The sequence below is a fragment of the Eschscholzia californica genome, unplaced genomic scaffold, assembly GCF_041429995.1.
Source record: "Eschscholzia californica isolate CP2 unplaced genomic scaffold, dmEscCali1.0.p SCAF_1, whole genome shotgun sequence".
In the NCBI taxonomy this organism is placed as follows: Eukaryota; Viridiplantae; Streptophyta; class Magnoliopsida; order Ranunculales; family Papaveraceae; genus Eschscholzia; species Eschscholzia californica.
This window is the reverse complement of record NW_028238198.1, coordinates 52,578,793-52,650,881: the sequence shown is the minus strand read 5'-3', so window position 1 is coordinate 52,650,881 and position 72,089 is coordinate 52,578,793. Positions and strand designations below refer to the sequence as shown.

The 72,089-nt window shown below is 36.9% G+C and overlaps 4 protein-coding genes and 2 pseudogenes across 5 annotated transcripts in view; 2 read left to right on the top strand and 4 right to left on the bottom strand.

Moving 5' to 3' along the window:
- Positions 1-10,457: 10,457 nt before the first annotated feature.
- Positions 10,458-11,884, bottom strand: LOC147567567 (protein FAR1-RELATED SEQUENCE 5-like). Its single transcript, XM_086657443.1, has 2 exons — positions 10,850-11,884; positions 10,458-10,721 (listed from the first exon to the last, which is right to left on the bottom strand). Exons 1-2 carry the CDS (start codon positions 11,882-11,884, stop codon positions 10,458-10,460), a joined length of 1,299 nt encoding a protein of 432 aa, XP_086513569.1.
- Positions 11,885-16,903: 5,019 nt separating this feature from the next.
- LOC147567566 (uncharacterized) lies at positions 16,904-38,791 on the top strand (annotated as a pseudogene).
- A 583-nt stretch (positions 38,792-39,374) lies between these two features.
- LOC147567565 (uncharacterized) lies at positions 39,375-39,908 on the bottom strand. The gene has a single exon (XM_086657442.1). The coding sequence runs from the start codon at positions 39,906-39,908 to the stop codon at positions 39,375-39,377; it is 534 nt and encodes a 177-aa protein (XP_086513568.1).
- A 2,773-nt stretch (positions 39,909-42,681) lies between these two features.
- Positions 42,682-50,763, bottom strand: LOC147567564 (uncharacterized). The gene is made up of 3 exons (XM_086654181.1): positions 50,660-50,763; positions 47,287-48,450; positions 42,682-47,026 (listed from the first exon to the last, which is right to left on the bottom strand). The coding sequence occupies exon 3, from the start codon at positions 46,717-46,719 to the stop codon at positions 45,262-45,264; it is 1,458 nt and encodes a 485-aa protein (XP_086510307.1). The 5' UTR covers positions 46,720-47,026; positions 47,287-48,450; positions 50,660-50,763; the 3' UTR covers positions 42,682-45,261.
- Positions 50,764-52,222: 1,459 nt separating this feature from the next.
- LOC147567563 (uncharacterized) lies at positions 52,223-54,476 on the bottom strand (annotated as a pseudogene).
- A 14,018-nt stretch (positions 54,477-68,494) lies between these two features.
- Positions 68,495-72,089, top strand: part of LOC147567562 (protein NBR1 homolog) — a 4,244-nt gene continuing 649 nt past the window's right edge. Inside the window, exons 1-7 of one of the 2 annotated variants that reach the window (XM_086654179.1) lie at positions 68,520-68,721; positions 69,440-70,037; positions 70,284-70,467; positions 70,573-70,669; positions 70,753-71,034; positions 71,512-71,661; positions 71,754-72,089. The exon at positions 71,754-72,089 is cut by the window's right edge and continues 192 nt beyond it. In XM_086654179.1, the coding sequence (XP_086510305.1) occupies positions 68,698-68,721; positions 69,440-70,037; positions 70,284-70,467; positions 70,573-70,669; positions 70,753-71,034; positions 71,512-71,661; positions 71,754-72,089 (1,671 nt within the window). In that variant the 5' untranslated portion in view covers positions 68,520-68,697. Of the gene's footprint in view, positions 68,722-69,439; positions 70,468-70,572; positions 70,670-70,752; positions 71,035-71,511; positions 71,662-71,753 lie in introns of both variants that reach the window. The other variant, XM_086654178.1, reaches the window with a different exon arrangement.

Genomic DNA, 72,089 nt, shown 5'->3' with positions numbered 1-72,089 from the left:
GGTTCTTCATTTGCATTTCTGTTTTTCTTTAGGTTACAAAAGTTATAATTTATAGGTAGATATACAAATATCAAGCTTGTTCGAGATTGGTTGTATTGGAGAACATCAGTTGTAAATTAAACCATAGAGAACAATAAAGAATTTTAGAATTTTATAGCTTAAGATTTCACGATTTTTTCTCAAACTGTCGTGGTTTATTTACTTTAAAATTTAGATAAGTGTTATTGGTATATAGAGAAAGGTAGATATGAGAGAGAAAACAAATAGGTATGAAAAACAAACATTCGTCGTTCGCAGAACATCGACGATGGTAGCAAATAACGAAAAGGGAGAGATCGGGAAAGACATAAAATAAATAATAAAATAAGACTATTTTAGTAATTTTTTTAGTGCAAGAAAATGGTATCTTTAATTTTCAAGTTAGAGAGGGAGTATCTCTAATTGGACATCAGTGGTGGGCGGTGATGCTAAATTCCTTTTTTCCCCAGGGATAGTTATAGTTAATATGTAACGTCCCAAGTATAGATTTTCACATCAGTCGCCATGAAAACCTAAACTTAAAGCATTTCTCCGTAGAACAGTAAACATAGTCCATATATTCATCACAAGAGAGAAATAACATCAAATACGAAGTTCATAAGAAACTGTAAATCATCTAAAAGAAACTTTATTAAGTTCGCAATATTAGAATGAAGTATCAAAACCATCAATAAGTAGGTCGGAAATAAACAAACAAAAGAAATAACTACTTAGGAGATGCAACTCCAAATAACTACCCAAGAAAAGAAATTATACCACTATGAAAACTCTTCCAAGGGCTAACTACGACTCAAGCAGGTGACACTTCCTGATTTTGTTAACCTGAAAAATAATAGGTTAGGTCAAAACCTAGCAAATAGATTTTCAAATCCTTAAAACCTTAATAGACAGTCTCAAGATCTATCAAGTCAACTAGATTTCTCCATGTATATAAGTAATGGTGACAACTAGAGGCATAGGCAAATAACAAATTAACAAACAAACACAAGTGTTATGGTAAGTTATTGTATATCCAGGGAGATCGGATCCATCACCCGACCCCTCCCATAACCCATGATGCATGAGAGTAGGGTCCACAAAGCTATCCTTGTGTTAGCATCGACCCCATACTTAGGTCATACCTCAGTACGCCTAACCATGCGGACCCGTCGGTCATCGCACCAAATATTCGGTAGAGATGGTCGAACCAACTACCAAATTCATCAACTTCCCACCAACTCACAACATCACCACATCACACACACATAAATCAATCGTTATAGCATATACTATACTTTCATATTCAACAATAGCATATAATGAATTCATTAATTTATCAAGAATTGAAAACTAAATCATGTTTCCTGTAAATAAAATATCATCGAATGATCTTTATTTTATTGCTGAATTTTGATCATCAAATTATGTGTATTTATACACTACTGATGTTAACAAGAGAAAGATGTCTAGTTATGAAAGTCATACCCATTAAGCATTATAAGAAAATGATTTATATCACTATCATCAATTATATATAGTTGTTGAAACATAGTTACTATATACTATGTAAATATAAGCCTAGGTGTATATAATGTATAACAACTATCATCAAAGTTAGGGTGGTTCAATATATTAAACATCAAGGCTATTTTCTACCATAAATAAACCTCTAATTATGATCCCAAGTGATCATACCTACTGATTTTAGAAGGTAATTAGTCGAATGCTACATATTGAATGTCTATGTTATAAACCCTAACTCTAGTTTGGATTATGCGGAGGTTTGGGTTTCATGAACACTATCTAATCCCTTGAGTTTACTATGAAAAAAAACTATTAAAGTCATGGAGAAGAAAAAACTTACTTGTTCTTGTAGTTCCAAATAGTAAACCAAAAGTGCACTTCTTCTTCCCTTTGCTTTCTCTCTCTACCTTTGCCTCTTTGTTGCTGGGAAAATAATACGGGGAAGAAGAAAGTAGAGGATTTTAGGTTATAAGGTTTCAAAAGGATTCTTTTTGTAATTTTTGTAATATGACAAAATTCTAAAGGCACCCCCCACATACATGGGGTGTTACATAATAAGACTATGTTTGGCGTAGAAGAAAGACTTTGTCTCACGCTTTGAGTTTAATGTGATTCCTTAGTATTTGGTAGGCGTGAGCAGCAGTCGGTTGGCAACTAGTTGGGTGGACTTCAAGCCAAACTTATCAATGACAATTTGTCTTAATCGTCCATCGATGTCTAGCCAATCAAAAGGCTAATTAAGTAGGTTCGAGCCAATTCTTTTTTATTCGATATTTTGCTTTTCTTTTTTGTATTGTCAGTGTGCCTTGAATCCATGACTTAGAAGACGAAAGACTAAACCTTCTACAACTCAAACTAAGGGTGTTGGCTGTTCGATATTTTGTTCGTTTGATCAGTTCATCCAAACTCAGTTTAGGGAAGCGAAACATGAGACAACTGAATAAAACGAATTCAATTTCATTTTTTTTCACTTTTAGTGGTTTTAGTTTATTTACTTGACCTAAGGACAAGTTGTAAAATTATAACGAAGAATATAGAGTCAAAACTCTAAACATCAATCATTTTAAATGATTAAATCTAAAAAATATTTTTCTTAGTTTGTAATCCCATACTCTTCATCTGGAATAGAATTATGGCTTTGACTAAAAAAGAAAATTGAACAATACTGGAATAGTTCAATTTGGATAAAAGAAAATCTAATGGACTTGGTTTTAGATGAGTTTTGCTTGATCAATTCCATTTGGTTCGGCTTGTTGTAACAATAAAATATGTTTAAGTGAAAAGATGCTGAACATGCAACAACTATCTCATTGGAATTCATTTCTTTCATTTCCAAAGCTTTTTCCAAAAGTTAAATTGATTATTGGTTGAGCCTGCTTCAATCACGGGTTAGGTTCAAACTTCAACCTCTACCCACACAACCCGACTGTCAGCATTGAAACTTGAAGCTACCCCAAACCCAGGAACCATTTAATTTGGTGCAGTCAGATCATCATAAAACAAAGAAGGGTACTCACAAAAACGCAACTCAACTACTGAAATAGGTCAGAAACTGAAATAACTACCTAAAAATCCCCAATAATGATATAGCAACCTAATCCCTAGAAAGACCCTACCAGGTTGACTTTCTAATTGTTGGGGCTACTTTTCACAATATTTTAGAGAAATAAGTTTTGGAACAGTAGTGGTTCACACAAGGTCGTGCCATGCCCACACGGCTCATGAAAGAGGTTGAGTCCCGGTGTGGCAACATAAAGAATAACCCATATATCTAAGCCTGGTCCGTGGGTGAGGGGGGCGGGCGGGCTGGGCCTCCGTACTGGCCCCCCACCACAGGAGGCCTACTTTTTTTAACACATCTATGGAGCTTGTAACCTATAAAAACAAAAAAGACAGTAGGAATTCGAAGTTATGTTGCAGCTCCATTGGTGAAAATTTTTGCCCTCCAAGGGAGTGGTCTTATGTTCAACTGCACATTATGTAAATTTCTTCTATTGTAGGCTCCAAATTCATCTTGCAAGATACCTCAATAGTTTGGGTCTCTCACACCTCTTATTTTGGCTTTCTTTTTCAAGCGTAATAACTCAATTCTGTTATATTTGCAAACTAAAGAAGATGCCAATGTTTCGTATGTATCTCGGCACTTCTGTTTCTTTCTCGTAAATTTGCTCTCTCATTTTAGATTGTGTGAGTGGTAATAAATATGTCACTCCAAATAATACTCTTTCTAGAAATAGTGTGTGAGAAGAGAGTCAAACCACCTATTTTAGATAGTTGGACCTTGACAAGATCAGAGTTTAATATCTTGGAATCATAAACAGTCGTTTTCTTGTCTAATGAAAGAATAAATATTCCCATCAAACTCTACCCGTCCGAACCGTAGAACAGGGACGGAGCTATGTGTAGACTAACCCAGGCTATAGCCTGGGTCAAGTCTTGTTAGCTCCGCACCAAGATAATAACATCAATAGCAGGTAGCCCGGCTGGTTGAAGTCCTGCCTAGCACACAAGGGTTCGAAACCACCCTCCAGCATTATTTTTCTTACCTTTTTCATTTGTTATAAAGAATAATTCTAGTTTGGTCCCCAACTTATAACGAAGTACTGATTTCATCCTCAACACTTAATCAACTGATTTTTGACACTCAGTTATGTCTAGACTTTCTTTTCGGCCCCACTATTTCTAGTCTTTCTTCTCTTCTTTTTACCTTTATCTTTTTTATTTCCTCTTTTTGCATTTTTTTTCTATTATCACTTCAACCTCCACCATAAGCCTCTCCCCTACTAAACGAAATTATCGTGGTATGTCTACCATATTTCATTTCAACTACTTGATAAGACAAAATAGTTGACGTTCTTGATTTTGGTGTTGTTGTCACAAATTTAACTTCAAATTTTTTTTCGCTTCTCAAACTTTGAGTATGTCGAACGATAGAAAGTAAAAAGATTTATTGTAAAATAATAAAATAAGTACTTGTGTTGCACAAAAAATGTCATCATTTTTCACAAGGAGTAATGCCTTAAAATTTCGTACACAACTTTATTTAGGCCAGCCCTGTCTAAGACGAAATCCTGGCTCCGCCCCTGCCGTAGAATACATATTTCATTTTTAAACTCTAAAAAGCTTTTGTGACATAAATTCAAGTTTGGTATTTAGAAGAAGGCAGGTAAATATCATGACACATTAATTATGATTTCATGTTTTTCTGATAGTCAACTTTATTTTAGTTTGATGTTTATCTTTGTATATACGAAAGTTTTCGTTGTATTCATTAAATAAATAGTTTACATTAACAATAAATAGATACTCAAGAATTGATCATATTCATCCATTCTTTCATTAATAAATCATCACATTCATTCATTATAAGAGTTCAACACTCAATATTAACAAAGAGTATGTGTCTGCGAAATCTTGAAGTAACACAGAGAACACCACCTGAAACTAAAAAGCATATAGATTGTGAAGTATCGGAAACTCGAAAAAAATGTTGATAAAGTTTTGGTCTTCTATCTTCTCATGCATTTTCACATGAGTTTTGCCGACTTGTCTGCGTTTCCATGATATCGTATTCTGATTAAAGGGTTGTTGATACTCAGGTACTTGAAGTACTTGACAAAGAAGAAGTACTTGAAGAAGCACAACATTCGTGATTGGCTCAGAGTGATTACAGCAAATTGATGCTTCAAATCAGTACAATAATAACAACAAAGCTCATGAAATCGATTCGATCTTCCTCATTCAACTCGAACTTCCTAATGACAATAATGGTAGCTCCTAATGAAAAAAAACCCATCCCGAAGAGCGAAAGACCATAAACCGAACGAAAAGCTCAACAACTAATATCTAATTTACTACGTCGGTTTGAAAAAGAAAAACAGAAAGCTGCAGCTAATGTGAAGATAAGTTAGTAACTTGTCTGACCCTTGGTGAATGAATAACCTTTTGAACTGACATAAGTCCGAAACGGTGATTTATGGTTCCTCAGATACTCCTTGCCCCCCAGAATAGCAAAAAAATTTAACAACACAATCGAATGCCAAAACCAAGTGATGTTTCGTCAGGAAGTAAACCTACCTTAGTTATTACCAATACATCAACGTTGCTAAATTCCCCAAATCATGTGAAGCTAAATTCCAAAACAGAACAAAAAAGCAGAACAGAAACAGAACAAGTTCTCACATTTAATCACAAGTAGAAGAAAAACAAGAAACAAGAAGAATAAAAATCAAGAATTATTATTATTATAATGGTTAATTTCTTCTGGTTTAGTAATCTATTTGTGTTTCATCATCTCTTCGAATTCGGGAACCAAGATGGGTTTCGGCGAAGTCGATTACTCCACCATTACCAATCCTTCCTCTACCTTCTGCAAGTCAACTAAAATGGAAACAAAGAGAAATCATAATGATCTTCTATTTGGAGTTAATACTTTCAGTAATTCAGAATGGGGAACTGGTAATGAAGATCCATCTATCTTCAACCCAACTGGTCTAAATGCAAATCAATGGATTAATGTTGCATCCTATGTAGGAATTTCTCTAGTTATTCTAACCACTAAACACCATGATGGATTCTGTTTATGGCCTTCTCAATATAGAGATCATTCCCAAAACCGTTTCATCTCTTCTCTCTCTCTCTCTCTCTCTTAAACTTTTTTCAGATCTGGATTTTCTCCGGAGGAGGGATCCCTCCTCCGGATTTTCCTCTTTTAGTTTTATGTTCTATTAAATCTATAATAAGATCTTGTAGGTTTTTAGAGCGAGAAATACGGAATCTAAAACCATCATATACAATGTTTCTCTTTCTCTCTTAACTCGGGTAATATAATTTTCAAGATCGTCAATTCTCTCATCTTCTTGTTCTTCTCTCTCTCCAACATGTATCTATCGCCTTCCAACAATTAAATTTGGATGAAGGATATAATCAACTTTTTGGTGATTTTATATGGTTATAGAATGGAAGAACGGGCATAAAGGTCATGAGAAAAGAAGAGTTAATGTTGCCTATTTCTACGATGATCATCTCAAGTAGATTGAAGATGAATTACAAAACAAGAGAAAGACCGATCAAGATTTCTCTTTTTATTAATTTTATTATTATTGATGTAATTTTATTTGTTTGGGTATTTTCATTTTGTTGATCTTTAGGGTCTTTAATCCGTGATCTTTAGGATCCTTTCATCTTTCTTCTTTCTTTTTTCGTCAGAGTCTAGTCAATTTCTTTCTCTTCATGAGGCACTTTACATTTAAACGTATGTATCTCTCATGAAGTTTTCACAGGAGAGAAATAAGAATTATCCATGTAACATAGTGATCTAATCATTTACGAATGAAATGGTTCACTTGGTTTCAAAAAAAAATATACAGATCATTCTGTTATTAGTAGTCCATGGAAAAATGGTAAAGGAGATGTCGTCAAAGAATTCGCCGATGCTGCAAAAACTCAAGGAATTGATATTGGACTTTATCTATCACCATGGGATCGGCACGAGAAAACTTATGGGCATGAACTAGAATACAATCAATATATATGTACGGGAATGCTAGGTTCACGGATTGTTTTTGACGAAGGGAAATGCCGGAATGATGTGGCATTCACTTTTTGAAAAGTTGACTACATCTGGGCCGTTAAATATGAACGGCCCAGATTCAAAACTAATTACTATCCAAGTCATCATCTTCCCCACTTTTAGAGAGAGAGAGAGAGAGAGTGCTGACACAGAAAGTAGGAAACCCTATTTTTCAAACATGGGCAGAATGCCATAAGGATTGGGTCTGAAGAAGATGATTCATCTCATGCTTCATCTTTTTCATTTGCCCAACTTCTTTTGAACCTATGCAAGATCCGGCTACCCTTTGCTCAGGCCAAACCTATGAAAGATCCAACATTTTCAAAGGGCTCTCTTTAGATCACTTGCCCAACAACTATGGAAGAGAGGAGCTTAGGGATGATTCACACTCAAAACCCTATAACATTTAATCTATCGTTAGTTTTCTCAGAAATTTTTGCTCAAGATTAAGAAATCAGAGGATATAGAAGGAATTAGGAAGGGTTTCTTAACTTATACAAATCCTTAAGAAGGCTAAAGGTCAAGCTAGAGTTCGAGTCCTTGAAGAACTTCATCATCCTAGAAAACATTGGTTACTGGTATTCTCTCATTCTAAGTGGGGAAGATGATGACGTGGCATGAGAAATATATCTGAATCTGGGTCGTTCATGTTTAACGACTCAGATTTGGTCAACTTTTCAAAAAGTGAATGCCACATCATTCCGGCATTCTCTTTCGTCAAAAACCTCCGTGAACCTAGCATTCCCGATATATATATATACAATGAGTATACAATATTTGGTTTTTAACTTCATTTTTCTTCTCGAACAGATATGGTAGTGTTCAAGAGATTTGGTTCGATGGGGCGAAAGGATCAAATGCACCAAATATGTCGTACCATTTCAAAGGTTGGTTTTCAATAGTGAAGCTGTGAAGGAACTGCAAAGTTCAACCAATATATTTTATTAAATTATCAGAACCTGCATACCCATCCTGAAGAACTACAATAACCTTTTTCAGCTTCAAAGATTAGAATTGTAGATCATTTTTCTTTCAACCCCATACCAATAGTCTGTGTAAGAATTACATGAGTTTCATTGAAGTGATAATACTTAAATAATGGTTATACCTATGAACAGAGAACCATTGCTCATGAAAGTGATAACTTTTCCCAGAAGTTTTCAGTTACACTTCCTACTTCACTTTAAAAATCAGATTTCAACCAAATCTAGATAGATGAAGAAATGAAGTTTAATTTAGCACTACCCGACTTCTAATAGTAATGCAGTTCCAGGCCACTTACCAGGAAGCAACTTGAACATTTCTCGGCCGCCAATTCTTAGCAGCAACAGATCGAACTTCCAAATAAGCTCAGAAATCAAAATGAAAAAGAATGATTAGAAAAGAACCTGTAAAATACCTAGTTGATCTGTGATCAGTCATTGCTAGCATTATTGAAGATCAATATCCCTGAAACAAATAATCTAGGGTTTGTTTCACTTTTGTTCTGATTGACTAAAATATAAGGGAGGCTTTATCTCTCTTATTTGTTTGGAGATATAACTAGTAAGAAGGATAAAGATCGTTCAAATTGGAACAGGAAGAAAAGCGACAGGAGGTTGTTGAATCATGAAGATGATTAACCATCTTCAAACGAAGAAGACGAAAGAAAAACCCTAAAGTTTTCTGGTTTTTGAGAGAGATAGGCCCCTAAAGTTTACATGTTTTTTTCGTTATTATTAATAATATTTTGACCTAAACAACCATTCGCAATTGGAAAATGCTTCCCTTACCATCTTTTTGACCATCACATTCACCGTATTGGTGAGTTGGCAGGCAATTTTAGTAAGGGAAGCATTTTGAAGGAACAAAGGTGAGGTGGCACCACTAATTTAACTTTTCTTTTCAATGTAACCCCTTAATCTAAAAGAATTAAATCATATTCTGCTCATGGTTAGTGCCACATTTATCTAACATTTTCTTTTCAACAAAGAAATTAATTAAACGTTTTCATGGAAGCATCTTGAGGGCTCACTTCAGAAGTCTCCATCCCACTTCATCTCTCTCATTGAAATTATGGTTCCAAAGTTGAAGAGTACTCAAATAATTTAAAATTAACATTCATATATAATTAAAAACCAACATTCATACATAACAGAAAACTAACATCCATAAATAAATATAAGTAAATATAACAACTCGTCAATTTTGATCTAGACTGTCATATCTTTGATCAACTTGTTTTAGGAGGTCTGCATAGTGAAAATATGACGGAACTGATGTACTCGACACGTTCTCATAATGTTCTTCGCTTGTGTTAACCTAAAATGGTATAAATGTCATTAAGTTATATTATATTGTTGGTAACATTATGCTATAGAAGTAGGATAGAAACACATACACTTCCATGTGCCATGAACTGAGCATAATGACCGTGTGCTTGATAAAAAAAGTCATTTTCTTGAATTGATGGTGTATAATGAACATCGCCTTCTTGGGTGCACGGTATCTCAGATGGTCCCGCCCCACCCTGCGTCTGATAGATACAAAACTCTATTTACTTTCATGTGAAAACAAAAATAAATTAAAGAAACAAGGTTCTAAAATCATTACCGTATTTTTCTTTTTTGGCGATTGGCTGAAGCGCGTAGATTTTAAGCGTGTAGACTTAGGTCTCCCCTTGCGCCTAACACAATGTGGATCACGCAATAGAACTCCATTATTGTCAACACTTGAAGGAGTTTTTGCATTGACACTTGATGTTCTAGTTGGAATAACACTTGACCGATAAATGGGTATACATATCTTTTCATTTTCACACCAGTTAATGTACTTCTGACATCTTTCATCATCGTCACATGACAAGTCAGCAACTTCTTCAAATGCCCTACATAGTTGATCATAACGAATAAGATCGTCACTTAATCCCCACTCCCCACCACCAACTTTCATCTTCGTGTGTGCTCTTTTTTACATCTTTTCTCCATCGACGTAAAATATAATTTTCTGGAAGGAAGTTACAACCATTTTTTATCATCACAAACATAGCATGCCTACATAATATACCTTTAAATTCGAACATACAACATGTACACGATACTGTCTGATGTGGTTGACTAAAGGAAACTGTGAATATCATCGTCTTACGATTTTTTGCTCCAATCAAAACCTGATCTCGTATGTCATAATCTACATACATGTGCATCTGACGAGTACAAGCAGGATAAAGATATAACAATGAAGTTATTTCGTCTTGAAATTATTTGAATATTTTGTTAGTATAGACGGCCTGAGCTTGTTTCTCCATCTGAAATCTTGTCACACATGGTATCATTTGTGAATACGATCTAAAATCAGCTTGCGCTTATTTTTCTACTTTATCTCTTGCCGCATGACCATATTGTTCAACAAATTGGGGTAAAGATGTTTTAGCATGAACGTAACCATCAAAAAATGCATTGACACCCTCACTACGTTGAGTACTTGACATACCAGCCCAAAAAGTAGTCTTAAGGTAAACTGGTACCCAACTATGTCGTACATCATAAATTTCAGTAAGCCACTTATGTTGATGCAAATCATATTTGTTAAGCATCTCAAACCAACCATGTTCAAACTCAGCTATGTACTGTGAATCATATGCCAAATTATGCATTGTATGGTTAATATGTTCATAATTTCTGCTACTGCCTAATTTTTCAGGTAACTTCTTAAGAATATGCCACGGCACAATCTATGCCTAGTTTGAGGGAAAACTTTTGCAATATCGGCTTTCATTGCCGCATCTTGGTCTGTGATTATTCCTATGGGAGGAGAGTCATGCATACAAGTAAGCCAAGTCTCAAATAACCAAACAAATGAGTCTATATTCTCATGTGAGATTAGACCACAACCAAGTAAGATTGTTTGACCATGATGATTTACTCCAACAAATGGGGCAAAAGGCATTTCATACCTGTTCGTAAGATAGGTCGTATCAAACGCAATGACATCTCCAAATTCCTTGTAACATTTTCTACTTCTTCCATCTGCCCAAAATAAATTTTGCAAATGACCATTTTCATTATGGTCCATACGATAGAAAAAATCATTATTTTCTGCCTTCATCTTCAAGAAATAGTGTTGTATTGTTACAACATCACCTTCCTTAAGACGACCTCGTCTAAGCTCATCTACATAATTCCTCGCATCTCTTTCATTTAAAGGCAAGTTTTCATAACCATGTGCTTCTTCAACAATTGTACCAAAACTCTTATAAGGTCGAATCCCCGCTCTTTCATGTAATTCTAATTTTCTTCTCACAGAAGCCTTGATGACTCTATTGCACTTGTAAAATCGGGATTGTGTAGGACTAAGAACATGATTGTGATCAAGGAATGAAGAAGTTATTCTCCATTTATTGTCTAACCCAAGAGTTACTCTGATTTTGACTTTGCAATCAGTCTGACATTGTGGTCTTGGTTTCAATATATTAGCAGAAGTGCTAGTCCTTTTTCCTTCTCGGCCACAAGTAAAAGTAACATATCTGACAACTCCATTAGAATCCTTCCTACTAGTTCTTTTTCGTATAGGGAATCCGATTACTACTCCGTATTTTCTAAAACATTCGTATGCCTCATCAAGATCATTGAATTGTGTTCCAATGGCAAGCGATTCTACAATATTTGTGTTATTAATGTCTGAAGCGTCAACTTCTTTTTCACATTCATCAAAGGTATTATCCTCTTCTACCTCTAAATCATCATTATCTTCTTCTTCTAAAAGTATTTGTTTTCCACGTATATCTCCCATACCTATTTTATAAAACAAACATAATATTAGGATTTGTATACATCGTATATCTTATGAAGTTATCTTCTTTTGCAAGAATATATAAAAAAAATTGTTTACATCTCAAGAAATAAACTACCTTTTTTTTTGTTGAACTAAGAAATAAACTACCTATTTCAACAAAAAAAAACTACCTCTGTCAACAAAAAAAAAAAATTTATGAACAAGAAATAAACTACCTAGTGGTAAAAAATAAACTCTTAACAATGATAGACTTTAGTAAAAATAAAACTAACAAATTAAGATAACATTTGTTTCATAAAAAATAAACATAGATAGTGTTTTTATGGACTAGAAAACATTTTTTCAGAAAAATTAACAAATAAAGAGTTAAAGTCTTAAAAAATACCTTTGCTTGATGAAGAAGATGAATTACTTGTTGGAGAAGATGAATTGCAGAGTAAAAGTTGAAGAGAAAAAATTGTGTGAAGATGGTAAAGAAAAAAATTACTGTAAAAAATTTGTTACAATAGTCGTCTTAAATTGATGTTAATTGGTTGTGGGAAATTAATATTTCTAATAAATGCAGTAGGTGGATAAGTAAATTTAAAATTTAATCTCACACGTTAGGGTATTTAAACGGCTAAGATTTAGATACTAAAGATAGTTAAGTGTGAAAAGATAAAATCTGCCTACATTGGAGAACGTGAGGATTTGAGTGTTAATGGTGAAATTCGTTTGAACAGAAAAGCCCACATTCAAAATTGATTTTGTCTTTTTGTGACACCTCACCATACGGTCAACGAGATGGTAATTCCACATGGTAACCCTATCGGCTTCGTTCGCAATTTATGTTGACGGTTAAAGCCTCAAATGCTGTTAATAAAGGGGGTAATATTTATATAGGTCAAAATAATATAGAAAATATGTGAAAGAGCATAAAATATTTGAAAATTATTATTCAGGTAAAATAGTATACAAATACTAAAATACTCTTTTTGTCATTTTGTGTAACTAAATTCTTTTATTTTTCTTTAAACTCTAAATGGATATAACTTCTGTTTGGGATGTCGGATTTCTATAAAAATTATATATTTAGAAATGATTTTTCATTAGCTTTCTAACGGGATCCACTTTCAATACTTTTAAAAAAAAACTCAGATAAAAAATGACATTTTTTCACTTACATCAAACATGTGTTTGCAACAATGTGTTTTGCAAACAAGTGTTTGCAGAACATGTGTTTGCAACAATGTGTTTTGCAAACAAGTATTTGCGAACAAGTTCTGCAAACATGTGTTTGCAACAATCTGTTCTGCAAACATGTGTTTGCATAATGTAAACTGCAAACTGTGTTTGTAAAATATAGATTGCAAACATGATTTACAAGCTTTGCAGAATATAATCTTGAGTTACATATCATGCAAACACGATTTGCAAATCGAGAATATAAAACTCATGAAGAAATTGTATGGTCAACTTTATTATTGTTTTCTACTTTAAAATCAAACCTGCAATACTTCAAGATGAAATAATGTAGAGAGAGACGGAGAGAAACTTGATCAATGAATCATATACATAATACAACAAGAAGCACAAAACATTTGATCATTCAACCATAATAACTTTTTCCACCAATTTCAAATAAACCCTATAACCCTCATCCTAATCAACTTCTTAACTTCTTCAATCTTTGCTTCTTTATACAAACTTCTTACCATGACACGAGTACTATAATCATCTACAAAGTTCTAATCACCATTATCATCTCTCTTAAACAATTCACCATACACATCGTGTGCAACATTAGTTCTACAAAACTTAATTAGGTTATCCAACAATGAACAATCCATTACAAGTAAAAACTATTAGGTTCATTGGCATCAGATTTAGGAACTTTTCGATGCCCAAGCTTTACAGTTTTGTTAAGCATATCTCTCACTTTCTATATGAACCCTAACTCAAAATCAGAACCCTAAAAAAAAAAAATCAAAACGCTCTCTATTTCTCTATCATTCCACCAACTAATCAATACAAAAGACTAGAAACTGAACAAGTATCTCTACAAATATGTAAATTTGCAACACTAATTGTACCATAAAACAAAAAGCTTCATCTTCTTCTTTCCATTCAATTTCCTGTACTAAATATTATTACATTAATCATCTCATATGGAGCATAAAAGGTTGCTTTCTCCATTCCATTGCTCTCTACCCTAATGCAATTGTCATATCCTAATTAGGCCTAACCCGAAATAAAATGATTGAAACCCATGCCAATGTTCCAGAAGGTTGCTTTCTCTCTCTCCACGAGGCAAACTTACCAGCATCATTGGAGCAATGATGAGTCTAGATGGAGAAACAAAAAAAAATCTAGCCTTTGGAAAAACTTCCTACATAGCCACCATTGTTATCCGCATAAGAAGAATAAAGAAATTAACAAATTTATGAGAAAGTTTTCCAGATTTGTTTGGTTGCTTCTCTGAATTGATTCGAACTACAGATTTTATGAGAAATTAAAAAATGACCTGATTGCTAATTATCCATATTATTTTCAACTTTATGTGTCATTACCCATAATAAAGTTGACAACTTTGGTTTTTTCAAAATGTTGTTGGCTTTTTTAGGTATTGTGTATTTTATATTGACCTAAATGGCCATTTTTCCTTAATAAAGATGAAAGTGTGACTCAAATCAAAGATTCATGTCCAAGATACAAATCATGGAAAATCTTCTTATATATATCTTTAAGATACAGATATACTAAAATCAGAGTTAATTCTATATTTATGTTATTTGTTTCCATCTAGGGAGCTTCTATTGGCGTCTCCCAAGAGAGTTTGACTAAGGTCAAACTCTGACGATTGTAGGCGCCCCACATTTCGGACTGACAAAGCTTAAGGCCCAAAGCATGTCTTCGGACTGAGCCAGTCCGAGAGGTGACAAACCGTCCAGCCCGAAACAAATCAGACTAGCCTAGTCTGAAAAGTTGAAAATCATCTGATTAGGGCTCTCTCTTCAAGCTATGGTTTACTTTGATTGAAGTTATGTTTTTCATATCTCTCATGGATTCAAAAGCTGAAAACCAACATAAATGGTTAGGGTTCTTTTTTTCAAGTTATGATTTTCATGGATTCAAGCTATGGTTTTCATCCTTTTCCATGGATTTAAAACCTGAAAAACAAAAAATAGTTAGGGTTCTTCATTTCAAGCTATTGTTTTTATGGATTCAAGTTACGGTTTCTGCTTTTCATGGATTCAAGCTATGGTTTTCATTTCTTTCATGGATTCAAAAGCTAAAAAACCATAAACAGTTAGGTTTCTTTATTTGAAGCTATGGTTTCCATGGATTCAAGCTAAGAAATTTTTTTTTCTCATGGATTCAAACGATGAAAAAATCATAAATAGTTAGGGTCAATGTAATCGGGCAACGGTAAGTCAAATCTCTGGTTTCAGAGAGAGAAAGAAGAAAAGGAAGAACGAACGAAAAAGATGAAAAAGAAAGTGGGGTGCTCGGAAGGCGCCTCTCGAGCCGTACGGGGTCCCCGCCTAGAGACGAGAGGCCCCTACAATAATTTTGGGAGGCGCCTACGGAGGCACCCTTCCATCTATTGTAATATTCTTCTATTATAAATAAATATGGAGATATATAGTTTTCCTCAATCAAAACCTAAGTGTTTTATCCATATTATTATTGATAAAATTCCAACAAAATCACCGAAATTAGAAAAATAATTATACACCGAAACCTGTACAAATACCAAGAACATATGAAAAACAACACTCTTTGTAGAACCTCAATTCAACTTCATGCCTCAGGTCGGTTTAGTTCAAATGGTTAATTTTTTTTATTGATCTTTGGTGATTACTTCAATAGTATATACTCCCTCTGTCTCAAATTAAGAGACCCAGACTTAAAATCCTTCAAAATTTTAAAATATTTTTTCTTCCACTTATACCCTCATTTAATGTTCAGATTTGTGTGATTCTCTTTTTAGACTAAATCTAAAATGAATTTCTTTACCGAAAATAGGTGGAGGAAAATTGGATTTTAATTTAATGGTCATATTATTTTGAGTAACAATATAAATTGTTCCTAAAAAGTGGATGGTATTTTTTCTTCCAAATTAGATTGTTACCAATAATCAAGCAAATACAAATAGACTTCTATAGAATTCCTCCATTGACACAAATATTTTCACAAAAAAATTGTTGAAACTTGAAATTTTTTTGGAGGTAAATTTAAATCAAACTTAAATTTAAATTTTTTGGAGGTAAAATTTGGTTGAAACTTAAATTTTGTTTTTGAGAGTAAAATTAGATTTAATCAATTAAAAAGTATGCCGCCAAAACTTGATTTAGACAAAGAATACAAAAATTTTAGCTCTATATATGTCATGACTTTCATCTTCATAAACAGTGTACCCTTTAACTAGAGTAATTCTTTGTTTACCAAACTAGAAATTCAAGTCCATACTTTCTAAATCTCTTTAGTTCTTGATGTCCGATCACCATTTGAATCCCTCTAACTTTGGTTCCAAGAAAAAAGTTTCAAATCAACAACGTCAAAATATTCTAGATTACCTCTAGATTAGAAGCGATAATGGCAAACTACGGAAAGGTACAATTAGTGAAATGGCAACTTTATTTTCGCGCGATAGAAAAACCATACATCGAATTTGGAATCGTGCTCAAGAATGCATCACGAAAGGAGAAACTGTTGACGTATCTCACAGATTTTGTGGGCGTGTTGGTCGAAAAAGAATTCAAATTGATCCTGCTAAAATTAAAGAGCTTCGTCCCCAACGGCGCACAAATATTCGTTCCATGTCAAATGATTTGCATGTTTCGAAAGATAGACTTCAAAGACGAATAAAAGAAGGTATGCTTCTACCACACTCAAATGCCATAAAACCGCCTTTGACAAATGAAAACAAGACTTCGATTTTGTTTGTCGATGCTTGATCCAAATAGTCTTACTACCAATCCAGTTTTTCGCAATATGTACAACTATATCCATATTGATGAGAAATGGTTTTACATGACTAAAGAAACTCAAAAATACTACCTCATCCCTGGAGAAGAAGAACCGCATCGTACTTGTCAAAGTAAACAGTTTATTAGTAAGATTATGTTTATTGCAGTTGTCGGTAGACCAAAAACTGATTTCGAAGGTAATGAACTATTTTCAGGAAAAATTGGAATTTTTCCATTGGTATGTAAAGTGCTGGCAAAGAAAACAGTAAAAATTGTGTTGTCGGTACTTTAGAGACGAAGCCAATAACATCTGTAAATAAAGATGTTATTCGATCTTTCTTGATCGAAAATTTTTTGCCAACAATAAAAGAAAAATGGCCGCTTGATAATCTACCGGGTACCATTTATATTCAGCAAGATAATGCAAAACCTCACATTAGCCCAAATGATGTTGAGTTTTGCCAAGCCGTCTCAAACATTGGACTTGATATTCAATTGGGTTGCCAACCACCAAATAGTCCGGATTTGAACGTCTTAGATCTTGGTTTTTTCGAGCTATTCAGTCCTTACAACATCAAGAAGGACCCAGGAACATTAATGAGTTGATTTATGCAGTGGAGAAGTCATTCGACAACTTACCGTCAAAGATCCTCAATCGTAATTTTCTAACTATGCAACAATGTATGATCGAGATAATGAAAGTGCATGGGGGCAATAACTATAAGATCCCACACATTGTTGGGTTTTGTGTATCCTATACACTAACTAGTGTTCTAAGCGGAATCTCAAACATCACATGTTTAACACTAGATTGCCCAGGATCATTATGCATAAACTAATCAATGAATTAGAGAGGGATAAATACCTTAACGCGTTTTTCCCTCGAACCATTCCAATCGCATACAAAGATCGAGAGCTCCAATTGTGGCTCCTCTACTTGAGACACCGAGTGAATAGACTTGATCTCCCTTCCTTTCAGACTGCTAGGACTTACTAGAAGGTTGAGAAGAACTCTTCTTCTTGACTAGATTGATAGAACGGGAGCTTTTTCTCTATATTCCTCTCTCTCCAATAGCTGTATATTCAGAGAGAGAGAGAGCTGTATATTTTTCCACTAGAGAAAAATCCACGCCTTTTCTGTTCTCAACTGACCCAATATATAGACAAACCATAATTAGAATCTCATTCAGATTAGGTTTTCTATTTTCGGGTCACAGAAAAGATAATTACCAAAATACCCTTTTGGGGTACTTTGATAATCTCTTAATTGTGGCCGGCCAGGGCAGCCCACCATGGGCCTTATATGGCCGACCCACTTACTGTGGTCGGCCATCACATGGCCTCCCCAATGAGCCTTCCTTCTATTTTGTCCCGAATCTCCATTCGGACCCTTTCGGCCTTTCCAGTTGGATCCCATCCAACTTTAGCCAGTTCCTGTCTAGTTAATTCTCTCCGATTAAGCTACCACTCTTATGTGTAACCCGTTGTAGGATCCGGTCTATGTTAGCCGCGAATCAACTCCTTGATCCGACGATCGTAGTTGGCTTCTAGCAAAGCATTACGACCCCTAATTGGACCGGACTGGATGATCTTTACGTGTGGTCCTCGTTATCCTAACTGACAAATTGATCGCATTGCCACCTTGGTCGAAGGACACTCCTTCGGAAGGACATCTCCTTCAGACCGAACGGATAAATCCTTCAGTCTCCCACTTGTACTTAGAACAAGTGCAATGCTCGATTCCCATGTCGCTTAGTATCTCATCTAATACGTCACACCGTTCAGACTTTCTTGATCTGGAGAACAACTGTCAATTCAAATGATTAACTCTTAATCCATTTGAGTGCGGCCACACATTTTCCAGTTGCTTCTCCTCAAGTGGCCCGGAGATACTTATTCCTAACTTAATAGGAGGACATCATCCAGTCTTGTACTCCCACTTAACTTCATGTCTATCCTGTCTCCCCCAGTATTCCGCCTTTATAACCTCATTTTACGGCGCGGCGTTTGACGGTACCAAAGTTCGACATTCCTTACATAAGATGAGTGGAGCACTCATGTTTACGGAATCTCTCCAATCTTGCCTATGAGAGTTTGTGAAGTTTTTAAACTCCTTGAAAGACTCTCATCTTTGGGTTATTCAGTGTAGATTCACTAATCTACACCCATGTAATTGACTTAAATACCATATTCCTATAGCCCATGGAACTGCGCTATCAGTCAATTCCCATGCTAGTCTTCTTGAGTCATTGTTGTCCATGCAATGACCTGGACTAGGGACTCAATAATGAATCTATTCCATGTTCACTTAGTAGGGTTCAATTTACCAGATCACGTATCTGATAAACCTACCTGGAATGCCTCATTATTTTTGAACTGTCATTAAACACTAAACCATGATTTAACGACGAAATAATTAACTTATTTCTGATAATAAGAGTTTGTAAATCTTGAGCCTTCCCGTGTAACTCCTTACACCCTCAAGTTTACCAGTCTAAGCTTTTCAGGAAAGCTTTATGCCTATGACCTTAGTATTACCACCATACTTAGTCGAAGGTGACAGTTTAGTTATTAGATCAAATCTATATGGATTTTGCTTGTTATCATCCGATGATAACCTTCAGTATCGCCATACCGAATTAAAACTTCCCAAGTTTTAACTACTTTCTTTTATTTGTAAAGTTTGCAATAGTCTCTGCCTGGAACCCTTCCAGCTTACTGTTCTTCCAAGTCAAGATTGTCATCTTATTCTGGAAGTTTGCAACATATGACTTTTCAACCTTTTATTTTCATACCAAGATCTCACAAGTTATTCTCAAGTACTTTGTGTGATCCAGATCAACTCATCTGGATTTGATTGGTGACGACCATAAATACTCCAAGTATTTTGCGACGTCGAGGCGAATGCTAATCATGTCCCACATCACCGATCTTATGCCTTTTGCATAACCATCTTTCTCATGCATGCTTGCTCATCAGAATCCTTCAGATTCTAAATCTTGCTAAGCTGTGTGCCATGAGACTTGGGTAGAAATACTCCGTTTGAGTGTTTCACATTGGACTTTTCAAGACTCTTTCTTGAACAAGTCTTATCACCTTCTCGATCCATCTCCATAGATCTTTGGTGCCCAAAAGCATTTCACCTTTATGTGGTCCTTTTATTGAGTCAGTTCTAAACTATTTTCAACATCAGAATGTTGTCCTCAATCTCTAGTATGTCGTCTCCATACCGGACCAAAGAAAACTGGGTCACTCCCACTAACCTTCTTGAACTTCTTAAATTCAAGATTCCTCTTCATTCCCAAAGAAAACAACTCTTGTATTCTTTGCTGAATCGAAGATTTCAACTCCTAGATCTTTAGTCATGCTCTGGGAAACACCAATGTTTCCATCCTCGTCTGTTTTTCACTTTGAAAAACCTATTTGGACTTAACAGGAACCCTTCCTTTAAGTAAATAGACCAAGTTCCAAACTTGATTTCAGACATGGATTCCATTCTGATCATATGGCTCCAAGCCATGTTTCGGAGTGATTCCGTCATAGCTTCTGTGTAGCTAGTTTTTTTTCTTCTTCAGCCGGATCTCCATCCTCTGAGACACATTTATGAGCTTTCAAGGTCTATAAGGGGTGTGAGCAACTTTAAGACACTCTCAACTCCTTGAAAGTTCTCCTGCGAATCACATTCGCTCTGCGCGGGAGGATCTCCGAGATCTACCATCTCTTCCTCTATTCCCTTTTCTATCGACTCAGAATAGTTAGGAATCGCGACTTCTGACATTTGTACATCACTGTCAGTATTGTTGCTCAGATCGAATTTCTTCGATATCTAATATTTCTCCCACTTGTCTTCTTGAAATAACTCTTATTTCAAGGAAGACACCATCACGAGCAACAACCTCCTTGTTTTCTGATTGCTTATGGAAGAATCCCCAATATTTATTTATCTCATAAATAAATATTATTCCTTGATATGCAAACTTGGTTCTCGGAAACCATTTACGTTTCATATCTATAGACCTTCAGAAAAGACCACTTTTGGAACCCTTCCAAACCCATACTCTTATGGTGTCTTTTCAGCTTTTGACGGAATATGGTTAGCTAGGAAGAACGACCGTGTTTGAGAATATATCCTAGAAAGTGTTCGGAAGATTGGCCTTAACCCATCACTGATCGACTCATGTCTCACATGTTCGATTACTCCCACTAGACTCATCATCCATATGATGTGTTTGTGGAGCTAGGTGAGAAACTATTTCTCAACTTCTTTTTGATGGTCATCAAATTTCTGATTCAAACATTCATCATCTCGATCCAATCGAATGACTTATATTTTCGTCAAGTGGATTCAGGTTAACTCTAGTTAGTATATTAATAGTTTCACGTACATATGTATGTACAAAGACTATTAGTTTACTAGCCATTTCTCTCTTTCTAAAACGTGACTTCGTCAAATGGTCTCGTTGAACAAAATTCACATGTGTCGTATGATTCAAAATCATTAGACTTAGAAATCCATACCATTGGATCTTCTTCATATGTTTCATGTCAATTTGACCAATGACAAAACATGAGTTGACCTCTCTGAATCCTTTGATTATTGCCTATCGTATCATTGTTAATGCTCTTGGTTCTCTAAGAACCTTTCGTTAATTTAGCACTATTTTAAAACATCTGATGTTTCTAGAAGAACATAATAACGCTTATTAAGTTCTACCTAGATTAGTGTCTAAAAGAAGACTTTGATCCCTTTCAGCATCCTTAGCAACTCTTTGCTTCTGCTCCCTCTTGGATCCTTTCTTCTTTCAGTCAAGTATGTTATTTCCACGAAGGAAATCTACACAACTTGCTAGATTAACTTAATTAACAAAGATATAAGAATCGGAATTCGTAATTCCTTTTCTTTTGTCTTCCAGGTACTCAGGGTAGTTTCCTTGAATGGCCTAGCCAAACTTTTACGTCGACCCTTTAACCTTTTGAATCATAAGAACTCTTCTTATATTCTTTCGGTAATTGAATCTTAAGAACGTTTCTTAGATTCACTTTTCCTTAATGTTCTTTTCAAGACGACTTTCTTAGAGGCACCATCCTCTCCATTCACGACTTCTAGTGGAACTCTTCCTTTAGTTGTCGAATGGTTGTGCACGCATCCATATCATTAATCTCTACGTGAGAGAAGAATTTTATGGACGTTCACAAAAGACTTTGGATAATCATATCCTTAGTCGTCTGAAGAAACAATGAACATTAGGAATGATATATTCTCGGACGTTTTTTTTTTATTTCGAATTCGAGAACGTTTCTCGGATTCTTTTCCAATCATGAAAATAATTTTCGTTTAATTCCTTCTGAAGGAATGAACGAAGGTTGGAAAACTATTTTCTAATAGACATATATCCTCTACTATTAAAAGAAAATAAAACAAAATCCTAAAACTTATTATCATTGCAAAAACAGTTTTTGCCATATTATTCAGTGAAAACCGTCCCCCTTTGAATAATATGATTCCAAGATCCCATTCCTGTGAAGTTAAGCGTACTTTGGCACTGCCCTTAACTCCACCCTCCTGGGTGAGTAACTCCTTACTGATCATATCTCATATGACTCTTGGTTGATGAATAACACTTATGTGTTCAATTCATCCTTTTGCCTCGAAATCCAAAATCCTTTTGCTGACTCGTTGAGAATAACCATTTAGACATGTAGACCTCTTCATAGGTCTACCCGTATTGTCCCGAGGTAAAACATGGCACCCTGCTTTGGCATGACCCACCATCGATGAACAAGGGCGCAACAGGTGTCTTAATCTGGGTAGGCATTACTCAAAATTCTTTTTTGGGACTCATACGTTTTTGTTTGCATGCATTACTGTGAACTCTAACATAATCATACACGACATAAAACGTAAATAAGTAAATGCGCGCGAGAAAATAAATCAAGCAGACATGATCCTAGTATGGCCCCTAACCTAAAAGATCTAATCTTCTTAGGTTCTTTGCTTGTTTAGCCTCCGTTCGCCTGGATCTCCATCCTCGAACATCCATTGAATTCTCCCACTCGAACCACGATCTCATCCTTTGGCTCTTCAATGGACTCTATTGGACCCTTAACTCTAATTACAAGACTCAACGATTCGCAGATCGTATAAAACTTGAAATTAAATTAATTACATCGAGCACCCATCCGTGCTTAAAAACAAGATAGAACAATTCTATGGCCATTCTAGAACCCGCATTCACATCCATACATACATAATAATATGACACTCATAAAACACCTAAGCATGTATGAGATTCGCTTCCTTAGGTCGAATCTAGGTTTGCTATGTTCTAGATAGCTATTCGGGAGATACTACCGACATCTCTATGTCTAACGTGCCTTAAGTCCAACTAATGGCTCGTTAGGTTTTATCCTAAAAGATTTTGAAATCGTTTTGGAAAAACTCCGATTCAGGCTTTGGTTGGCCCGGGTCGCTTTCGGAAAAAAAATATGGTCAAAGTTGGAAAAAGAAAATAGAAACCTTCCACTTAAGTCAGGGCCCAAAAGACCCGAGTCTAACTCCAAAGACTTAAGTCAAACTTGGTCAAGGAACCCTTTGACTAGCCCAGTCAAGTCACGGTCCAGGTCCGAGCCAAGGTCGGACCCGGATTGGCACGTTCCAGACCGTGCCAAGTCCTCGGGTGGACGCGTCCTGGCCTTAGGCCAGACGCTTCCCAGCCCCACATACGCGTCCTAGACGCTCTGTCCAAGCCCATCCATCTCGGACTCCCAGTCCGAGACGGTTCCTGGTTTCACCAGACGCGTTCTGGAAGGAACAGTCCCGGTCGCGTCCGGATTCTCAATCCGAGACGCGTTCGGACTTCTCTGTGGTCGCGTCCTGAAGACGCGGCCTCAAGTGCCAGACGCTGATCCCTCGGGATCCCTGTCCGAGACGCTCTCGGACTCCCAGTCCGAGACGCTCTCGGATGCGTCTTCCTGTCCGAGAAAAACTCGGACGCGTCCTATCCGAGACGCTCTCGGATTCCCAGTCCGGGAAGGACTGGGACGCGTCCTGGTCAGTCCGGCTCCTGGACAGCACTTTGTCTCCTTCCAATTTTCGATTTCTTCCATCTTTTTGCTGCTGTTTTTGATGAATCTTCATCCAAAAACCAGCAATTTTGAAAACTCTTTTCAAAAAATCATCCAGTTTAAAATTTTCTTTTGAAAACTCTTTTCAAAAACTCAAAATTTTAAAGTCCTCCCATTGAAACTCTTTCAATTTTCTATCCGATTAAGTCTAAATCCAATTTAAACTAATCAATTTCATGTCCAAATCCCTATTTAAACATAAAATCATCTAATCAATCAAGCTCGAATCTAATTCGACTAGTCAGAGATAGTTTCATGCAACCGGCTCGTGATGCCACTGTTGGGTTTTGTGTATCCTATACACTAACTAGTGTTCTAAGCGGAATCTCAAACATCACATGTTTAACACTAGATTGCCCAGGATCATTATGCATAAACTAATCAATGAACTAGAGAGGGATAAATACCTTAACGCGTTTTTCCCTCGAACCATTCCAATCGCATGCAAAGATCGAGAGCTCCAATTGTAGCTCCTCTACTTGAGACACCGAGTGAATAGACTTGATCTCCCTTCCTTTCAGACTGCTAGGACTTACTAGAAGGTTGAGAAGAACTCTTCTTCTTGACTAGATTGATAGAACGGGAGCTTTTTCTCTATATTCCTCTCTCTCCAATAGCTGTATATTCAGAGAGAGAGAGCTGTATATTTTTCCACTAGAGAAAAATCCACACCTTTTCTGTTCTCAACTGACCCATATATAGACAAACCCTAATTAGAATCTCATTCAGATTAGGTTTTCTATTTTCGGGTCACAGAAAAGATAATTACCAAAATACCCTTTTGGGGTACTTTGATAATCCCTTAAGTGTGGCCGGCCAGGGCAGCCCACCATGGGCCTTATATGGCCGGCCCACTTACTCTGGTCGGCCATCACATGGTCTCCCCAATGAGCCTTCCTTCTATCTTGTCCCGAATCTCCATTCGGACCCTTTCGGTCTTTCCAGTTGGATCCCATCCAACTTTAGCCAGTTCCCGTCTAGTCAATTCTCTCCGATCAAGCTACCACTCTTATGTGTAACCCGTTGTAGGATCCGGTCTATGTTAGCCGCGAATCAACTCCTTGATCCGACGATCGTAGTTGGCTTCTAGCAAAGCATTACGACCCCTAATTGGACCGGACTGGATGATCTTTACGTGTGGTCATCGTTATCCTAACTGACAAATTGATCGCATTGCCACCTTGGTCGAAGGACACTCCTTCGGAAGGACATCTCCTTCAGACCGAACGGATAAATCCTTCAGTCTCCCACTTGTACTTATGAAAGTCGTTTTCTGTTGTTTGATTGGTCCCACTTAAGTGCGAATATGAGTTTCTGATGGGAAAAAAAAAAGTAGGAAAATGTGACCCAAAATTTTACCACAAAAAACATTTGAAAAGGGTTTTCCCACCCTAATTGACTTTATACGCTCTCTTCCCGTCTCTATTTCAACTGCCCCTGAGAGTTCTCTCCGCCTTCTCTCTCATTGAGACTTGCAGAACCCTCTCTAAAGTTGATGGAGAAGTATTTAGGATTAGGTACTTTTATAGTGTTTATGAGCTTAAACTCTCAAGAGATCTGAGTTGGGATAAAGATGAAAAATTTAATTTGTGATTCTGAATTACATGAACTCTGAATTTCTCCTGATTTGTTCTTGAGATCTGAGGATTTATTTGTTCTTTATTAATACGGTTGTGATCAGAGGGTGTAGAAAGATTTGAAGAAGATATATTTTGTGGAATAACATTATTTGAAATATCATCAAAAGAGGAATTTCTACATTCTTCAAAATCGATTTGCTATTATGGTGTTTTAAGAAATTTCAGTTTCAAACTCAACTTCTTGGAATATAATGGTGCCTTTGATTTTAAGCTCTGGAGATTTGAAGTGTGCCCAAAATTTGTATGATGAAATGCCTGACAGACGTATTTGTTATCACCTTGAACATATGTGTATATATAGAGTCCATTTCAGTAAATCACCTTGCATGTCTTTGTCTCTATCTGTTTTGAGTTTGGGTTTTAAGTTTCAAATTCATTTGGGTTTGTAGGGAACTTCTTTGAAAAATCAAACGAAGCTCCATTACTTCAATCTCGTAAGTCCAAACTAGAGTGAATCTCAACTCAATCTCTTTAGAGTTGCAGGAATTTACAAGAACATCATGGATTGATGAAGAATTGCAGATTTGAGTTGGGATATTGAGGATGTCAATGAATTGATAAAGATTTAGTTTTTGAAGTTTATAAATACTGATTTCCACAAGACGGAGAGAAAGGGAGAGGTCGGAAGGAAGGAAGATTATGATTTTTTTTTTTAAAGGCGCTCCAAGTTTTCCCGCAACTAATCAAACACTGGAACTTGATTTTAGATGGGAAAAGTTATTTTCTTTCCATTATCCTAGAGAGAGAAACTAAATCTTGGGGTTCATTTGACCATATCTAAGAAGAATTGGTTTCCCTAGGATCATTTGGGAAGAAATAGTTAAACAATATTGGGGTTCATTTGACCATATCTAAGAAGAATTGGTTTCCCCTCCCAAGTCCATTATCATAGAGAGAGAAACTTATCACCTCTATCTCTCTCCCAATCTCCAAATATGCAAAGGTGTCTCTCCAAAAATGAGAAAAACCTAAAACTAAGTAGTTTTCTCTCTCTAAAAATGTCAAAGGAAGTTTCTCCAATAAGTAGTAGTGACAGACCAAGAATGTCAAGCAAAACAACAACAACAACATTTATCTATTTTATAGTAGCTTTATATGGTATTTCTTTGTATTACACCATTGGTGCCACCCAAGTTTCTTCATTTGGTTTTCTAGCAACAAATACCTCAGGATTCTTATTTGGTCTTCTTCTGATGTTATTAATGGCGGCAATTCTTGTTGTGGTAGTAAGAGCAACTGTAGTTACATGGATTACTGTATTAGTATTACTTGCCTTTGCAGGTAAGAGAAGAAAATCACTGGTTCGTCAAGGTAGGAAAATCACTACTGAAATTTCAATTTATGCTGTGAAAATTATTATTGAAGAACGGAATCTCATAGCAATATCTTTACTGATTTTGGGTTTAATTCTTCTGGTTCAAAAGAGAGATTTGATTAATAGGAATTTTCCATGAATCAATCATTTTGGGGAGGAGGAAATCTTGATTGTGATTTGTTAATTGCTTAGTTAGATCAACTAATGACTGAGATTAACTAACTAAATTGACCTCTGTAAATTATTTGGAACAGATTAATTAATGATATCAAATTAGAAGAAAAATTAATTATGTTTGTGTTTATGATAGATGAATTGAAAGAGAAAGAATAGATTGGATGAAGATAATTTGGTTTTGTGATCTTTTGATGTTGTTTGGGAGGCTCAAAGGCCTGGTCATTTCTCTTTCTGTCTTTCTGGTCGTGCACAATGCACCTTGTTTTGTTTATTTTCTTTTGGGTTATTTTGACATGGACACTAACTGTTTAGTGGTATTTAGGTTTCACCCCGTTTTCAAAAATATGAGTTTACACCCCAATTGTACAAATTTCGATTAAGTGGTGCTTGTGCCAGTGACATATAGGATGGATGACAAATTAAGGTAGTAAGGGGCGGAACCAAGATTTTAGGTCTGGGAGGGCAGACCCTCAAGAGACCTAGAAACTAGTTTAACATGCCACACCAAGCCTATCTTGCCACTGTCAATCTTCAAACCCAAGTGAAGCATCACTAATGAAGCTAATACAACAGAGACAACAACATTTAAGTTTGTATCAAGTAGTCATTCAAATTATAATGCAGTTTCTATAATCTTACTACGCATGCTCCGAATGATCGCCCCTGCAAAAAGAATAACTTAGACTTATTCTAGCATGACATAGGCTTACTAATTCCTTCTGCAAAATAGAACCTAAATTTACGTGACTGCATAGCTTTAAATGTCTTTCGGGTCTGGACTTTGCCCCTGATCATGGCCATTGCTCCCAGGGTTGTTTTTCGTTGGCTTGAACTTAACCAGTTTAGCTAGGACTTCTCCTTGGGCTCCTGGTCGTCGCTTTCGCTATCAGGGCTGGTTTCGTTGGCTTGAGCACACCTAGTTTAGCTAGGACTTCTCCTTGGGCCCCTGGTCGTCGCTTTCGCTACCAGGGCTGGTTTCGTTGGCTTGAGCGCAACTAGTTTAGCTAGGACTTCTCCTTGGACCCCTGGTCGTTGCTTTCGGTACCAGGGCTGGCTTCCTTGGCTTGAGCGCAATTATTTAGCTAGGACTTCTCTTTGGACCCTTGGTCGTTGCTTTCGCTACCAGGGCTGGCTTCGTTGGCTTGAGCGCAACTAGTTTAGCTAAAACTTCTCGTTACGCCCCTGGTCGTCGCTTTCGCTACCAGGGCTGGTTTCGTTGGCTTGAGCGCAACTAGTTTTCGCCGGGACTCCTCCCGTACTCCCCGGTCGTTGCTTTTGCTACCGGAGATGTCTTGTCTGCCTAAGCATGACTAGTTTCGCAAGGACTTCTCCTTATACCCCCGGTCACCTTTGCTAGGACTGTAGGTTAACTATGACTTCTCCTTAGGATTCTCAGTGGGGACCGCGTTTCACTCGGGTAAAGTGAGTTTAACTAGGACTTCTTCTTATAAGGTTTCTGGTTGTTGCCTTAGCTACCAGAGCTGCCTAATTTGCCGGCTTGAGCACGGTCAGTTTAACTAGGACTTCTCCTTGGGACCTTGGTGAAGGGTCAGTTTTACTCGAGTAAAGTTTCAGTTTAACTAGGACGTACTGCTCCTTGAGGCTTCTGGTCGTCGCCTTAGCTACTAGAGCTACCTATTTTGCCGAAGCAAAGTGAGTTAAACTAGGACTCCTCATTTTATAGTGTCGCCTTTTTTCTAAAATATTTTGTTTATTAATAAAATATGTAGCTTCTGCCGCCTAATGGCTTTATTCTCAAAATAACTAAAAGGAAATTAGAAGTGATGGTAACCTACGTGGTTCTTGCTTTTCAGTCCTGCATGTCTACCGTGGGATCTCCGTAGAACACTTTATTTTTTTTTTACGGTGGTCGGGTTAGGTGTTTCCTCTTCACAACCCTGGGCGGAGATTAGGTAACATTCTCTCGCTACTTCTTATTCCCTCTGGCCGTTTCTATGAGATTCATTCCGGGGATTGGGAATTGCTTAATGAGGTGGTTAATAGAGATTATCGCCCCTGACTCTCTGATTATTAGGTTATTGATCAAGTCCCATTATGACAGAAGGGAACAAACAAAAAAGAAGTCATCACCTAAAAGTCATTAACGCACGCTGATTATTAGGTTATTGATCAAGTCCCATTATACATCCATGATTCAAAAGTCCAAACTGGATTAGCAATTGAAGCTAACAATTAGAGAGATGAGTCTGTAATGAACATTACACATTAAGTGACTCTTGCTACTCGATAAAAGAAATGGTAAAAGATATAACATGTCCGCTTACAGGTTTCTACTACTAAAGAGTACAAAACTAATTTTTAGTAACTGATTCGTATATCCTTCGCTTTTCCTTAAATCCATTTCGTAGCTTATATTTTTGCGTATTTAACTTTGAAATTGAAATATGACAATTTGTAATTTCAGGTAATCAGGTGAACCGAAAAATGATGCTTACTTTAAAAGCAAGTATAATGTATTGGTTTATAAAACAACCGACTGAAGAGAGACCTTCTGGAACATCAGCCATCAGATAGCGAAACTGGGAGTTCATTAGAAACCATCTCAAACTCAACCATCAACTACACTACTCAGAGACTTCCTGAATAGAAGATAATGTAAACGAATTATCAGATTTGTTTCTTTTATATAAAAGTATGTCAAGATTTTTTACTTTGACTTTTCTTGAGTACTCCCTCCGTCCCAAATTGATTGACCTAATTTTTATTTTGGATTGTCTCATTTTAGTGTCCTATTTCTAAAAATAAAGGAAAGAACTTTTCGCTCTTTCCAATAATACCCTTTACTATATATTTAATGACAACTTTATTTAAAAGTAAGTTCAACTTTTTCATTGTAAATTAAAAAATTCATGAGGATACAATTGGATTACTGCGAGATTGTTTTGCTTTCACCAATGAGATATACATATTGTGTAGCGTCGAAATGCTTGATATAACTCACAAGGGATGTTTTCTTTACTTTTGATCCAAAACTGCATAATTTTGATCAGCTTGGTTGTGTTAGATATGGTTACCATATCTACTCAAAGCTTCCCTTGATCAGCTATGAAATGCATCAGCTTTTACAAAGGTCCCTTGATCAGTTTTAAAATAAGTTTGTCTTGAAGAAGCTTGGCAGCAGAGAAAGAGGTTGAGGGCGATGAAGATTGAGGAAGGGGAGAAGAACTGAACGTGAATGCGGTAGGAGAAGGGTTTTGGGTGTAAATGGAAAAAAAATTATGAATGGGAAGCAATGACATGAATGGGGAATTGAACAGGCCATTAGTTAGGAAATGAATTGGTAAAATACATCTCTTACATGCGAGAGAATGGGGAATTGAACCGGCCATTAGTTAGGAAATGAATCCGTTAAATGCATCCCTTACTTGAGTAGGCAATCCAAATGGTTAGATTTGTCTCTGCCATCATGTAAAATTGATCTATGTGGCAGTGCTCGTCATCTTTTAGGGGTATTTATTTCGTCCGAGTAAGCAAAACAAGTCTTGTTTTGTTATATCTATTATACAAAACAGATCCTTGTGACTAAGACATAATTAATGTAAATGAATGTGACTTGGCAATGTGACTAGGATAAAATCTACATACATGGACATGACACCAGAACATAATTAATATACATTTATCCTACCCTCTAATCTAACGTGGATCCAACCCTTTGATGTAACGCCCCACATACTACTACTGCCCGTCTCTCTCTGTGAAACTGAAACGCCAAAACCTCTCATCTCTCTGTAAATTCGTTCAACCTTTCCCGCCGATGATGTTCTTGACTGTTCTTCCGTGAATATGTTGCTTCATTATTCATTCCCTCTTTTATGTCTGAAGAGGGTGAAGATTTCAGTTACAAGTTTCTAAGTAAATTCCTCATTTACTCTTCTTCACCTAATAGTCTCCTATGAAACATCTTTTCACTCCATAGATGTTGCACGAGTGAGAGAAAAATATGTCGAAATCTTCATGACGAATTAAAAAATATCTGCATTTTAATCTTTATGAGGAACTCAGTGAACTAGAATCAACAAAGAAGATAGCGGTAAAAACCTCATCACAGAAAATATAAATTTTTATTTTCTGATTTTCCATTTTAATATTATTTTTCTATTTGCATTTCGCCCATTTAATTGGATCTGAGCTTCACTAGATATTTTTAGATATTATATCTTGTAAATTAGAAATTGTGGTCAAGATGTTTGATAAAATGCCTCAACTAGAATGTTGGAAAGAAGAAGATGTTTGAAGGGAATAAAATTAATGGTACCGTAGTTGTTTACTTAACTAGCAACTTGCTGATTTTGTTTTGTGGTTCATCTAATACTTTTTCCTACTTCCAAAAATTTATATTTTTTTATACGAACTTTTAATTGAAGAGATTTTAGTAAGATTTTGTTTTGTTCCAGAGTTACCTTCCCTGTAGTAACAACTTGATACAATTATAATACAACCACTTCATATAATCTTCATATTAGTTCAGATTTCAGGAGAGATACCATATTATTGTTTAAAATTGCTTGTGATAAATCTATTGGGTTCCTACTGTTTGCTCATTTATCAAATTTCTGTTTTAGTCGATAATATATGATCTTGAAACAAACAAATGGTATTCCTCTTCTATTGTCATATTAGTACTCCATTGAAACCCTAATCATTTTCAAGTTCTCGTATTGGTTATCAGTCTGGCATTGGATAACATCATATGCTGAAAGGAAATCGGAGCACGAAAGTTGGAAACACTCAAACAGCCATGTCTTGCCGCTTCTTATCATGGACGTTGTATACCCGTACAAAAAGATGTTAATCGATACAGATGAGCCCCATTACAAACTTATGGTAAGCTGTCCTTTTTTCATTATCTTTGTTTCCTTGTGCACGACCGTATAGTAGTTTGATTCCGTTATTGTCATTAACCAGGTGAGGAAAATCAAGGAAGAGAATATAAATCATCTCAATTGTTACTAAGTGCAGTTTCTTTTCTCTAATTTTCAGGGTTCTCGTTTTGGATCTATCTAAAATTTGTAAACATCTTTTAGCTTCCACTTTTCTTTACTCGAGTGAGTAAATTGACTTTTCTAATGTTGTCGTGCGTATCCTTTGGATTTTTAGTTGTTCAAGTAACCATAGTTTCAATACATTGTTTACTTTGTTTGTTTCATCCTAGCTTACATCTCTGCCATTTTTCCCCAATCTCTTGCCACTACCAGAACAAAATATTATTTCTTAAGATGACACAATGACTGAGATTTTAGCAAAACTAAAACCATTTGATCCGAAGATCAACCATCTCTTTCAGGTACAATTTCTTTATAAGTTACACTGACTAATATGTTTTTTCATTTGAATTTTATAATCTGGTGAGATTTAACTTATCCATCTTGATACTGTAGGAATTTTTTAGGTTTTTTTTGTCGTGATAGTTTTTTTATTCATCAATTAACTTCATAGTGATGTGGCGTGAAAATGCCACATTTAGGTCACTTAACTTTGATTAGTTAGTTATTTTCGAGTTTTATTTCTAATTATGTATGTGTTTTTATTGCTAGGTAGTTTATTTGGGGTTTGGCGTGTAATTCGGAATAAAGAGAGCGAATTATCACATTTTCATCTTATGCGGCAAAAGGGAAGAAAAGAGCACCAGGGGTATTTTGGTCATTTTGGTCAAAAGCAGAAGTCAAACAACAAGTGAAGTCAATGACGAGTCCGACGGTGAAAACGGAAGTCGATTCGGAGTTCGGACGGAGAAGTTGTGAAGGAAAGAAGCCGAGGTTCGGTCTTGAAACAACGATTCGATGAAGGCACTCCCTTGCTTTAGAAAGAAGCCCAACCCAAGAGCCCAAAGAGGAAGAGAATAATAGAGATTCTATGGGCACCTTTTTGGTCCAAGTCAAAATGGCCTAAGACTTAGTCAAGTTTGACTAAGTCAAGTCTAGGGTTGTGTATACACAAGTGAGAAAAATAAATCAAAAGGGGGGAATTATTCATCATCTTCTTCACCAAGAAAGAGGAGGCAAGAGGCTAGGGTTTTCAAGTTTCTTCATCACTAAGTAGAGCTTGAGAGAGAAAAAGAGAGGAAGGAGAAGGAGGAGTGCCGGCCAAGGCAAGGCCGGCCTAGCCTTGGCCGGCAGCAGCTCGGGCTGCACGGCAGTAGCTCGAGTTGCTCGGGAAATCTGCATTCGAGTAGTTCGAGTTGCTCGACTGGAGCAGCATATGCCGGCGGATAGCAGCTCGGGATCCTTCAAGGGAGCACGGCAGCTGCTCGGGTTGTGGCTGCAGCAGCTCGGATGGGAAGTCTCCAAGACAATAGACATGCATATAGGCACGACCCGACCAGTAATGGGAATATGCGATTTGAACCTGACCGACCTCGGATGACCATGGGTGAATACTGACAGATGTATAGAGACGGTCAGACTAGAGATGGATATGGTCTTAGGGATTATGAGCATGAGGGTAACCAATCCCGTAGGAGTCTTCGAAACTATCAACAAACATTTGGGTTGACCGCACCTTCATGTATGAATTTGTCATTTGATAATGCCCGTAGTTCTATTACCAGTGATCGACCATGTCGAAGTCTTCGTGACTATCGACAAGCATATATGAATGGCTCATTTAGTGATGAAAATGAAAATACCCAACTCGATGATTCCACTCAAAGAGTCGAGCCTATGTATCTACATGAAGGTAGTGAGGAAAGGACCATGGAGACCATTAACCCGGTTTGTGCTATTTGTGGGAGCTTAAGCCATTTGACCGAGTATTGTCCCATGCCCCGTGTTCCGCGAGAGTCTTCATCTAGTTATACTCATATGCCTTATTACGAGGAGACTTCTCAAGATAGTCTCCAAGCATTCTTAGAGTACCAGACTAGATTTAATCGAGATGTAACTGAGATCACGGAATGGATGCTCAAAATTGTTGATAGAATTGAGTCGGAGCTTATCGTCGACGAGGAAGGGGTTAACCCACCCCAAAATCAAGAGGAGACTAGGAATGATGGTGAGGGTAATACACCTAACCCTAGTCTTAATTTAAATGTCGAAGATGCTCCTGGTAGACCCTTTGAGCATGAATTGATCGATGACCCTTATTGCTCGCTACCTGGACCATTATCGTCTCACCATGATAGGATTACACTAGACTTCGATGTTCAAAATGATAGCTATATGAGCAAGTTTGGGAATGACACTATTCTGAACTTTCCGAGTTTTGACACTTGTAAGGAGTCAGTCTTAGATGCCATGTTAGGAAGGCCTGATATTATAACTGACTGTGAGGCTCTAGATGCCTTTGAGGATATTGATGACGTAGTAGTTAGAGACGTGTTGGATAGTTTTTCAGACCACTTACCTAAGGAAATCATGGACCTTAACTTGGTCCCCGAGCCTACTGCATTATCCTTAGAGCCTCGTCTGACCTTCCATACAATCTCAGACTTGATTGTTAATCCCTTTTGGGACATTTCAGATGTCTTCCCGAAGACATCTATAGACATAGTGGATGTTTTATCCACTAAGCTTGCAGATGATTTTATACCTTTGACTGACCTCTTGACCCTACACTTGTATGTTGATCCTTTTGATGACTTCTTAGTCTTCACTCCTTGTATGTATGCCTACTTAGTGGATTGTGCACCCACTAAGTTTGGGGATGGCTTCTTTTCTTTTGTCGTCTCACGTGCACTTCTTTACGTTGATATTATTGTGAGACGATTAGCACCTGTATATATTTTTATTTGGGTTGATCCCCAAATCTTTCGTCTTTTGCTTTATGATCGTTGAACCGATTAAGATAGGTTTTGATGTTTGTGGGTATCATCTCTGGAAACCCTCCACGAGACAAAACTCGTGCTCTCGTTCATACGAGAGACTCAAAGGCTAGTTGCATAGCTTGATGCAATCGAGTGATCCCGCGTGAGTGGTCATTTTTATATGGTTATGCTTATGTTTCATTCTTATTTTATTTATTGATGTGTTAGGAGCGTTTCTCAATTTGTATACATTTGGGACGTGGTTCGTTCCAAGTTTGGGGATGGCGATGGACTTATCATCAACTTGGAACTCGAATACTTAAGTCTTGGTAGTATCACTTTTTATCTCCTTCGGCTATGGTAATATCCTTCCACTATTCTCTTTAACTTATTGTACCTCTTATCTTTTGGTGAGTATATGCTTAGTACATTGAGGACAATGTTAGTTTTAAGTTTGGGGATGGGGATACGACCATTTAGTCGCATGACATCATGACCTTAGATTTCAAAAGACAAGAGGGTTCAACAAATTGACCAAATTTGAAATTTTTTGGGTAGATTTGGTATGATTCTAGTGGTATTCTTAAGTATGTTGATGCATATGGCTCTTTCTCGATAAATCTTATGCATGCTCTTAGTCTTTTCGTGAATGTTGAGTCCTTTAGTGTTCGTGTGCTATCATGTGAGTATCATCTTAAGGAAGAAGGAACACTTCTAAGTGACCTAAAATAGTCATTAGTGGAGACTTAAACCCATGTGAGATATCTGAGCCTTTTTATTGCCTTTGAGTGTACTCTTCCGCGCTAACTCCGAGTAGAATGAAGAGCTACTCAACTTCGCAACTTTCAATAGAGCTTAGACGATCTCATGAGCTCAACTTCCTTAGCCACTAGGAGTGACATCAGGATAGCGAATAAACCTTACTCTTGTAGTCCATGAAACCCGATAATGGTGTCAACTTTAGGGAAACGGATACTCCACCATCCATTCATCATACTACTCTCGAGAATGAAGGCATGAAAAGTAAAGGAGAAAGGATGTGAAAGCAAAATGTGAAAGTAAAGGTGATTTGTTGAGAATACTAGTTGTATTTTTGTTTTGGTGTTTGGGTATGTGTGTAAAAAAAGAAAAGAAAGGGAAAGAAAATGAAAAAGTGAAAAAAAGGAAAAAGAGAAAAGTGAAAAGAAGAGAAAAGAAAGAAAAAAAAAAGAAAAAAAAAGAAAAGAAAGTGTCTATATGTGTTATTTTGTGTTTGTGTAAGTGTTGTGGAAAATAAAGTATTCAAGGCAAAAAAGTCAAGTTTAAAGGTTCGTTCTTGAAACAACGATTCGATGAAGGCACTCCCTTGCTTTAGAAAGAAGCCCAACCCAAGAGCCCAAAGAGGAAGAGAATAATAGAGATTCTATGGGCACCTTTTTGGTCCAAGTCAAAATGGCCTAAGACTTAGTCAAGTTTGACTAAGTCAAGTCTAGGGTTGTGTATACACAAGTGAGAAAAAGAAATCAAAAGGGGGGAATTATTCATCATCTTCTTCACCAAGAAAGAGGAGGCAAGAGGCTAAGGTTTTCAAGTTTCTTCATCACTAAGTAGAGCTTGAGAGAGAGAAAAAGAGAGGAAGGAGAAGGAGGAGTGTCGGCCAAGGCAAGGCCGGCCTAGCCTTGGCCGGCAGCAGCTCGAGCTGCTCGGGAAATCTGCATTCGAGTAGCTCGGGACAGCACGGCTGGAGCAGCATATGCCGGCGGATAGCAGCTCGGGATCCTTCAAGGGAGCACGACAGCTGCTCGGGTTGTGGCTGCAGCAGCTCGGATGGGAAGCTCCATAGCTCGGAACGACCATCACAGCACGGGACAAGCACGAGTGCTGCTCGGAACGTCGTGGACAGTAGCTTCTAGCAGCTCGGGACCTCAAGATCATGCACGGGACGCGCGGCTGCACCTTAACTACTCAAATTTTCCGACGAACCTAGCCTTGAACCACATTGGAAAAGGGGGATTTCTCATCACCTTCTTTTCATTTATTACTTATCACCATGTTAGCTAAATCAAGTGTGTCGATTATATGGATGAAATGTGATGAATTTGTGATTATGTTTAATATGATTTAATGTTTTGATAATAAATTGATGTTCTCTTATTTTGATTACTTGTTTCAATCGTTTTTCATGTGTCTTATCAAGTACTTCGCATAGTTAATCGATTAGGCAAAGCGATCGATATCGATCGTAGTCTAGATTCAAATTTCATGTGTCTTGTCATGCACTTCACATAGTTAGGCGACTAGACAACATTTTCGATGATTCGGTTTTAATCGTTTAGGAAGTTTGTTTGACTAAGTATTATCTCCGGACATACGTAGTGCTTATGAACGTCCACCTTAGGAATCGAGACTAGATTTACATCAATCCATTCGATTGGACCGTACATAGTTATAGGTTTATTTTCATGGATTCCCGGACTTCGACACCTCGCTCACTTATTTGTCTCCCGACTTTTGTTGTCTCCCGACTCTTGTTCCTTCGACTCTTCTCTCGAATCTCTCTCGCCCGTTTACATTGATAATTTAGTTTGTTTTACTTGCTTTCTTCTTTGTTGCTTATTTCATTATAAAGCCCCCCATTTGTCTTTGTTTTCTCCTTTTAGTCTAAGTTAGCTTTTAATATCTAGACCGAGGGATAAAACCCTTCGATATCCAAATTGCCTTCCTATCCTTGGATCGATCCCGGCTTTGCCGGATTACTACTTGATACCTCCGCTTGGGTGTGCAACCTTTTCGGGTGCATCACATAGCTCATGTTTAATGTATCATTTTACTTTATTATTATTTTTATTCATTGTCTAATTTGAAGTTCTTCACCTCTTTGACAGCAGGTACAAAGCTTTCTTATACAACTCCCATTCAAGTTTTCACATTGCTGAATGACTTGTGTTTCTTTTGGTAGCACACAATTTCAATCTTAGTTCTTAGTTCCCAAAATGAATCACTTAATGTCTTGTGCTCTATTATTTTCTATCAAAATAGGTTTTCAAAGACATTGACTAACATATTTGTTATATCCAAACATATTTTTCTAGCTGTCCACTCTCCTTACGAAGATGGCCATTTTGTGCATGTTGTAGTTGTTTTCAATGTAGTAAAAGAACTCGCCAGTCTTACAATCCTTCAAGGGAGTTTTTTGTAACTTAGAAAGGGATTGTTCTAAGATGTATACTCCAGTGATTTTCAATTTAACATGTAATAAACTTATATTACCTCTTGGTTGCCTAAAATTATGGGGTTATCACCCTAATTTTTTCTATCTATCTGTCTTTGACTGTCTGTCTAAGACTCCTACTGAAAACCAAACTACAATGACTTCTGGACTTCTGGTAACATTGGTTTGTCTCAAGCATGACTTTAATTTTATCTGTAAGCAGAAGAGATTTGTACTTGGATAAACCTACACTATCTGATTTTTATTCGAGTTAAATCCAAATGTTCACAAATAAGGAGTTAGAAACCAACTTTAATGCTTAATTCTGTCAAATCCTTAATAATTAAGTTGGCCTTTTGAATTGTTCACCAATGTTCCTCCTCTTGATCAAGTAGTTACTTTGTTGTTCTTCGGTGATTATTTCCCTCTTTTGCTCCAAATTGTTTCCTCTTTTCCCATTATCAAAAATAGTAATTTCCAACTCCTTGCTTTGATACTCGTTAGGAATTGTCGCTTTGTTTGGTGATGACAATTCTGCAAACTCTTAGTTTAGTCTTTAATTCTTATTTCTATTTCGCAATTCTTTTTGTGTTTTACTTTCTGGTTTGCTTCATATGTAAGTTTCATATTTTTCTTAATATGGAGTTCTAATTCTTTTCACCATTGTCTCTTTGTTGCAGAGTAGGTACTGGAATTATAAAGACTGCTATAACACTGCTAAAAAAATGTCAGACAAATGAACTTGGAGTGGCACTAAACAATTGTATATGCTCATAAGGTAATTGTGTCCAAGAAATACCATGTGTCGCAAGCACATATTATATATCTAGGAAACTACTTGGACTTATAACAAGAAGTAGTCAAACACGAAGAAGATGTTGGGGTGTTCACAAGTCAGACCAAGTGAAAGGGCAGCTGAAGTAGAAGAACCAGAGAGTGCAGTGGATGAGATAATAAGGTGGATAAAAGAAGTTTGGTCGTACCTTAAAGAATAAGTCTTTTTCTGACATTAAAATTCTTGAGAGTTTCTTTATCGATATAGTAAATCACACTCTGCTCGTGACTCTTTTAAATTTAAGCAAAAACCATCAATATATAGTGTTTTATCAGAGTAAATTTATCTAGATTACATGTCCAATAAGTTTAATGCATATCACGTCGCATTGCGCAAAGGGCATTCCCCCGCCCGTAGGGCGGGGGTTATGCCTAGTAGATATACAAGGATAGAAAGTGGGGAAGATATAAACTACAGATGGAATTTATGTACGTTACTTTTTTTTTTTGTTGAGAAAAGAAAGACAAAAAAAAAACAGACAGAAACAACTAAGACCAATTCTGGTACAACGAGGTTGGAAGATCAGATATAGATAGCCACACCCAGGAACCTACGTGTATCTTACTCCACTTGGCTAGTTGATCAGCTTTGTAGTTTCCTTCTCTGTGGATGTGAGAGTAGATCACACTGGCGAACTGTGCTTCCAGCTTGAGAACTTTATCGAAGACTTTGCTCGTTTGCCAGGATATCTCCGAAGTCTCCTTGTTGAGCCATTGCACCAAGCTACTATTGTCGCTTTCGATATGTACATACTGAATGTTCTTCTTCCTGGACCATTGGAGAGCTTTAAAGATCGCCCAGCCTTCACATTCTTCCGCATTTTGTCCCCGCACATTACAAGCCATTGCTGCTATGAAGTTTGCTTTTTCATCATGCATTATACATCCAATCCCTGCTAATTCCTGTGCATTTATAAAAGAGGCATCGACATTGATTTTTCTAAACGGTGGTAAGGGTGGTAGCCAAGGGCTGGTTCTATCAATCTTTCTGTTAGTGGCGTGGATTTGTGGGACAAGAGCCATACTTTTAATCTGGTCTATGATGTTCATTGGTACTATTTGCTTGTTGGAGAAGCATTTATCACATCTAGCTTTCCAAATCTGCCAAAGTATATTAGCAAAAAGATTGCTGATGTGATTGTCCAGAGTTTTCCACGATATAATCCATTCAACCAGGTTAGTAATATTGATGGAAAAGAGATTAAAATGGAACCATATCACCTGAGCCAAATCGCAGTGTAATAGCATATGAATCAACGTTTCTGTATGTTGACAAAATTCACAGTTAAATTTATTTCCCACATATTTACCAATTTTCTCTCTGACCGGTAGGCTGTTAGTACAACATTTCCAAAGGAATAGTTTGATTTTCGGCTGTATTTGCAAATCCCATATGAAGGTCCAGTCCTTTTGTTCTACTGGATAATGTTCCGTATGGAGATAGTAATACATAGATTTGATAGAGAATTTACCTGATTTGGTAAGTGACCATCTGGGAATATCCTCCATCTGTGCCTGTAAATTGATGCTCAAGATAGAATTGCATATATCACGAGTAAAGCATTGGGTTAAAATCGTCAAATTCCACATATTATTACTAATTAATTGAGAGACTACTGTGAGAGTACTATTCGTGGGGTTACTGATAGGGGGTGGGTGATTGGGGATCCAGTAATCATGCCAGATATTAATATTAGTGCCTTTATTAATGTCCCAAAAGGTTAGGTTGGTCACTTTCTCTTCCTGCTTGGCTAGGGATTTCCAGAGCCACGAGTGGTGATTCTTTGCAGTATTAGGTCTGTGCTCTTTGGTGAAGTACTTTGCTTTGAGAATATTTACCCACGGAGAACCGGAGTCTCTAAGAAGCCGCCAGACTAGTTTGCTGAGAAAGGCTTGGTTGTCGAGATGTGGAAAGCGAAAACCCAGGCCTCCCAGCTTCTTTGGGAGACAGATGGTGGACCAGTTAATGGTGTGGATAGAACGAAGTTTTCCCCACCAGAAAGCTCTTTGAAGAACTTCGATGCGATTGCTTATGCCTTTCGGTATAGCAAAGCATTGCATTTGGTATCGGGGAACGGCCGCTGCTATTGTATTGATAACAACAGAGCGGCCAGCAGGAGAAAGGAGAGAGGAATGCCATTTAGAGAGTTTATTTTCAATTTGAGTAGTGAGGGCTGAAAAAACTTTCTTTTTGTTGGCGTTGATGAAAAGATGAGTGCCAAGATACTTATCGAGATTGGAGGACTGATGCACTTTAAAGTTGCGAATGATCATACGTTTGAATTTCGGATGGGTGTTTTTGGAGAAGAAGATTGTAGATTTATTGTAATTAATCATCTGTCCCGACGCCCGACAGAAGATGTCAAGGATGCTCTGAAGCGAGGAGATGTTGACTAACGAGTTCTGACCAAAGATAATACAATCCTCAGCAAAGAGAAGATGCTTGAGATTGATGCTAGTGCCAGGGATAGGAAAGCCTTGGAAAGGCGTGTTCAGATTATTCGTTTCCAGAAGACGACTCAAACCCTCCATGGCCAGGGTCAAAAGGAAAGGGGAGAGAGGATCACCTTGCCGAATGCCTCTGCTGACATTAAAGGTAGGGCCTGGCCGACCATTAATCAGGACTGCCATGGTCGAAGTGGAGAGACACGAATGGACAAGACTAATCCACTTTGAGTCGAAACCCATACTCCTCATGATGGCGGTAAGAAAGGACCATTCAAGACGATCGAAGGCTTTAGACATATCGAGTTTGAGAGCAAAAAAACTTTTGGCTCCCCTACAGTGTTTGAACGAATGGACCACTTCTTGACTAATGATAATATTATCCGTGATCTGCCTACCCGAAACATAAGCCGCTTGAAAAGGGGAAATGATATGAGGAAGGACGAGTTTGAGGCGGTTAGCCAGAATCTTAGTAATGATTTTGTAAGTGGTGTTAAGAAGACTAATGGGACGATAATCGGCCGTCGACTGTGGGGTTTTGGATTCTCCACAAACCAAAATTATAGTATATTCCTGCCTCTTCTACTTCATAATCTTGGTAAGATGTCATCAAAAAAATTATTAACTAACAAAGAATGAACAAAATAATTTGTATATAACATTTAATGAAGGACATTCATATAAAAATAACAGAAAGTTGTGGAGAAACATTTACTTGGCTTAATCTTAGGGCAACTCCAGAGCTTAATTGACTAGATTCTTAGGATTTTGATGAGAATGATATGGGTGTTATAGAATAAGAAAGGTAATGAATAAGCGAGGTAGGAGAGAAAGAGGCGGAGAAAGGGGATGAATTGAGCATATGTGTGAACTAAGTCATCAATTTTTTGAAGAAAAATTCATTTCTCCAAGAATCAGATAGAACGATCTTGAGACTAATATACAGGTAAAAAAATCAAAGATCAAAGCCATGAAACAAAAAAGTATCATATATTGTAAACACAATAAATGTATTGATCTTTTTAATTAAGAACTATTCAGATTCAATGAACTTTGGAGAACATAGAAAAAGAGATTCAATGATCTTTGTCCTTCTCTGCCAAATTGGAAAAGATGAATGTTCTTAGATTGTAGAAATTTCAAACTTTCTTCCATGTATTGTTCTGGACAAGCAAGCATCTGTTGACATCCAATTGCAAAATTATAAACATCAGTAACCAAGAAGGAGAGAGAAACTTCCATGATTTATTGATCGAAGGTAGTGGGTTTCATTTGAGGACAAATTAGACAAAATAAATCTATAAATTCTTTTTTCAACCATCTTCGAAGTTCAACTAACATCCTATGGTAATTTTTTTTTTTTGTTGAACTAGCTTTGCATTAATTTATAAAAACGTTATTACAATATTTATCAACTAAAATACAAGGAACATTCTTCCACGTCTTGCTTTTGTTTCTTTTCCTTGCCCATTTCGCTAATTTGTCTGCATTCGAGTTGAGTTCTCTCCTTGTGTATTTGAATTGGACCGCATCGAATTCTTTTCTACTTTCTCGAATTCTTCTGATGTGGATATGAGATTGCCAGCTAATTGTATGATGTTTGTTGTGAAGGTGTTTGATGAGATTGATGTTGTCACTTTCAATGATTATTGATTTATGATTCTTTGCTTTCGCCCATTCTAAACCGAATAAGATTGCCATGGCTTCACATTCTTCACTGTTTCTCGCTCTCGCTGATTTGACTTGCGCTGCTATAAATTTTGATTCTACATCATGAGCAATTAAACTGATTCCCATATTGGATGTTACATTTAAGAACGATGCATCTACATTAATCTTAATAAAGTCATTAGTCGGAGGCTGCCATTTTTCTTTGGTTTATTGGTTGTTTTTCTCGGGTTTTTTGTTATATTTCGGAAAGTTTTCTATCATTTTGATAATTTGATGGAGATCATTGATTTCATGTTGAAAAGAGTGGTCACATCGTATTTTCCATAAGATCCATAGGATAGTAGTAAAGTGAATATTCTCTTTCGTATAACAAAGGTCAGGATTTTCTTCCCACGAGAAGATCCACTCCTCAATGGACGTGATATTCTCTGAGATGATATTGAATTTGAACCATATATTTTTCGCTATAGCACAGTGTAATAGAGCATGCTCAATAGATTCAGTGTCTATGCAATTTGGGCATTTAGTGTTGTTATCAATGTATTTACCAATTCTCTCTCTAACCGGGAGAGCTTTGTTACAAATTTTCCATATGAAGATTTGGATACGTGGAATGGTCGGGAGAGACCAGATGAACTTCCAGTTATGAGAACTAGGATTCTGGGTGATATTATTGGTGCTTAAGTGATGGTACATAGATGCAACAGTGAATTTACCCGATTTGGTGAGCTTCCATTTGAGTTGATCTTTACCTTCGTTGTTCACCGGGATGGCTCTGATGAGGTTCTGAGTATTGGAATCAAAGTTGGCATTGAGTGCATCATTACTCCAATTGTTATTCGTGATAAGCTGAGCCACTTTGGTTAGATTGGAGTTGTTGTTGTTTATCAACGTTCCATTTATTTCAGGGATCCAGTTGTCAGACCATATATTAATATCATTACCTGAGTTTACCTCCCAAGTGGATAGATTTTCAATGATGTTGTAGTGTTTTCTTATATTTTTCCAGATCCAAGAGTGATGTGCCTTTGCTGGGCCTGGGTTATCCGAGTTGGGAAAGTACTTAGCTTTGAGAAGTTTTGCCCACATAGCCTCCGTATTAGTTTTAAGTCTCCATGCCATCTTAGAGAGTAAAGCAGTATTGTCAAGTTCCGGTAGATGGATGCCCAGACCCCCCATGCTCTTCGACAAGCAAATATATGACCAGGCTTTGGTGCATATACCCTTTGACTTACCCCACCAGAAGTTCCGTTGGACGGGCTTGATGCGTTTGCTAATTCCTTTTGGAATTGCAAAGCATTGCATCTGATATCGGGGTACGGCTGCAGCTATGGCCGAGATGACCACAGTGCGACCAGCTTGGGATAAAAAAGAGTGATTCCATTTATTTAGCTTATTCTTGATCTGATCTAGTATATCCTTGAAAACCTTAGTTTTCTAAGCACCAATGAAAAGCTGAGATCCTAGGTATTTCTCCGAAGTGGAGGCATATTTGACTTTAAGCGCAGCATAATGAGGCGTTTGAATTTGGGATGCGAATTCTTGGAGTAAAAGATGTTGGACTTGGTGTAGTTAATCATTTGCCCCGAAGCTTCACAAAAGTCTTGGAGAATCTTCTTAAGGTTGTGAATGTTGTCGATAGTATTCTTGCCAAAAATGATGCAGTCATCTGCAAAAAGAAGATGGGAAATCTCAAGTTCAGAGTGATTAGTGGGAAAACCCAAAAACCTGTCTTGGCTATTATTTGACAGCAACTTTCGACTAAGCCCTTCCATCGCAATCGTAAAGAAAAATGGCGAGAGTGGATCTCCTTGTCTAATACCCCTGGACGGATAGAATGTATTACCTGGCCGACCATTGATAAGCACTGCCATGGAGGATGTCGCGATACAAGCGTGAATCATTTTAATCCAGTGGTCTGCATATCCTAAACTTCTCATGATGTCCGTAAGATATTTCCATTCTATTCTGTCAAACGCTTTGGACATATCTAACTTGAGACCAAAATAACCTGCAGCACCTTTCATTTTCTTGAACGAGTGAATGATTTCCTGACCCATAATAATGTTGTCGGTAATTTGTCTACCAGGGACATAGGCAGCTTGGAAAGGGGAGATGATAGGGTTTAAAGTATTTTTAAATCTCTCTGCCATCAGCTTGGTGATGATCTTGTAGGTGGTATTTAAGAGACTGATTGGACGGTAGTCTGCAGGAGTTTGGGGTGTGGGGGTTTTTGGAATAAGGCATATATGGGTGTGGTTTATTTCAGGGGGGAGGGATGCAGTAGTAAAGAAATTTTTAACCAGGTCGTAGATGTCTGAGTTGATAGTCTCCCAGTTTGATTGAAAGAAAAAAGGAAGGTAACCATCTGGGCCGGGGCCGCCTCTTTTTTAAGACTATTTATAGCCCAGTCGATCTCGTACTTGCTAGGGATGGCTAGAAGGGTTAGATTCTGATTATGGGTGATCGTAGGGTTGAAAAGATTAAGGGTATTGGGATCCTCTCTAGGGGTGATAGTGGTGCTGATGTTGAGGAGGTAGGAAGTGAAAATGTCTTGAATTTCTTTTACGTCTTCTTTCCAATCTCCGTTATGATCTCTGATAGCGTTGATCTTGTTCGTTCTATTGCGCTGAATAGCCTGGGAATGGAAGAATTTGGTATTTTTATCTACCAGGGTGATAAAGTTGTTTCTCGATTTTTCCTTCCATAGACTTTCTTGCTGGTTGTAGAGTTCTTCCAGTGCTAAATTGAGGCGGTTGTACTCTTCCTTGGATCTACTATTCTGCAGATTCTTAGTAATCCTCTTGATGTTGTTCTCAATGTTTCCAAAGACTTTCTTATTCCAATAAGTAAGCTTTTTACTAAGCTTCTTTAGATCCTTCTGGATGTTGTTCGGTTCTTGATTTTGTTTGATGTGATTCCAATTATCTTCGATAAAGGTGAAACAATCCGGGTGGGTCATCCAGGTTCTGATAAACTTGAAGGGTTTAGGGTGGGGTTGGCTAGTGTCTTTGTTATCCAGGAGAATCGGCAGATGATCAGACCCAACCGCATCTAGGTGTGTGACTCCAGAGGATTGAAATTGGAGAAGCCAAGGAAGGTTTGCCATAGCCCTGTCCAGTCTTTCTTGAATCAGATGTTCACCATATTGTTTGTTACTCCAAGTGTAAGGATTGCCCTGGAAACCCAAATCCATAAGACCTATGTCGCTGATGATTTCCGTAATCCTAGGAGTATGTGAGCTGGTCCCTACTAATCCACCACTTTTCTCTGTGGGATCGAGAATGCAGTTGAGATCCCCTATCACTATCCAGGGGAAGTCCTGGTTAACATTAAGATCATGGAGGGTATTCCAAGGTTTAAGCTTATTCTTGTTATAGGGGGATCCATAGAAGCCTGTAATCATAATAGGATTAGGACATTTGACATTGTTCATCTCAGCATGAATAATGTTGTTGTCAGAGTATTTAATCTTGACGTCTAAATGGTGCTTCCAGTAAAGAGCTAGGCCACCTGCTTTATTAATCGGCTCCACATAGTGACTAGAGTAGTTTTTGTTAATGGGAATAATTTTGTTCATATTATTGGATCTGTTTTTCGTTTCCGAGAGGAAGATGATGTCTGGTTGATTTTTCATGATAATCGCAAGGATGTGCTTTTTAGTGAGGAAGGATGAAGCTCCTCTGACATTCCAGCTTAAAATCGAAGGGTTTTCCATCGATGGGTGCCTTTAACCAATGAAAGGTATAGAGGCAGTCCTAAGGTAAGAATAAGAGCCGAAGGTCTCCCCAACCCAAAGATAAAAGCACCCTATCTGGGCACCACAGACGGAAGAACTAAGATAAAACAAACAGGAGCAAAGGGAGAAACTAGAACAAGCTAAGTCTCAAAGTGAAAGAGAATACTGTATAGGTATACAAACTAAGGACTAAAATAAACCACCTAAATAAAATTTTACAGCAGCTAATAACAGAAGAAGAAAGAAATAAAAACTACAATTATAGATAATATATCATACCCAAGAACTATAGAAATTCCATATATCGCAGCTAACAAAAGGTCAGAAAAGCTTTCTAGCACATACCATGGAAGAACTGAAACAACTATCTCTATCTATCTCATACTAATTAGAGATATTATGCTGCTTAAAACAAAAGAGACTAGAACATACTAACAGAAGAGGAAGACAGAACCTGAAAACAAAACTAAACAAATATGGAATGAGAGAGAGAAAGAAGGGAGAGACGAACATTAAAACTTAATAATCTTTTTTTTTTTTTTGAACTATTAAAACTTAATAAGCTACCAAGCAAACCAAAATAAGAGACATACCATAACAAAGACAGACACAGATATCCCTAATTTACAGAGAAGAAGAAAGTAAATGTAACCGGAAAGAAATAGATACAGAGATGTCACTGACCACTATTTATATTAAAGAGCATTATAAGAAATCTAACAGTCTGTAATCAACCACAGAGAGGCATGAACTACTAATAATAGAAAGCAAATTAAAAGCATTGACGAAGAAAGAGGCTAGACCAATATAATACAATATGATCGTATGAAATTGGTAGACGAATACCTACTCGAATAAGAGAGAGAGAGAGACTAACAAATAAAGAAGAAGCAAATAAAACTCACTGTCTACTATAGGTGGGAGTGAAGGAAGTGAACTCTGATTAAAATTTTAATTTTCTACCAAGGCAAAAACAGGATTAAAGTCAAAGCTATCCACTTTTAATCAAATATTAGCATGAACCATGTGAAGTAACAGTAGATAGGTTATATTCTTATGCCTAAGTAAATTAAAAGAAAAATTAGATTTCTTCCCTGGTTTGGGCTGATCCTTCTTCATGGTATTGGTGACCTTCTCCTCGATGTACCGGCTTGCTGCTATTGTTGTTGGTTGTTGATTTCACATGCTGGGAAGTGATTAATCCTTTTTTTGAAATATCCCCTATCTGTTTGAGAGTATAGTGATGAAAATCTAGATCTAGGGTTTGTGAGATTGTATGGATGCTCAACAATTGAAATTTCCAGGTGAGATCTTGGGGTCTATATAGAAGATATTAACAAATTTTGGGACTTCAGTGTCTTGTATGAAGATTGCTGAGAAATGGATTGAGATTGAAACTAGAGTATTGGTTGAAAGGAAAGAGGAAAAGAACTCACGGCTGAAGGTTTCCTCACATACCCTCTCTCTCCTAAAAAACCTTCTTTAAGTTCCCACAAATACAACTTAAACTGCCTTTCTTCAACTCCAGCCGAGAAAATACAAACACCTTTAGAGTCTATTATGAAGATTGCTGAGAAGAGATGAACAACTTAAGTTGCCTGTCTTCAAACCGGATAAAGAAATCCTTCGCAGCCTGTGTAGGGAATGATTAATAGCTTATTAAGTTGGATGATGATTTCGGCAAGATTTGCATGGAGGATTTTGATAGGCCTAGAAAGTTTCCTAAATAGGTCACCACCCGCAAGTATACGGGCGTCAAGTAGTAATATCCCGGTAAGACCGGTTCGTTCCTCAGAGACTAAGTTAAACCTATTCTAAGACTTGGAAATAAATCGGTTTTGCTTTGAAAATTGTTTTTGGGTTTTTTGTGATAAAAATATTTAAATAAAATAACGAAAATCAAAATGAACTCAAATGGGGGAAAGGACCTAAGGGTTCAGAATCTATCCACGGAACAACTCTAAAGGTGAAATACTGAGTCAACGAGTTACTTTTATTACTCGGGCTTTAAAACACGAATGGTCTAAAGTCCGGAAGATATCTTCCTTAAAACGATAAAAACTAAAGATACATGCATCATTCCCTATATACTAATTACTCGATTATTATGCATCAACCAAGAAGTATAATCCATCAAAGCATTTTTTTCTAAGCATGGAATATCAACTTAAGAAAGATGAATAATGAATGAACTAATCAATAATCAAGAATAATGCAAATTAGACATGAACGACCAAAATATTACTCTGACTCGAATTTAATCACACCTAGAAAGTAAATAACAACATGGATTTCATCAAACACTCTAGATTGGAAAACTAGTTGCTCATAAAAAACCTATCAGTTGTAAATAATGAACTTATTACAAAATCAAAGATAAAAGTGAAGGAGATAACCAAATATTAATTCTCCTGGTTGCTTCTCAAAGATAAAGATGGAGTGATGATTTTTATCAAATCCCTCTCACAAAGACATAGAAAAATCAACACCTTAACATTCTCTTTAATCTTTCTCTCACAAAAAGACTAATGGATCCTGATTTTCTCTCTCTCTACAACAACCTCCTCTTTCCAAAATCTGTTTGCTCTCTTCACTATCTCTTTCTCACTTTCTCTCACTAAAAGAATAAGAACAAATATGATTACAAAGAAGATGATAATATTATTAAGCTTTCCTCTCTTTGAACTCACTGTCCATCTCTCTACAATCACTCTCTTCACTCTCTCACAAAGAAAAGAGAAGTTATGAAGATAAAATGATGACAAGTTGATGCTCTGTGTTGTCTCTCTCTCTCTGATTTTCTGTTCTAATTGAGCTTTTGAGAAGTTTTGATCCCCAAAGATGAGATGTCCCTCTGTTTCTACCTCTGTTTTCTAATATAGAGAAGAATAAACCGAACCAGAATCTAATTTCCTTCTTAATCACCCTCCAAAATCACCACTAGTTCATCTCTTTAGAATAAAAATATCTCTGCCAGCCGAGATTAATTTTTCTCTCTATTCTTTTCATCTTCAATCAAATCTCTGTTAAAGAGTCAGAGAAGATAAAGATTTTTTCTTTCTCTCTCTAGAAATATTTTCATAAAGAAAGATTTCCAGCAAATTCATTCAATCTCTTGATTTCTTTCCAACTCGGTTTATTAATTCTGTTATCTTTCCATCTTCAACGCCTTCCTCTTTCCTTCACTGGTAATACTCAATATTTCAAACCAAAATCCATCTCTGTTTTAAGAGAAATAAATCTCTTTGTACTGTTGAGATATATGAGGAAAGAATATAGGAAATATTTTGCTTTTAAGTAGTGAATAGAGAAAAAGAAGGAAATTAATATGAGATTGCCCAATGAACGTGTATGTTGCTGGAAAGACGGATGCTACGATGTATCGCGGACCAACGAAGGAAAGTAAATATATGGTCGTTGATGGACCTGTTATGCACGTGCTTCATCCATGTTCATTGGATAGTGAGTGGAGCATCATTGTACACCGAATTGACTCCTAAAGAGAATCCCGAAATCATCCCATGTGTACTTACTACTGTACCGAAACTTAGCCCTCGCCATCAGATTGCACGCCACGTGTCTAGAATCAAATTTGGTCCACTAATTTTGACTCAAACCTTGACTTGGTCTAATTTGCTCTCTCGAACTCCGATTTGACTTCTGTTTTCGGCGTTGGGTTCCTCTCTGACTCTACTTTCACCGGAGCATCAAAAATTTCCAGAACACCCTTATCTCTAAATGACCGAAATGCCCCTTTTGTGTGTCAATCTTTCGCTTTTAACCATTTTCCGTGCTCAATTTCATAGATGACACCTGGACAAGAGAAACACACAATTCATGAGAGTAACTGCTCGAACTGGACTAACTAACCCGAGTTAAGAGATTCAGATGGGACATTTTCATGTCTCATCAGATTTGCCCCGAATCGATGAAGAAATTAGGGTTTTCGGTGAAAAGGAGAAGAAGCAATTTGGGGAATGATGATGTCACTCCAGAACTTCTCTCTCCTAAAAAAACCGAGTCTACATCCTATGGTAATGATAATAATAAACCTCTCTCTAATTCTAACAAGCAGAAATTTTAAACAAAAAACTACCAGAGAATTACAACACTTTTAGAGATTGAAAGACACTAATGCATATAAAGATAGGAATAGGTCGTTGAATGAACAATTTTTTTCGAACACTAATCCATATTCATTACTTATCAGATTGACAAGCTCGTTTACATTGTTTGATTCAAATGACTTGGAAAGCAAGATATTTGGTCCAGGGTAATTGTTAATCAAATTATATAAACGAGACCTCTTCCTCAAGGTCAAACGCAATTAAAAAAAATTCAACCATTTTAGACCTTACTGTTACGTTTAGGAATCTGACTCTGATTTCATCTTCATTGGTGTCGGTCTATTCGTATTAGCTTCTAGAGGGGGAAGCTCGTCATCTTCTTCATCACTTGAATTCATCGATTTCCCTGAAGTTTAAGAGGTTAATGCTAATGGCTGGCCATTTGAACCATCATCAGGGATTGCTTTTCTGAATATTTCAGGCCACTGAGGAGATTTCTGTAGGTGATGAACTTGTTTAAAAAAAAAATTCCTACCTTATTCAAGTGCACCATCCCGTCCTCTTTCATCAACTACGACAAAGCTTCCTCAATGAGATTCGACCCACGGTGGGAACCAACTACGACAAAGCTTCCTCAATGAGATTCTTCCTCAGCTGCTCTCTTTTCTTTCTTCCTTAAACTCTTGAAGTTTGATTAAGGCATCAAATGGAAGAAAGAAGACTATTGATAGTTTTTGTGGAAGTCCAAGTATTTGTCCTAGTAAGCAGTCCAAGTGTTTATTTTGTCCTAGTCATATTTTGTGTAATTATTGTGGCCTAGTCACATTGATCTGTTTTGCATAATAGATATAAATTTTTTTTACTACTACTAATTCTTTTTGGTCTTTTTCGGTAGGATCCAAGGGGTGTCCCCAAATACGGGCTCTCTATAGACTTATTGTTTCTTAAAACTGGTTATTTTGTTCATTTCTAAAAAAATAGGTAAGCAACTGATAAAATTCATAAAAAAAAGTAATCTCGGTACTATGCCCGACGGAAAACAACCCAGTCTGAAACAAGGTTATCTGGAACGCGGTACGTTTCGGTATGTGGTACGGGTACGCGTACGCGGTACGTTGGGTTGACAGTATTCGGTACGCTACGGTATACTTTTTCGGTACGCTTTTTCGGTGCACAATTCGCTAGGGTACGTTATTTCGGTACGCTATTTCGGTACGCTCAATAATTCAAATATATACATATGTATATATGAAGCAAACTTTACCAATTTGATTAATTTATAAATATTTTAAAATAAACTATGTGGAGAAGTTAGTACCTAGTAATTTAATTAATGTTCGAAAATAAAATATAAAATTGAATGAAACATAAAAACCTAGCATAAAAAACTCTAACAATTAGTATTAGGCGGTCTTTTAATTGCCTTTTGAACTACTTCCCCTTGCAAAACTTGATATGAAACTGGATCCGCTCGTAGCGTTGGATGGTATCTCTTCATCTTCAACAACCACATCATCAAGAGACTTCCAACACATCTCTTCTAGCCTCACAATTGAATCATCTATATGTGTGTGTTCAGGATTTATGTCCCACTTCTTATACGGACCATCCTTGTAACTTTCAGAGAATCAAGATTGGAGGCGAATGTGGGAGTGAATGTATACCAATTTATCAGCTCTATCGGAATTTAACCTATTTCTCTTCACACTATGAATGAATGAATATGTGCTCCAATTTCTTTCAGCCGATGAGCTAGTAATAGGTTGGGCCAATACCTATAAAATAAACGAACAAATAAATTAATTATGAACAATAATCTATATAATAAAACAGAAGGGAAAACGATGACTGGGGCAAACATCCTTTTTTAAGAAAGGATATTGTCTAGAAGCCCTTCTCAAAATTTAAAATATAGTCCTTCGTAGAGATAAAGTTACTTATTTAAAAAACAATAATCGTTTCCTTCTTAGAAATAAAATAACTAATTTAAGATAAAAAGAAACAAAATAAATGTCAAGGGTTAAAAATAGAAATTAGAATCTCTACTCTCAATAAAATAATAACTATTTTAAGAGAAAAGAAACAAAAAGTAATACAAAAAAATAATAACTAATAAAAATCTCTCTCTCTCTCAATAAAATATAACAAGAAATTTCGTAACATTTGATTGATACAAGTGTCCGTGCCCTAGGGCACGGGATATACTCTAGTAACATTAAAAATAATAATACCAATTTACCTTCTTTGCCACTTCTGCAAGCGTTGGAGTTTCTGAGCCATATGTTGACAACCAATCAATAACATCCATGGTCACAACATCAGTTTGGGCAGCTACCATAGCGTACATGTCCTTTCTTGAATGGAATACTGCATATTGTTCACGGAACAGTCTTGACTCTTTTTCATCTTCTGCTATTTTTTTCAAATGCTTACATAACACCCATCATAACTTCTTTGTCTTGATTTGGACTCTTCCTAGTTGTAACCCCTGGTGCAGGTGTAGCAAGATACGGAGGATCATAATATCGTGGTCTTAAAGCAAATCCAAGGCAATGCATTGGAATATTCATTTTCCCCATCTTTCAAGCACTATTTTTTCAATCTGAGGGTACTTGTCTGTATGATTTTCCTCTCTTATAATATCTTTTATTTCACCAAGCATATTATCCATCCTTTCGTAAATTTCACCCATTTTTTGACCTTCTCCGGCACAAAATTTGATTTGAAAATATATCGGCTTGGTGATCTGTATTATGTTTTCCACATCATCCCAAAATTCCTCACTATTAATAGTTTCTGTAACTAATGCTCCTAACTTTATTGTGTGATCATCTCCACTTCTTACTAGATCTTTCCATGTTTTAACAACAACAGTGGTTGCACGAGCCTCTCTACAATCAACAAGTCGCTTTAACAATACATAGTGCGACGCAAATCTAGTCTTTGTTACCTTTTAGAAGCTCTAGTTTCGAATGATTCCTAAATATAGCTAAAGCATGTGTGTGATTTATAAAGTATTTAACAATATTTTTGCCTCTTCTATAAGTAGCTAGCTGTAAACCAGTCAAACGCTTTTGCCATATCTTTGAAAATAAGGTTTAAAGTATGAACTACACAAGGAGACCAAAAAATATGTTTGTGTACCTTTTCAACTTCCTTACCGGCAAGTTTGCAGTTAGCTGCATTATCCGTCACTACTTGTAGCACGTTTGATGATCCTACCTCTTCAATCGCTTTAAGTAAAAAATTTGAAATTGCTAAACCTATTTTTTTTATTCCTTCGAAATCTTGAGCATACAAAAACATGGCACCTCGACTATTTACTGCAATTATATTGATCAAAGGTTGATGTTTCATATTAGTCCAACTATCTGAAACAATAGAAACTCCATGAGAATACCATGTATCTTTGACAGGTGTCATATCTTTCTCAATATTTCTTTTGCATTCATCTAATAAAGTAGTTCTTGCTTTTTCATAAGATGAAGTTTTGTAACCTTTAGGAGCTCTATTAATTGCTGTTACCATCTCATGAAATTGAGGATTTCTCAAAACTTTAAAAGGAATTCCGTTTGCACACAACCCCTTCATCACTTTCATGTCTACTATATCCCTATCCATAATTCGGAATGCATCTTCAAGAGGATACCTGAAAATGATTGCTTTGGTTTTGTGAGTGTAGAGTTTTTTAGTGAAGAAGAAATTCCTTTTTTTTTTCAGCTTCATAAACTCTTTTACGCACTTTCTCATACAAATCTCTATTCTTCATTAATGCATCACAACGCTTAATTCCAGCTTTTTTTCCAACTTCAACACCAAAAACGTGGGAATGAATACATGTATATGAACTAGTGAAATTACCACGACAATGTTTGCAAGTCCAACTCTTTGACCTTCCAGGATTTTTTGATGGATTAGTACCACCAACAATTATTTCGTTAAGTAAAGGTTTGGATATCAAATCTTCTTTTGTGATGCGTGATTGTTTACTGATATTAGTTTTCGAGCCTTCTTGATTAACACTATTATCAACATGAACTTCGTCTTCATCAGATTCATCGTCTAAATTATGAATATTGTCTTCTTGATTAACACTATTCACCTGTGATGATGAAATTTCAATATCATCCCTTGTTCTTTTTTTCCCGAATGCCATCTTTATGAAACACTAGTGAAGATTTAATTTTACTAGTATTGATATTATGAATAAAATTGGTTGTATGAGACCAATATTTATACTATAGTGCCTCTTTCTAAAGATTAATTGAAAAAAACTAGATTTATTTAGAATTCCTATTCACATAAAAAGCTATTTTTTAAAGAATAAAGTAGTTTACTATATCTGTATACGTTAATTTGCATAGTAAATCAGGAAAAAATTAATTAATGTGGTTTAGTAAGTACTAAATCTAGTTGGTCATGGTCCATAACATAATACAGTAATAAAATTGGTTTATGAGTAACATAACAAAAAATTCGTTTTATTATGTCTGGTCTAAAATTCGTTTTATGTATGTGTTGTTGTCTAAAATTCGTTTAGGGTACAATATAATAAAAAATCAATTTTATCTATAGATTACAAGTCAATTTTGAGAATAAAAAATTATTAGTTGGGAAGTTTCCCAACACATTGAAGTTGCCTTTTTGTTTTTCATTCATTTAGGAAACTTCCCAATGCATGCACAACTCCCAATAGAATTAAAGTTTCTAAAATATATTAATATAATATATTGCCTAAAGACTCTTTTCATCTGTTCATATCATCATCAAGTGAAAGGAAAGTTTATATAGATCCAATGGTTGCAAACAAATCCTAAAAAATTCGAATTTATTTATGATCTGAAGGTCAAAAACTGATCTAGACTCTTTTAATCTGACGGTGAGAATAAGCAGCTCTATCTATAAAACTAAACTAAACCCTAAAATATTTTCTTAAAAACCTAAAAGACTAAAATGAAACCCTACTATGAGAGAGACAACCATCTTCTTCTCTCTTCTTCCCTCACTAAACAACCTTTTGTTAAAAACCCTAAAAGGTTAAATGAAACCCTACTATCAGAGAGGCTATGGAGTCCGAAAATCGTCGTCTAATAGAGAAAATATATGTGATGAATCATGGCGAGACCCTAAAAGCTAAAAGATGAAGATCTAAAACGAAAGTACAGGTTTTTCAATTTTTTTCTTCAAAAACTAGTATTTTTTTCCATCTTTTTCAATGAATCTGGTTCGCTCTTAACAGCGATCTGGTTCGCTCTTACCAGCGATCTGGTACGCGAACACGCCCTAAAAGGGTACGCGCGAATCCGATCGCTGTTCGTCACTACTCCTAGCGAACCTGGCAACCTTGATCTGAAACTAGAGATATTCAAACACCCTATGTCCCATAAACAACTGATGTGCAGATCCTTTGAGAAAAGTCTTACCCTAACATGTAATTGTAGCCTGAGCAAATAGCCCGACCCACATGCGTAGTTCATAAGAGCCCTTAGATATGTGTAATAATAGATTTTGTTTGAATTAGGGTTGTTAACATAAATACTCTTCTAACACCCCCATTTTGGAATATGATCTTGAGTGCCATTTTTTGAATGTTGGACAAATATAGGGTCAAAACTTCTAGGTTTTCACAAATTAGGAGACAAATTAGAATTAACCTAAAATTTTATTTCAAGCTCGCTAAATATTACCATGTTGCAAAAATTTCAGATATTCGATTTAGAAACTACACCCCATAATTGGATTTGTGCAAGTTTTTTTTAGTGTTGTCCGACCCAACACCCAAGCCTACTAAAAAACTCCTCCTGAGAAAAACTTCAGTTTAAATTGTGGTGCTTCAGTGTTGCCTGCCTAACCGAAGGTCTAAGTACCCACAAGTTTTGGGTGGAATCTGTCGAGCTCGGGTGTCCGCGGGTTTTTTTGCGGACTCAGGCGGATTGGGTAAGTCATGTCGTTGTGGTCTTTCGGACCTATGGGGCGGACATTTTTTAAGAATTGGGTGTCCGTAGCCCGCCCGAGCCCGTTAGAAGTCTCGAGCTTCTCGGGCTACAGGTCATTCGGGTAACTGGCTCCCTATTGAACAATATATTTTTAGGGTTTTCTTTTCAAAACTTGAGTTGATGCTAGTTCTAGAAGTGAATTAATCTATTGATGAACAAATTTGCTATGTAAATGAAGAAATCTATTAATGATATAAACAGATTTATTCATGATTTCATTATATCTGTTAGTAAGTTGACTTCTACTTCATAGAGAAAGTGATAATATATGTACTTTACAGAAAAAAAAAAGATAGAGAAAGAAACAAAAGAACATAAATAAAAACAAATTTATTAATGAAATAAACGGATATCTTTAGGTTAATGGCAACGAAGAATTGGAAAGGGAGAACACTTCATCTCGTTGCTAGCACTTCTTCTCTTTTTGTTTTTTATTCTCTCTCTGTAGAATAATCTCTCTTTCTCCCTCTGTAAAAAATCTCTTTATCTCTCTCTTAAACTCTAAAAAGCCCTAGAAAGTAAGGAAGATTTAGTAAAAAAATGGTTTATATAGTCTAACCCTAAGTCTGATGGGTGAATTAAGGGATGGCAGCCGTTGGATCAAGGGATCTTATGAACCCTAGATCGAGCGGGTTCTCGGGCTTCAGAACTCAGGTAGCTAACAGGCGGGTATAATGGATCGGGACTCAGGTAGGAGGCCTTACCCGAGTCCCGACCGCTTTATCCCGATACCACGGGCCATGTAAGCCCGAGCTAGGCTCAAGTCGCTCGCTGTGTTGACCAAAAACTACACCAGGGCCCTCCGGTAAAGTGTCAGACGTCAAGCCCAACGTAACACACTCGTTCTTGTTCAGGCCCAATCCAGAAGTCTCTCAATGGGCCCTTGTCGACTAAATCCTTAAAACTCACGTCGAAGTCCAAACACTTGGAAAGAGTTTCCACGTGCACAAAACTCCACTTGTTTGAATCTCTACATGTCTGGAGCTAGATACGTCTAGATCTCCACGCACCATGTGCAATAGATCATTTGACACTACAAAAAAATAACGTGTTTGCGATGGTTTTATACCGTCACTAATAGAAGAAAATCGTCGTTAAAGGCATTACCAAGGACGAGAAAACGGTCGGTACAAGTGACATCGGCAATACTTATAACGACGGTTGTGGCGATGGTTCGTACAGGCGTCTTCGCTGCTGGTTTGAACATTTGCCACGGTTTTCCAATTGAATACCGTCGTTACAGTTTAAATATTGTCGTATTTCCTGTATTTCAAAGATCAACGACAGTAAAAACCGTTAGTAATACTTATTACCCACAGTTTAGATATAGTTTCCAATAATATTACTGACGCTTCCTGTTGTCGCTAATGTTTTAAATGTTTTTCCAATACCACCCGTGTTTTTTAACTCGCAAAAGGTCTAACCCTCAAGATAATTCCTTCAAACACGCAAAAACCAGCAACAACTCACGTGCATTGAACCAAATGAACATTAACACAAACATATCTCAAAATGTCAACACATGAAAAGAAAAAACATTTGAATTGTATTCAAAGATGTGAAACATACAAAAAGTGCATACTTTAGTGTCTACTACTTGATGGCCCTAAATCTTCATGCAAAAACTTCCTTATTCTCTCAAAACTCCATATGTATATCTTGCATAATAAGGTTCACAACGTGTGAGTACTAAAACAGAAAAAATAAATTAATTATACAAATGCATAAAGTTTCAGTCATGATAAGTCTAACTAAGTATAATCGATCAAAGGTTAGTAAGTATCAATTATCAAACTAAGTACGCATTATCAAACTTTGTATCAATAGACGATTAAGATCAAGGCTTCTAATTTATAAAACTAGACGAAGTCAACTAAACTCACACGTAAACAAATCAAAAGTCATTCATCGCATTCAAATCATGTTTCACGAGTAATCAAATACAAGAGTTAGCCAAAATGTTGAATGAATAATAAATGTAAAGAAAATGATGAGAGAATCCCCCTTTATCGTTGTGGTTCGAGGCTAAGATTGTCGAAAAATATAAGTCTTTAGTTGCAGCCGATATCCCCTTAGCAAATTTGTGGGTTCCCCATAAAGACCATCATCATCTTCTCCATTTAAAACTCAACCTCCATTAGAGCTAAACCCTAGCTTTCTCTCTCTACAATTTCTAGTCAAAAACGAAATCAAACAACATGGATAGTTAGCCAAGAACATAGGGAGTAAAAGCCCTAAGGTTTCCGGCCAAGAAAGTGGTCGGAAACCCAAGAAAAATCCGGCCAAAGATTGAAGAAATTCTGGCCACAACCATGAAATCCGACCACATAGGTGCTGTCCCGGCCGGATGCATCCCTGTCTCGAGCATGCGCATCCATTTGTGCACAGTCCGAGCTCGGGAAGCTTCCCGAGCTTCCCGAGCTCGGCCGACACTTCTCCTTCTCTCTTGCTCTCTCTCCTTCCAAAACCCTAAAACTCAAGAACTTGAAAACCCCTAAAAGCCTTGCCTCCTCTTTTCTCTCTCTTGTTTTTTTTCCTTTCCAAGGTAGAAGATGATGAATAGTAGCTACTCTTTTGACTACTCTAAACCCTAGACTTAATCAAACTTGACTAAGTCTTTAGACCATTTTGACTTGGGCCATAAAGAGGTGCCTCCAAAATCTCTACTCCTTTCTTTCTTCTTCTTTTTCTTTGTGGGCTTTTGGCTTAACTTTGATTTCAAATTAGAAACAAAGGAAAGTGCCTTTAAATAAATACTTTGGCTTCTTTCTTCCCCGTCCGAACTCCGAATTGAATTCCGTTTTCACCGTCGGACTTGTCATTACTCCACTTGTCATTTGATTTGCTTGAAGTCTTTTTCTCTCGTTTTGGGCACATGAAATGATAGCGATTAATGCTTTGGTTTATTCCGAATAACACGCTTAACTCCAAAATAGGTACCTAACATGAAAAACACATAAAATATTATTTATAATACTCGAAAGGAACTAATTAGGCTTAGTTAGGCTCTCCAAATGTGACATTTTCGTGTCACATCAAGATCCCCAAACTTAAACTTTGCTAGTCCTCGAGCAAACAAAACAAAATAAAAGGCTAACTCACTTTTGGAGGCATCCCGGTTGCATTTAGCGTATGCAACAAGCCTTTAAACCTCTAGGTTACCCCTAGAGGACGAGTGTTGTCTCGTGAGGGTTTCCATAGATGATACCCACAAACATCGAGTCTCATGAGACACAAGGGTCCAACATCCAAATCATAGATAAGCATGATTCATATAGTAAAGGGTTTAAGCATGTCAACACATAATGAATCAAGTACATAAGCTCATGTAAAAGCTAAAGACCTCTTCACTAATGATCTTACCCTAAAATGCAAGTGTCATACCATAATGAGCAACATTTATGTTTCGAAGGCACACAACTTTGATCCCTAGTTTAGTACATTTCGCCTCGACTTTGGCCTCACGGGCATACACTCCAAATATGAAATCACTCAAGAATGGTTTGCTCGTATATGTGAGTGTGATCACTAACATGGACTCAACACATAAAAAGGGGCGAGGACAACATTTTAGAACGAATGATCTTCGAAAAGGAATTAGCCACTAAATAGAGTGGGGAAGCTCACTCGCCCTTCTCACCCATTCTATCCTATAGGAATGCCTTCTAAAGGTTAGCGGATACAAAAGATGGAATAATGATGGTCGATTGCCGAGAATGTCGACTTCTTCATTATAGAACTTCTTCCACATTTGTTTCTTGCTCGAATACTTATTCATGAACATACACACAAACACACACATATATACAATCACATTACTCACACAAAAGAGCTAACACATGCTCAAACATACACATTAACCACTTTATTTCATTTTTTTTTCATATGACTTTTTTTTTCTTTTTTCTTTTACATAAACCCAAATACAATCAACCAAAACAAAATACAACACACATAACTCTATTCTTGCAATCAACTTTTCATTTCATACTTGCTTTTGATATTCTTCATTCTTTCTTCTCATGTCTTCATTCTCTGGATATAAGATGATGGATGGTGATGGAGTATCCGCCTCCCTCTAGTTGACACTCTTATCGGGTTTCATGGACTACAAGGGCAAGGCTAATTCAGTATCCTAATGTCATTCCTAGTGGCTAAGGAAATTGAGCACACGAGATCAAATGAGCTCTTTTGATAGTTACGAGGTTGAGTAGTTCTTCATTCTACTCGGAGTTAGCGTAAAAGAGTACACTCGAAAGACAATTTAGGCTTTGAGCTCTCACATAGGTTAAGTCTCCACTAATGACTACTCTAGGTCTCTTAAAGATGTTTCTTCTTCACTAAGATGGTACTGAGATGGCACAACACAAACACTAAAAAAAACTCGACTTTCATGCAAAGGCCACTAGCAATCACAAAACTCATCAACTCGACACATATGCATCAACATGTTTAAAACTATCACTACAATCACATGCAAATCTACTCAAAATGTTCAAAAAAATTTAAATTTTGGCTAATTTGAACCCTTTTGTCTTCGAAACCCATGGTCATGCATCGGTTATGGTCAAATCTCGCATCCTCAAACTTAAAACTAACATAGTCCTCAATGTTCTAAGCATAAACTCACCAAACGGTTAAGAGGCACATCAATTTAAAGAGAAGGGTGGAAAGATATTACCATGATCGTAAGAGATAAAAGATGATACTACCAAGACTCGTGTATAAAGAGGTTGCAAGTTGATGCCAAGCTCACGCCATCCCCAAACTTGGAGCAAACCACGCCTTAGAAGTAAAACAAGTAAGAACTGCTCCTAAAATATCAACAAATATCATGAGAGTGAAGCACATAAAAACATGACCATATAAAACCTATCACTAACGCGGGTATACACGATTGTATTAAGCTATGCAATAAGCCTTTGATTCTCTTGCTTTCACACAAGGTTTCCAGAGATGTTACCCTCAAACATCAAGTCCCATCTCAATCGGCCTAACGATCGTAAATCAAAAGACGGAAGATTTGGGGTCAACCCAAAGAAAGCTATATACACATGATAACCGTCTCACAAAAATATAAGAGCTATAACGTGCAGTGAGACAAAAAATGAAAAGAAGCCATCCCCAAACTTAGTGGATGCACGGTCCACTAAGTAAGCATAACTGCTAGGGGCGACGACTAAGGAGTCGTCAAAAGGGTCGACATATAAGTGAAGGGTCAAGAGTTCAGTCGAAGGCAAAAAATCATTCTCAAGCCTAATGGATAAAGCATCCACTAAGTCCCTAGACATGCTAGAAAAGACGTTCGAAGTGTCCCATAAGGGGTCAACAATCGAGTCTGAGATCATATGGAAAGTCGTACTTGACTCTAAGGGTAAGGCAATAGGCTCAGGGACCAAGTCAAGGTCTATAATTTCCTTAGGTAAATAATCCAACAAGTTATCCACTATCTCTCTAACTACTAGGTCATCGACGTCCTTAAAGGCATCGGGAGCCTCATAGTCGGTTATAACGCCTTCCATTCTACATAATCCATCCAAATAATCACATCTGCTAAAGGTTGGAAACTTTAACATCGTGTGATCCCCAGACTTGCTCGTAGAACTATCATCCTGAACATCAAAATCTAATATAGTCGATGCATGGTGAGATAACAATGGTCGAGGGAGGGTCATCGGTCTGTTCAATCTTAAAGGGTCTATCAGGAGCTTCTTCGACATTTAACTTAAGACTAGAGTTAGGTGTATTACCCTCACCATCATTCATAGTCTCCTCTTGAGTTTGGGGTGTGCAAACCCCTTCCTCGTAGATGATAAGCTCCGACTCAATTCTATCAACAATATTGAGAATCCGTTCCGTGATCTCTGCTATATCTCGATTGAATCTAGTTTGATACTCTAAATATGCTTGGAGAGTTTCAGAAGTCTCCTCATAATAAGGCACATGAGTATAACTAGATGAAGACTGTCGCGGAACACGGGTCATGGGACAATATTCGGTCAAATAGTCTAAGCTCGCACAAATAGCACAAACCGGATTAATGGTCTCCATGGTTATTTCTTCACTACCTTCATGTATATACATAGACTCGACTCTTTGAGTGGAATCATCGAGTCGGGCATTGTCATCACTAAGTGAACCGTTCATATATGTTTGTCGATAGTCACGAAGAATTCGACGAGGTCTAACAATACTAATAGAACTACGGTTATCATCAAATGACAAATTCATACATGAAGGTGTGGTCATCCCAAATTCTTGTCGATAGTCTCGAAGACTCTTACGGGGTTGGTTACCCTCATGCTTAGAATCCCTAAGACCATATTCATCACGAGTCTGTCCGACTCCATACATCTGTCGATATTCACCAATGGTCATCCTAGGTCGGTCAGGCTCAACTCGCAAATTCCTATCACTAATCGGACCATTCATATATAAGTTTGAGTAGTCCTGATGACTTCTAGATGGTCGACTAGTGTTGGAGATCATTTGAATAATGTCATCCTCATCATCATCAAATGACAAACTTTCCATAGTCTCACAATATTCGTGGATGCAAACACACAATCACAAAATGGGAACAAACACTTAGAACTAAACAATCACACGCAAGTAAAAAGAAAGAGATAAAATGCGATACTATCGAGTGATCCCCTCAATTCGTTTCCCTTTCTTCTTAAGCTTCTTGATTCCTTCCTTTCCCTTCGCTTTTACGTCTCTTTTTTGGCTCTATTCTTAAGATGGTACCTAAAAAAATAAAAAGATAAGAAACTACAAAAACAAAACAAAAACGTCTAAGAAGCAAATAACACAAGACTAATGAACAAAACAACAAACGATATCCTAACTACTAAACCTATCTCCGGCAGCAGCGCCAAAAACTTGATGCACCCGAAAAGGTTGCACACCCAAGCGGACGTATCAAGTAGTAACCGGTAAAACCAGAGTCGATCCAAGGATAGGAAGGTAATTTGGATAACGAAGGAGTCTCGTTCGCCGGTCTAGGTATCACTAGCTAACTTAGACTAAAAAGGAAAGGAACAAAGATAAATGGGGGGGGGGGTTATATTAAATGAGTAATAAAACTAGAAAGCAAGCAAAACTAACTTTACAATATAAGTAAAACGGGCGAGAGAGATTCAAGAGAAGTGTCGGAGGAACAAGAGTCGGGAGACGGTAAGACTCGATTCAGACAAATATCAATCGAGCGGGATACTTCGATCCACAAGATTGAAAGTAACAAACACGGAGTATGTACTTGCATGAAAATGTAATTAACTTCACCCACATTGACAATCCTAAGCATCTTGTCTCTAACTCAGCATAATCGATCAAACGTCACTAAGCATCGACTATCAAACTTATACACACTATCTAATGAATTGCAAACGAACAAGTATGACACTAATAAGTATAATACGTCAAACTAAGTATAATTGATCAAAGGATAGTAAGTATCGATTATCAAACTAAGTTCGCATTATCAAACTTTGTATCAATAGACGATTAAGATCAAGGCTTCTAATTTATAAAACTAAACGAAGTTAATTAAACTCACATGTACACTTTCGCTAAACAAGAGCTCTTTACTGCTACTAAGCTGATCACAACTACACATTCAACAACAGCAAAAAGACGACTGACGACCGCTGAACGCTTTGAACCTCATCGCATTCAAATCATGTTTCACGAGTATCCGAATACAAGAGTTAGCTAAAATGTTGAATGAACAATAAATGCAAAGAAAATAATGAGAGGATCCCCCTTTTTCGTTATGGTTCGAGGATAAAATCGACGGAAAATATGTCTTTAGTTGCAGCCGATCTCCCCTTAGCAAATTTATAGGTTCCCCATAACGACCATCATCATCTTCTCCATTTAAAACTCCACCTCCATTAAAGCTAAACCCTAGCTTTCTCTCTCTACAATTTCTAGTCCAAAACCAAATCAAACCACATGGGTAGCTAGCCAAAAACATAGGGAGTAAAAGCCCTAAGGTTTCTGGCCAAGAAAGTGGCTGAAAACCCTAAAAAAATCCGACCAAAGATTGAAGAAATTCCTGCCACAACCATGAAATCCGACCACATAGGTGTTGTCTCGGCCGGATGCATCCTTGTCCCTGGCATGCGCATCCATCCGTGCACATTCCGAGCTCGAGAAGCTTCCCGAGCGTGCTCCACAGCTGCTGGTCCGTGCTGATGCTGTTGTGCGTCCGTGAAAGCTGCAACAGCAGTTTCCGTGCCAGACAACTGTTGTTGCAGCTCTCCTGAGCAGCTCGAGCTGCTGCCGGCCAAGCTTGGTCGGCCTTAAGCTTGGCCGGCACTTCTCCTTCACTCTTGCTCTCTCTTTTTTCAAAACCCTAAAACTCAAGAACTTGAAAAACCCTAAAAGCATTGCATTCTCTTTTCTCTCTCTTGTTTTTTTCCTTTCCAAGGTAGAAGATGATGAATAGTAGCTACTCTTTTGACTACTCAAAGCCCTAGACTTAGTGAAACTTGACGAAGTCTGTAGACTATTTTGACTTGGGCCATAAAGAGGTGCCTCTAAAAGCTTTACTCCTTTCTTTCTTCTTCTTTTTCTTTGCAGGCTTTTGGCTTGTCTTTGGGCTTGACTTTGATTTCAAATTAGAAACAAAGGAGAGTGCCTTCAAATAAATACTTTGGCTTCTTACTTCCATATCTTCCCCGTCCGAACTCCGAATTGAATTCCATTTTCACCGTCGGACTCGTCACTAACTCCACTTGTCATTTGATTTGCTTGAAGTCTTTTTCTCTCGTTTTAGGCATATGAAATGATAGCGGTTAATGCATTGTTTTATTCCAAATAACACGCTTAACTCCAAAATAGGTACCTAACATGAAAAACACATAAAATATTATTTATAATACTCGAAACGAACTAATTATGCTCTCCAAATGTAACATTTTCGTGTCACATCACTCATTTCACGGGACCTAAAAACTCATTTGTTTTACCGAAACTCGATCCCTAAATTTCATGGGATTAAAATGGGTGTCAAACTGCACCCATGGGTGGTGAACGAGTTAAAAATATCTTAAAGAGGCGATGGCAGATTAGGCTAAAACAAGATTGGTTATGGCAAAAAAACCATTATTTCTTTGGGAGATTTTATAGGGCCCCCTCATTTTTGTTAAAAGGCCTCCCCTCAGTGATAATTTAGCAAGTAAAATGGTTCATGGGGAGGCCTTTTAACAAAATTGGGGAGCCCTTATAAAACTTCCCTATTTCTTTTAAGATTGTTTAGGAAACTAAATGTGAAAATTACCAAAAGCACAATTATATATCTTAGTGCTCATTTGGTTCCACTTTTTAACTGTTTTAATTTGCCTTGTCTTTTTCAAAACGTCTTTTTTGTTTTCTTCTGTTATTTTCGCCATTTTTTCTGATTTTTTTTACTATTATTTTTTTTCCCCGTATGTTCTTTTACCAAAAAGTCATTTTCAAAGCATCTTTTATATTGTTACAAACAATTGTTTCTTTTCTACCAGTGTGGATAATAAAAAATACTTCTTTGTCTACCAAACAAGGGGTTCTCTTGAACAAATGTTTGTTTACTTTGAACAAATTGTTGTTTATCTTGAACAAATTGTTGTTTTTTCATTATTCTCATTTTTCATTTTCATCATTTTTCAAGCAACTTGTTAGTCCCATTAGCTCAACTACTTGTATCGAACAAACGATAGTTTCTATGAAGCAAATAACAGTTTGTATCGAACAATCAACAATTGTTTGGCTTGAGCAAACAATTGTTTGGCTTGAGCAAACAATTGTTTGGCTTGAACAAACTGATGTTTGTCTTGAAGAATTGATGCTTGTTTTGAACAAACTATTGTTTAGCTTAAAAAATTATTGTTTGTCTTAGAGAAACTGATGTTTGTCCTGAACAAATTGTTACGAGTTCTTGGTTTTTCTCGATTTTCTTTTTAATTCGTCTCAAGTAACCTGTTTGTCTCATTAGTTAAGGAAATCGATTACAAACTTATGATCTTCTTCTTCATCATTGGTTCTCTTATCAGTTTAGGAAATCAAAGATACTTATTAGTTAGTTGTTCAGATCATATAATCAAGTGAGAGAAACGATTGACTTACAAACTTGAAGATCCCATTCCATATCGTTTCTCTCTAGACCGAACTTCATCATAAAACTTCAGATGCTTAATGACCTGTTACTTGGAAAAATGGAGAAAAAATATTCTCAAACTCATTTGTAGTGAATCTGATTTTGTTTTTGTTGATAGCAATCCGATTTTTCTTAGCTAATTGAGAAAAGAACAAAATAATTAAGGGAGAAAGAAGCCGAACATAGAGAAGGCTAATTTGTCATTATCAATAAATGTGGAACAAAAATTTTGGTGCAAGTTATTTTGGCTTGAATTGCCATTATACTATTTCATTTTGGCCTAAAAAGTCATATTGATATTCAAGAGTATGCATGTCACTGGATATCCGAATATTCAACATCCGATCTGCATCTGTATTCGAATTTTTAAAAAATACCGAAATTTTAGATACCGGATACGAATTCGGATATTCTTTATCGGATATCTGCTTATCGGATACGAATACACTAATATTCGATCCGATAAATATCTGTATCCGATAAGTAATATAAAAAAATAATAAAAATTTAAATTTATTCATAATAATATATAAAATGTATGGTTAAGATTTACTATTTAGATCTAATGGTAAAAAATTAAAAATTTTGTTTAAGTTTCGGATTATCAAATTCGGATTCAAATATTGATTTATAACATCCGTGAATAATTACCAAATATCGGATAGTTTATCGGATTCGGATACCCCGGTTGGTAAGCTACTGTTTAGAGGCCTATTCAAGAGGTTTTTCTTTCCACATCTAAAGTATTTCGGCCTAAAGAGTCGTTTTCGTAACAACTAGCTTTCTTTCCGTGCAAGATAACACGTGTTAAACTTAATCTGCACCAGAGAAAGAAGCTGCTTATTATAAAACTCGTTCATCCCTTCACCGGGTGAGATCTCTTTACCGGTGAAGGGTTATCCCTTCACCGGGTGAGATCTCTTTACTTTTTATGTTGAAGTTTATTGTTTTTTTTTGTTAGATCTAAACATAGTTTTGGAGTAACAAAAGGTTGAAGAAAATATGAAAGATGATGTTGGAAGGAATACAAGGTTTATTCTCTCATGAAGGTAGTATTTGTTTTCCTGTATCTCTTCTAGGGTTACGACATAAATAAAAGCAAAATCGACATCAAGGAGAGATGAATCGGCAACAAACTATAAAGAGAAGAATCAAGAAGAAATGTTGTATTTGATCAACAATCTTATTCCACATACTCTTCAAATCTCAAAGTTCTCCACTAATCACTGTGTTAGAGGTATAGTACTCTGAAATCCAAGAGATCATGGATTCGATTCATATGGGTGGTCTTCATAACCCATATGTAAAAAATTTGTGATTATATGGTATAAATAATGTAAAGATCTTGATCTTGTAATGGCCTTTAAGGGTCTTAGAATAGCCTTTTAGGGTTTAGTAATGGCCTTTTAGAGGTCTTTGTATGTGTAATTATGGCAGTAATAGTGCTCTCTCTAATCATCATGTTGTAATTTGCATTTGTAAACACATGATGTTATCAAAGCCATGTAAGATGTTTGGATGTACTCCATCATTAATGAAATTAAAGTTTCTTTGTCAAAAAAAAAAAAAAAAAAATATAAAACTCGTTTAGAAAAAAAAAATGGGAATTTGGTTTTGATTTATCCTATACTTACCTTGGTAAATTTAGAAAAATTCCGTTTCTTGTTATCTCGAAATCGATATAGGGTTAGGGTTTTTTTGTGCTTCTAATCAAACAGGTTTCCCTGGACTGCCTAAATTATTCGGAAAAACTATGGATTCTAATCTAGTGATCAAGGTCTGGGTTTCTTCTCTCTTTCCTTCTCATAAGTTCTAACTTCCTTTACTTACTTTTGTTATTTTGTTTTAATTATGGGTTTGCATGTTGATCATTATCTTATTCATCAAATTCATAAACATTTGATTTTTTGGGGTAATCGTATGAACTTGTATAAGTTTTGATTTGTTTAAGCATGTTACTGGTTTCTTGAATCATCAAACCCTAACCTTCAAAACGACTGATTCCCTTCTATAATTTTTCGCCCTTGTCTGTATGAATTATTTTTTTGGGATATGGACTGTGATAGTCATTTATGATAGTCATTAGAGATCTTGATACATCATCAAGATGTGATAACCGCCGAAATTAAACCCTTAAAGGTCAAAGCAAGGGGCCTAAAGCCCAACTAACAACTTTATTTAAATCCAAATTCGATAAATCCTTGATTTACACTTAGAGGGTATGGAAGTGTTGCCTAGAGAGTGTCCATCCGCTAAGCCAAATGGTGGTGGCCAGTATGAAATTCTTATAATTCATAAATTCCTAAATCTGATCAATGCGAGAAATCTAGTAACTGCTTTTGATTGTCTGCAAGCAAGCCTAAAGGTTTTGCATCCCCTTCTAAGGGTTTACGTGAGGCATTCTCTTGTAATCAGGAGATGCAATGAACTTTTTTATTGATGTTTCTCCTCTTGTCTGACAATTAATGTCGTCGCATGTTTCCACCTTCTTTTAGGTTAAATTTGGAGATACGGTTAGACGTTTCAGTGTGTTGATCAATGGCAATGGGACTGTTGGCATTGGCATGGCTGGGCTGAAAACAAAGATATGTAACCTCTTCAAGTTGTGCTTTGATGATGTTATTCTTACATACGTAGATGAAGACCAAGACGTAATAACACTGGTTGATGATAATGATCTTTGTGATGTCATGAGTCAACACTTGAATCCTCTGAGGATAAATATACAACTAAAAACAAAGACAGCTGAAACATTTGACCAGAGTAGATCGTCTAGTCCCAAAAGTTCTCAGCAAGAGGAAGGTAGTGCAGTATCCCATATCAATTCTGGTGTTGCTGAGGTGTTGAAATCTCTTCCAGAGCCAGTGAGAGATGTACTATCAAAGCTCTCTCACGATTTGGTATCGAAAGCTGTGCCAAGTGCCCCTGCACTTTCTGAACTTCTTGTAGGTTTGGCTAAGTTGTCTCTTCATCCCTCTGCTCCAGTTTCTGAGTCACGGGCTAATGATTCCAATAGTTCTGTGGATGCCAAAGTGACAGAAGGTCCAGATGCTTCCAAATTTTCGGTGTCCAGAACTGAAGTGTTTGATCATGGTAAGTCCATCGACCCAGTTGGGCCAAGCAATATAGAGTTGCTTGGTTCTTTTAGCACAGACAAAGTAATTGGAACCCCAAAGCCTGAATCCGCTACCTCTGTCAATCTTCCCAAAGGTTCTGGTGAATCTGGAGAGTTAACTACTAATAAATCAGCTCCTGTGAACCATCAACCTAGTTATGTTTCTAGAGTCTCTAGTAAAATGGCTCATAAACATCCAAGGAGTAAATATCCTTCTCTATCAGATCTTGCATTTTTCCGTCCGAGAGCTCCAGTCAGTGCAAGTGCTGTAGCAGATAAATCTAATATTAGGTCTCATGGTGGACGTGAACATGACTATGACATCACCGGTAGAGTGGTTCACTATGGTGTTCAATGCGATGGTTGTGGGGCACATCCTATTATAGGACCTCGGTTCAAGTCTAAAACGTAAGCAAAGATTTGTTCTATCTCCTTTTGGTTCAGGTAATTGAGATTCTTTACAGGCTTCTTGTTGCTTCAGCTGATTAGTTCTTCTTTAAAATTTAATTGTAGGAGAGAAGACTATGACCTATGCAGCATTTGCTTCTCAGAAAGGGGAAATGAGGTTGACTTCATCAGAGTTTATAATCCTAATCCATATGCTCATTATGTAAGTAGATACTTGATCAATTTTGTAAGCATATTGTTTCTGTGCTTTTATTAACAAAAAGTATATTCTCTTGTTACCTTCAGTTTCCTGGATTCCCACCACCGTCCCCATTTTTACCGCCGCCACCACCAACACATATTATGCTAGAGCGTGGAGGGGAACTAACTCGGCCAAGGAATGAACCGCTGGATTGCTGTTTCGTTCAAGATGTAAAGATTCCAGATGGAACTGTTATTGCCCCTAACACTCAATTTACTAAAACATGGCGAATGAGGAATAGTGGTACAATACCATGGCCCACTGGCACTCTGCTTGTGTGGATTGGGGGAAGCCAGCTTAGTAAGGAAAGTTTACAAGCAATGAAGGTAAGGATCTCTTTTTGGTCTTATATGAGTTCACTTTCTTCTGGCTTTTTGCAATGTCATATGCTGCTCATCTTAAATAGAATGAGGTAGTGTAGTTTTATTTTTATTTTTATGGTGAATTTGACTTGCACGAGTATGGCTTCTCTTAATCTGAGAGACTGAATCAGACTTGTTTTGTCAGGGTCACAATAGTCATTTGAAGTTAATTCTGACAATGGACTCCTCATTCCGAATTTTTATGTTTGGCTCAAATGGACCCCCAAAGTCAGGCCCAGTGAGCCATTTAGAAGCATGAGTCAGAAGCACAAGTCAGATGCAGAATAATTATCCTGAAATCTGAATTAAAAAAAACACCACCAGACCCAACTTTTGAGGAGTCTTGTGTGTAAATGGGGCCCCTACACCCATTGTGCTCGGCGCATTTAGAGTCTTCCTAGGTTAAGGTGTAAATCTGAAGATTCATCATAACTTTTGCAGATTTCAGCTAATGACGTCCCCGTGGGAAATGAACTGGACATTTCACTTCGATGTATGTCACCTAGCGTTCCCGGTCGATACATTTCTTACTGGAGGATGCAATCGCCTTCTGGCAAAAGATTTGGACAGCGTGTTTGGCTGCTCATCGAGGTATCTACTTCACTCAATATTACTTGCTTTCAATGTTCAAAATTTTTCAAATCATTAGTTTCATAATCAATTTTTTATGCTTGTATATGCAGGTGGATGATAAGCCAGATAAATTTCTGTATGACTCTTTCTCTGAGAAAATCAATTCCTTCAATTTGAACTCGACACCAAAGGCTAGTGACAAACTGGAAAGCAAGCAAACCATAGACATGAATGCTGAGCCCGCAGAATCCGACAGTACGGAGTATGTCCAGTCCAGTAAAAGAGAAGGACAATGGAAGCTGATGGTTGATGAAGAGTTGAAAGACCAGAATTTTGATTGCATAATTGATTTTAACTTAAATAGCAGAAACTCTGTCCCTACTTCTCCGAAGGTTCCTGGTTACTCGACTGTTCCATCACCTGTCGTTTTTGCAGATGAACTGTCA

Bases quoted from the DNA above. Each gene is read 5' to 3' on its own strand.
- LOC147567564 (XM_086654181.1), bottom strand. From the start codon at position 46,719: ATGGAAAACCCTTCGATTTTAAGCTGGAATGTCAGAGGAGCTTCATCC.
- LOC147567567 (XM_086657443.1), bottom strand. From the start codon at position 11,884: ATGGGAGATATACGTGGAAAACAAATACTTTTAGAAGAAGAAGATAAT. The intron at 10,722-10,849 runs GTTTTCCCTCAA...TATGATTCACAG, and splicing joins TGAAAGCCGATATTGCAAAA to TACATAGCTGAGTTTGAACA.
- LOC147567565 (XM_086657442.1), bottom strand. From the start codon at position 39,908: ATGGCTCTTGTCCCACAAATCCACGCCACTAACAGAAAGATTGATAGA.